At 40.1% G+C, this 52,973-nt stretch overlaps 1 long non-coding RNA gene across 9 annotated transcripts; it reads left to right on the forward strand.

Annotated features, from left to right (window-relative positions):
- Nucleotides 1-6,577: 6,577 nt before the first annotated feature.
- On the forward strand, nucleotides 6,578-28,037 carry LOC137853368 (uncharacterized). 9 transcript variants are annotated; one of them, XR_011094449.1, is made up of 7 exons: nucleotides 6,578-6,772; nucleotides 8,724-8,839; nucleotides 9,103-12,499; nucleotides 15,457-16,660; nucleotides 20,226-20,403; nucleotides 25,551-25,699; nucleotides 26,740-28,037. It is a non-coding gene; the product is annotated as an uncharacterized lncRNA (long non-coding RNA). The 9 variants fall into 9 exon arrangements; XR_011094458.1 differs by lacking the exon at nucleotides 9,103-12,499 and having other exon boundaries at nucleotides 6,580-6,772; nucleotides 15,457-16,218; nucleotides 16,569-16,660; XR_011094457.1 differs by lacking the exon at nucleotides 9,103-12,499 and having other exon boundaries at nucleotides 6,580-6,772; nucleotides 15,457-15,610; nucleotides 16,043-16,660.
- The last annotated feature ends 24,936 nt before the right edge of the window (nucleotides 28,038-52,973 follow it).

Raw genomic sequence — 52,973 nt, forward strand, 5'->3', positions numbered from 1 at the left:
ACAGTAAAACTGTACTTTCTCTGTACTTTGTATGCCTGATTTACCTCAGAGGTAAGCTCTCTGTAACACGAGAACATAAAATTATCAGGACTTTCCATCCTTTTGGGATTATGTGCACCAAGGAAATAGCATCCCTCTGGGAATAAATCCAGAGTCTGACAGGATGTCTGACTACCTCAGTACTCCAAAAGGAAAACCAACCTGGAAGGGAACAGACTTTCCACAGAGAATGAAAATGTGGACCCATAGAGAAAGAAAGAAAAAAAAGAAAACAAGCAAACAGAAAGTTTTTAGGAATTCGTAATGAAATCTTTTGAACTGGCTGTTATCAGAATATTCCTACATTTTGACCAGCTCTACAAAGTCACAGTAGAGCTGGCAGGAGGAAGAGAGGGTTCGTCAGGACATGCCAACAAAGGTATGCATCCCCCCAAAGCACTCACAGTTTCTGCATCCAGTAAATGGTTTGTTCAGAAGGAACAGCAGCTGATGTTTTCTAGTTCTTCCTTGGATTCTTGACCTGTTTGCATAGTAAGAATAAGCCAGATTTAAACCTTTTTGAGACATATAGACATGTTTGCAAATTCCTCCCTTCCTTCCTTCTTTGCTTCCTTCCTTTGCTAAATCAAAACCAAAATAATTCCCTTTGCATGGATATGTTATAGTTTTCTCTGCCAACTTAAACAGTAATAAAAGACTAGGTCACTTATCACTACATGCACACAATAAGTGAGTAGGCCATATCCATATTTTACAGGGCTGTTTAAAAATGTTAGCTTCTGGAATGCAGATACTGGTTTATAAACTGGAAAGGACAGAGTAAGGAAAAGCATGTGTGGAAGATTTATGCCACAAATATAAGGAAAAAAAACATTGTTAAGTAGTTTTTCATTTTGTTTTGTTTTGATTTTTAGTTTAGTTTGTTTATAGGTTGTAGAAAATCCATTGGATTAAAATACATCAGAAAATCCCTAGGAACCAGGCTGTAAGTGAACAAGAATTTAATCCTTCTCCATCACTGTCAGCTGAAATTCTTTCCTCCTGATAAATATAAGTAGATGCTGTTGCTGCTTCTTTATTGATGCTGGTGATCTCAATCCAATAGTGCAGAAGAAAGTGGAAGATTAAGATGTATAGTAAAGCAGGACTGAAAGATTATTGCAATAAAATGGAAAAATTGTCAGCCCCATAGTGCCTTAAGATGGAATGTTACAATGCCTTTGTGGTTAGGAAAGGTTAAAACACTTCCAAGAATATCTTTCTTACTGATAGACTTTCCCCAGAGAAGACCTTGTAGTCATTTAAATCCTTAGTGACCTGACTATAAATCTGATACTTCCAAAAGCCTGAAAGTAAACTGACTTGCTTCTTCAACTGTTGAAATTGTACTTGCTGTGAGTTGCATAAAAGAGGAAATTAGAATCTAGCTAAAAATCAGAGTCCATGGTGTTTTCAGTGTAAAAAACATCATTTCAATACTATTAACAAGACGGTAATACAATTAAAAAGATGGTAAGAGTTAGTGAAGAACTGGATCCATGTGTTCACCAAGGAATCCATCTGGAAGTGAGATGAACAGCAACATAAGCCAACATTCCAAAGATAAACCACTTATGAGTGAATTAGGTTATTTGGACTAATCATAAAAGCTCCTAAGATTTTGGTAAGACCCCAAAAGCATCTGGGACCTACTCCTTGGAAATTTCAGTTCTAAAATGATAAAGATTGGAGTTGTTCATCCTGGAGAAGAGAATGATGGAAGGGAGACCTTACAGTGGCCTTCCAGTGCCTAAAGGGGGCCTACAGGAAAGCCGGGGAGGGTCACTTTGTCAGGAATTGGAGTGGTAGGACAAGGAGTAATGGCTTTAAACTAAAAAAAGGTAGGTAGGTTGAGATTAGATATGAGGAAGAAATTCTTCACTCAGAGGGTGGTGAGGCCATGGCACAGGTTGCCCAGAGAAGCTGTGGATGTCCCATCCCTGGAAGTGTTCAAGGCCAGGCTGGATGGGGCTTTGGGCAACCTGGTCTGGTGGAAGGTGTCCCTGCCCATGGCAGGGGGTGGAATTAGGTGATCTTGAAGGTCTCTTCAAGCCCAAACCATTCTATGATAAATTTAAAAACAGTGTAGAAAGAGGCTAGGGTCATGCCAACATTCAGTGTATCACTGGGAGAGTGGGAGGTAGCTGAGGATATTGTACACTGTAGGTAAGCGTTTTGTGCAGGGGAAACCTGCATTGTCTGGTCAAGGAGTGAAGTTGCTGTTACAGAGGCATGGGCTCTGGAAATATGGTGCATGTACAGGCAAATCTCCTTATCATCATGGGAGAATTTAAGTGGAACCCCTTCCCAGTACAGGATGTGAGCGCTGAAGCCTTACAATAACGTTAGACATATCCATGTTTCACTGCTTATTTTTTTTTTAATTGTTATTACTATTTTTCTTTTCCACAAACTCTCTGTGTAGATGATTTGTATTGTGAAGAGGGCTGGGCAGAGTACCACTCCTTTTATAGCATCCTTTGACAATGAGTTCAAAATATTTAAGCCTGTAGGGAAATTACTAAATTACCCTTTTGAACATGTTTTAATCAAAATTTTTGGGCACATGGGCAAGAAGGGGAAGAAGTTCTGACAATATTGCATGGCGTATTTCTTAACTTTTCATAGATACAGGGAAAAAAACTGACCAAGGACAATATTAGTCCAACAGCCCTGTATGTCAAAGCATTTCCAAAATGCCTGTGCTCCCTATTTACACCCCTCTATTTGCATGTGAAAAGCCTGTATTTGCAGATGTCAAGATTTCACTGAGGGTCAGACTGAGCTGAAACCCTGAGATTCAAACATTTCAGAAGGCCTGGGAAGGCTTGTTTTCACGGCTCTGGTTTATGTCATTGTTGGAGATAAGAAACTGAGATGATTCAGTGCAGAAATAAATCCCTCCGGGGTTGGTGTGTACTTTGTGTTTTGGCCACTTCTATCAGATGGTATTGCCTTCTTGTTTTACGTGGCTGGTAAAGCTTCAAACTTACATATTTTGCTCTCATTTGAAATTGAGTTTACTGTACTCTTAATCAAGATACTTTAGTTTGCTATAGAACTGCTCTACAGATCTGCTCTGGGGCACTTCTCATCATGATCAACCATGGCTGGGCAAGGGATAGCAGTAGAAAAAACATGCCAGGAAAGCAAAGAAAAGTAAGAGAGGGATGTTCTTAGCATCACAGTGGTTACTGAAGTTCTGACCTTGGCTTACTCTGGCTTGCCCGAGGCAGGAAAAATGGTTCCCCTAGGTATAGTCCTTTCTCAGCAATAGGGGAAGCCATGGCTGGTGGACCTCCGTGTTCCTACCAGTAGATTGCCATGATCCTACTGTCTGCATGGCTATCCCTACCATAAACTTTTTGCTGCACCAAGTACTTTGCTGATGGAAGGCATCCTCAGAAATGGGGTGGCAGAGTTGTAGCACCAGAAAGCTACTGAGAAACTGTGTTTCTGTACATCTAGCAGTGAGAGTGCAAGACTTTGTCCTTATTCCTGGGACAGAAAAAATTGATTTTGTCTATGCTGCTGTGAATCCTTGATCTTTCCCTAAGGACTGTTCTCACAGAGCTCAGAATGAGACTATTATTACATTACCATTCAGAGCAGGCCTGACGATGTAATTATTTCCTATTAGAAGTGCCTGCATCATTGCATTTTCAGAGTATTGAATTTGGATTACGCAAAACTACAGGTCAGGATCTTAGCTGATGTATCCCTCATAACTTTACTGAAAACAAAGACACTTCAAACATTTGCAATGGTTAGAAGTCTATCTGTATTTCTACATCTGTATATACAGATCTATAAAAAATGTTAAAGAATACATGACATTTGTAGGAAAAAACTCATACTGAGTTAGATGCTTCTATAGCAGAGATTATGTATGGAGAACGAGGTTGATTTTTCAGTGTGGAAGAGTGGAAATTGGTCAGTTTTGCCATGTAGTAGAATTAAACCTTGAATTATGTACCATAAGCCTTCAAACAAAATTCTGCAATTACCTATCTATTCACTTCTTTGTTAAGAGACTTTGTGTCGAGGAGTACACATGCAGAACAGGAAGGAAAATGATCAGATTTAAACTTAACTAAAACGTATTTTCTCAGCTGGAGTTTAGAAAAAAATGAGTCTATAAATGCAGAATTTTGTGTTGAGTCCTTGATGATGTCTGGAATAATGTAGCATACAGCATAACATAATAATGAAAAGGGAAATTAAATAATAACAGTAAAAACAAAAACAAAAAAACCTGCTTTAAACTTCGTTGATTCAGTGCAGGTACATTTTTCATTTTGGTATTATTTCTGTTTTACACAAAGTATATTTTAAAGACATCTTAGATGTTTAACTGCATTGAGATCATGCATTATACTCTTTGTCCTTTACAAAAAAAGAAGGCATACCTGCCAGAAGCACATAATTTAATAAAGAAAATATCATTATAACTAGATTTTGGTGACTCTACAATCACGAAACTCAGGCAAGGGGTCAGCCAGCCAGATTGTTTCTACTGGGTATTTTGAAAACTGTGGGCTGCTGTTATTTTCAGCTACACCATAATTTTATTTTAGTGTGGAAAATAAATTGGAGTTTTAAAGGGAGGCTATTCTTTTGTATCTAAAAGCTGCAGACGCTTGTGTGGAATTGCTTGTTGCCAAAACTAGCTATGAGTATATTTAGTCTGAGAGAAAATGATTGGGTTGATAGTTCAGAGGTCGAAAAACCCTCTATGACAAATAAGTTCAATTTAGCATCAGCATAGGGTCTTCTGTGTCATCCTGTTCTTGTGCCTTTGTTCTCCTTTATATTATTTTCCTGTTATTGTGTCCTTTAGGGAATGGGCTTTGCGAGCTGTTCAGTCTCTGAATGGGTTCAATCCTTGGCTTCCGTGGAGACCGCTGAGAAGGGTGTCACTTGTGAAGGCAGTTTTGTGAGGAGACAACTCACTAATAAGACCCATACTCAGACAACCAGCCTGCTTCGTGTAGGCCTCTGAGCAGCTATCAGAAGCTAATTGTAATGCTTATTAAAGACAGCTTAGCAGGGATGTGAAAATGGCAGGCAGAGCTTTGCTATTATCTGCACCAGCTCTCTGCCCCCTTACTCAGCAGCTCTGCTCCCTGGGTCTATTCAGGGACAGAGATGATGATTTTCTAAAAGGAAAAGAAAAAAAAAAAGAAAAAAAAGAAAAAGAAAAAAAAAAAAAGGTCCCAAACCGCTGTTACTTGGCAGTTCTGTAAAACCAGGCCAGCCTGGGAAGGCTGACAGAGGCTTTTTATGTTGCATTTGCATCACATGCCAGAGTTTTTTGGTGCAAATCTGGTTGCAGGACCACTAAGCAGGTTGTACCTTCTTCGCAGTCTGCAGGTGAGCATCACAAAGGTGTTTCGCAGGAAAACTGGGAGGCATAGCTATGAGATCCTTATTAGTGATGGTAACAAAGAAAAGACGGCCCCAGAAAAGTATAGCTTAACACAAATATTCCAGTTTAAGCATTTCATTGACATCTCTTATCATTCGCAGTGTCTTCTCCCCACCTCCTCCCACCTCCTTCCATTTTTCCTGTGAAAACTGAGCAAACACAGTATGGAAATCAGGGACACAATGAATGTCAAACTCAACATGCCATATCCTTAAACTCTCTGTCAGAGTAAAAATACAGTTTGAGGCTTTGCATTCTGTTATTCCTCATGCAAACTACCACTGCAGACAAGCACTTTGCCTGTGGTAAATGCTCTTGTTCAGAGCAGATGTTTCCCTCAATTAGCATTTTTTCAACTATTTAGCAAGTACATTCTATTAAAATATTTTAATTTATGCAGAAATTATGTTATTAAATTTACAAATTCTTTTTATAGGACACATCCTATAGTTTCAAGCTAATAATTTTCTGTCAGTAACCGTTACCATGGGCCAGAGAGTATTCCACTAATAAGAAATCTCTGCATTCTTTTTTCTAACAGTGAGACATTTGCTTCTTTCATGTATTTCTCATAAGCACGATGATTGCATTTTTGATATCCTCCACACAAAGGAGGACGCTTAACATTTAAGACACTTGACAGTTTTTGGAAAACATGGAGATGTAGATTTTAGTCTTGAAAGTTTTGCATACATGTAATAACTCCTTTGTTCTTTATTCTATTCTGTTCAATTAACTTTCCTCCTTCCAAAACCAGAGCCTTATGGATAGATAAGACAGCCTTTCTCTCCTTACCCTTCCATCTGTTCAGACCATTTTCACAGACCCTGCAGATGCAGTTCTGCCCTGGTGTTACTCTTCCCCTGTATGTTGCCTGAAATGGACTGTGTAGCTTAAAAAGCTCCATATATAGGAGTTATAGTGTATTATAGTGCATTATAGTGTTATTTCTGACAACACTTTCATCTGTCAACTAAAATTAGCAGTTGCAAAGGCTAATGAAGTTTTCTCATGGCAGGCTCATGCAGTTGATAATGAAATGCCGAGTTTTTTATAACTAGGTTGTCGGCAGGAATCCAGCTCAGGTTACGAGTGACCGACAGTTGCTACCATCTACTGGCTGTTTGCAATCCTGTGTGAAACAACAGGGCATTGAGACTCCTTCCTGGTCCTGTCGGCCCATGTTGTGGACAAATGGCTTCTGTCTGTCTGGCAATCTGACCAAAAGCTTGTTGGGATTGGCACCCGACAAGGGGGGTAACATTTTCACAAGTCCTTTGAGCGGGTCTTTGGCTCCTGTATTGTGTAAGTGTTTTTCTCCTGCTATCTAACATAATGCCACTTGTTTACTTTAGATGAACACTGCTGTGTTTAAGAGTGTGCCAGCTAATCACTGCTGAACTGTGATTTTATGCAAAACAGTGCTTGTCTACCTTGAGTATTAAAATTCAGTATCTCATTAGTTAACCTGTGTTTAACCATCTCTTTTTTAACGGCCTTTCTCAGTGCTGGCAAAACCACAAGGCTTAAAGACATACTGGATAAAAAAAAATTGCAACTTTTATCAAGGTTAGACCTGAAAGACATTAAGTTAGCTGGGAAGATTGTAAATGCCTAGGCAATAGGGTAGAAAATTTCTTTTCATAAACAATAAATATATTCACTTTATAATGAACATAGAGTAAAAATGTCTACTGTCATGACAGTATTGATGTTTCAGGATTTTCAGAAGATTTGAAACAATTTAATTGATTTATTTTTTTAAAATGTTGTTGTAATAGGCAGAGTTTAACTCTTCCTCCCTCCTTCCCTTCCTCGCTCCTTTTCTCCCTCTCTCCCTTCTTTCTTCCCTCCCTTCCTCCCTCCCTTCCTCCTTTCCTCCCTTCCTCCTTTCCATTGCTCTAATCTGGATATATGTATATTTATCTTCATGCTTATGATTTTGAGAACTGGTGATCAAAAGTTATATCACAAATGGTTTATTAACCCCAACTTTTCTATATTCCTTCCTTTCATTACTATCTTAATGCCAAAGAAAGCAAGGAGGACAATGCAATTTGTCTTTTCCTTTCACATCTCCTACATGTAGCTTTCCTAGACCCAAAATGGAGTGTCTTTGTCTAGTTGCCCAGTCTTTGTCAGCTACTGTCGAAAGAGAGGTTTCAAAAGTAGACTAGCAAGTGACAGTAAGCTGGCAGCGTATTTGCAAAATGTAATAAATTATAGATCTACCCATCACCTAAAGGGAGGACACAGAGGCAGCAATGATAGAATGACAGTGGAGTTTACAGAAACCCAAATTCCACATAGCATTGAAACATTTAACATTCCCCAAAACAGTGAAATCCAGCAAGATGGAAAGTAACCTCTGACATTTTATAAATTTAGATCAGAAACAATAACAAGACAAAACTTTTAGATAGCCATGGTACTACTGTTGATTTGATGTTATGAGTGATGGTGTTTATCTGGCCATGGGTAGTTATCTTAATAATGTAGGAACTCTAGACCAGCCATAGTGCTTTCCTATCCAAAACAATAATAACGTTTACCACCATAATGGAAAAAGTAATGTCTTCTTGACAAAAAGTACTAGGTGGAATTCTCTGGCTTCGTTGCAAGAAGTCAGGCTAAATATCTGACATATTCTTTGACCTGAATCTCAATGAAGCCTGTGGAAACTAAGCAGACCTAATATCCTCTCTGTTTAGTCTGGTCTATCTCTCCAAGCTTAACACATGAACACAGAGGTCATGGTGGAAAGTGTTGTAGAGTTGTTGTATTTGTTGCCCATGTAGTGACTTTCAACATATATAGTTTAATAGTAAAACAAGAACAGGAAGGTAAACTATGTCCTTCTGATACTTGGGTCATAAACAGTTTTTATTTTTTATTTTTTATTTTTTTATTTTTTGTAACCAGTTCAAGATGAAAAATTATAGTAAACCAGTCACTTTTACTGAGCAACAGGATGATTTGTTTCATTAGGTGCTCTTAACAACTCTTAACACGCTGTGGTTAACCATGAGACCATGTAAGTAGTCAGCACTATGCAGTCCCTAAGATGATCTGAATTAGTAGTTTTGTATAGAGCTATTTAAGCAACTGGGCCTTCAGTGGCTCTATCTATACCTCTCTGACAGAGCTGATCCTAGAAGTATAATGTCCTATTTTTACCTTTATAAGGACATCTTAAAGCCTAGCTGACCAAGTGCACTGTCTCCTGCAGTAATCCAGAGTTTCTTGTGCCATTCAGAACTAGGGTGTGCAGACCTGCTGTTGAATGGTGGATGGATTTGATCCTGTGCCTGTTCTGACTACATCTATCTGATCAGTAAGATGGGATTCAGCTCCAGCTAAAGATGACTAACTGTAGGTGTCTAAAAGAAGGTATCAGCTATAATCTTATTATAGTCCTATTGCAGGTGTTTACTTCAACACTATCTGAAGCACTTTCTAGGCACCACTGAATGCAATGGCTGGGAAGTGAATTCAGGTGCCCACACATTGACTCACTGATGTTTTCGATTCCCAGAAATATCTTCCTTGTTTCTCATGTACAACTATGGAAAATTATTGCTCTATTGTGTGTATTTTGTCATATCTGTCATCTCCATGTGTCTTCCACACTATAGGGCACCTTAAACTTAACTCCTTGTATGTGTGTAACTGAAATAAGCCAAGATCTCCACTGACCATATGTGAAACTGATTTATACAGGACACAGTCAGACACCTGAGTAAACATTCAAATCTACTGCTATTTGAGATGCCTTAGGATCCAGGACCTGACTGTCCTGGATACTGTAGGTTGCCTCAAATGTCACTTTGTGCTTTTGTTTAGTCAATGGCATCCTGGTCCTAAATTTAGATGTCTTAGTCTCAGGTTGAGTCATACCACAAGGGAGTGATACAGTTACCTTAAACACAAGTTTCCGTCCATGTTAGATACCCTAGGGTAACCCTGACATCTGCAGGTGTATAACACGTATTCCACAGGATTTATAGATGTGAGTGCTTTTGGAGTGGCAGCTGGAGAGATAGATACCCTCAAGGTCTAATGTGACACTATAAACTTATGTTCAGGAGGCTGAATTGAGCCTTTAGTAACCAGAAACAGGGTTCTCAGGAGAAGAAGTTAATAGTGGCTTCATTATCTTCAGCACTTACTCTCTTTCACTGCCATTTCTTCCCATTTCTCCCATGCTTTAGTCAGTTAATTCTTTTCTCACCCTTGTTCCATCAGGGGCTGGAAAAAGGAAGAGATTTCACCATGCAATAAGAAAATAAGAATAGTGCTACATTATTGGGTACTGCTGGGATGGCTTCCAAGCAAGCAGGTTTAGATGTGCATACTCCCCATGTTCCAGGCAGAGCCACCATGGTTGGAGTCCCATGAAAGTCTGTCAGTGTGGACTTTGTAGATGTATGTGTGTATATGGGTGCTTTATTTGGGTCACCTGCTTCACTCGGAAGGAAGTATTCTGCTGCTTAGACTTTGGGAGGTCAGATGTGTTTCGTTCCACTCAAAGTCTGAAGTGGTCTGCCAGGTTAGGTAATGAACCATAAGGGATGTCAGCAGTGAAAATAGAAGTGCTACTTGTACTTTTATTCCTTTGATGATTTTTTTTTTTTTTCCTGAGCCTGATTGACTGGGGCGAACAAAGTAGGTAAGATGAAATGGTTATGGAAGTATCGGAAGAGCTGGATAATAACAGTGCCTGAATTATCTGTGGAGGCATTCTCTTCTTATTTACTATATGATCATCAGTTAAAAGCCATACTTGATCTGTCACTCTGTGTCCATTTACAGACAAAACTGGTAGCTCATTGTGTCTTTTGAAATCTATTTGGACAGAGGACTGAAACATTTTTTCTTTGATGAGGGACTTGTCACACTTACTCATGTCTTTGTCATTCTAAGCAAGATTTCTGTAACATGGTCTGCTTTAAAGAGATTTATAAATTTCTGCTAGAAAAGACCGTCAGCAGCTCATCTTTTTTGGGGTGGTCACTAAATATCATTCCATCATTGCTCTTCCAGCATTTCACTCTGATTTCCAGTTTAACACCATGTGAACCAGAAAGTTATTTATCATTTTGTAAGCCCCGTATATACAATAGCTCAAAAGAAAAGTCTTTTTCCTATGAGAAATCCTGATAGAAAAGAAAGTTGTAACCAAGAACAGATTTATTCTGAGGAGAGAAATTAAAGTTTTTTTTTTTATTTTATTTTTTTAGTGATGGGACATGTAAGACAGGGATAATTTTACATAGAAACAGCTTTTGTGACAGTGAGGTCATCCTGCCTACACACAAATGCAGTCAGCTTGACACCAGGAATTCATTACGTGCACAAGTATTCAGCTACAAAATATGTTTTGGGGGTAAGGTGTTGTTCCTTTCTCTGATTTGCCTTCCTCTCACTATTAGAATTAAGTTCAGAGGTCGTGACAGGGAAATTCCTGGTGCAGAAATAGCAAGATAGCTATATCAAACTTCAATGACTGTCAGTAAAGGCAGAACAACACTGGACAAAAACAAAAAAACAAACAAACAACTTTTGAAGGGATAAGGGAAGTGAGAAGCTTAGCTTCATACCTAAGGTGCCAAGAAAGAAGAAATTTGACTGTGGCACTGGAGGTGTGAGTCTGAGAAACTCTACCTATGAGAGAGAAATGTGCAATTCTGAGCAGATGTGAAGCTGTACAGTCAAAGATCTGGCCTACAGAAGCAGAAAAATGTATACACAGATAGATTTTCTTTTGTCTATCTGACACAACCTTTTCCTTCAGAAATACATTTTGATGGGATATTTTCAACAAGCTCTGCCTGGTTAATTTAAGAGAGAGGAATATCAACACCTTCTGTGCCTGTTATTATGCCCAGCCCTCTACTTCTGTAGGCAATGATGCCAGAGACGTCTGCTCAGAAATATGTGAACTGCTTTCCTCCATACATCTTGATTATGAATCATGTGGAATTAATTTCACTGGAACATCTCTGGAAGACGTTACCCTTCATGTGACACAAATATCATCTGCTCAGTGCAGAGTACTATGCAAAGGACACTTATATATGGTATTCATTCGTTGAAGTACTGCTCTGGCAGTTGCCACTTTCTGGAAACTGTTTTGTATGCTCCTCCATTACAGAAATATAATGTTCAGATAATATGGTGCTGAGTGTCTGTTTGAATGTACGTTAAGACACACAAATCAGCAAATTAATTATCTTCGGTTGTTACCAAATTCTGCCTTTAGTTCCCCACCATGGGGGAAAAAAAGTTCACAGAGTTCTTTACAGAGTAAAAAATGCCCATATATTTTATGAGAAAACATTTTCCACTTTGAAAACATAAAAAAACCTACAAAATTGCATTAAACCTGGCTGAAGGTTTATAACATATGACAGTCTTTAAAAAGGCAATATATCTGGAGGTTTTCGTGACTTCATAAAGATACCCATTACACATGCTGAAAGTGCTGCACATTAGATACTCTTGTCTTGGAATGTAATTGCCTTAAAGGTGTAAAGGACCCTGAGCCTAACAATTCCCCCAGCATGTCTATTCTCCATTTCTGTTCTACAGAAGAAGCTAGAAGGATGTGGTATCATCAAAGAGGCATGTGTTGGGAGAGGGAAGAGCTAATCCTTAAATAGTTGTGCCCTGCATCTCAACTAAGGAATGAAAATCTTGTGAAGGGATTTCCTGAAATCTTACATACGCTGTATCCCTCAACCTATTAAATGCTATAATTGTTGCACTAAGATAAGAGATGCCTCCAAAGTAATCCATGCTGGGTGGCCCTAGGTAAGAAAGTATTTATTAATATCCCAGAGTTGTGCCACTCAGTGATAGTGATGGAAATTTGGCAAACCAACTCTACTTCTGTCAGATGAGTGAAACAGCCACTTCACTCAAGGCTGAATGACAGATAGATGTAGAGATCATTGTATTAGGGAAATAAGAAGAGATGGCTTGTGATAAGACTGGTGACTGAAAGAGATGACAAAAAAAAAGAAGAGGATGGTGAGTACTTTCTCATCTAGACAGTTTTACTGACATAAATGTCTGATAAGTCTTTCTCCTGTAATCCATATTCCACTTACATAGCTACAAAATATTATTAATTTAGATTATTAATATTTAGTACTGGCTTTGAATTTGTCAGAATGATTTGGGTTGGAGGACTGATTTTAAAGAATCTCTACAGTCTGTTTTACATGGACTGGTATGAGTTTGCATAAAAAGTGGAAAAGTATGGAGTAGAATGGAAATAATTTACTCAAATGGAAAAAGTAGAAATCATAGGTGGTAACTGGTAATTATTTTTTGTTACCAGTTAAGTTCCTTGGAAAATATGGTGATAGTTGTCCTAAAGTTAGCATAAATTTGGGTCAAGAGTGACAATCTGGCAGAATAGAGAAACAGCTTTTCCTCAGCAGTATGGTCACAGAGCATTTGCTCAGTTTCTGGGAGATATAGTACTGAGTACCTGAGCTGTACTGAAACAATTTTAATTTTTCCTTATGCAGCCAGGGAAGGTCCCTCCTGGTAAGCTACTTGGGGCTGGGCTGGTTGTTCTTGTAGATAATATAGATAATATGTAGATAAGATGACATTTTTTATATAATCCTCCCAGCATTCAAGAGCTGTAACTGCTAGGACAGAAGATGATTCTTCTTGTGACTTGGAGGAAAACCTCACAGGAGACTGACACTTGGTGATAAGGGGATGACACAAATGACACACATTTGATGACACAGATGGTCCTGGATTGTTTGGCCATGACAAATCAGTCAGAAGATGGCTTTGATCTTGACTGTCTTGCTGGTTAGACAGCCCACACCAGCGGTATTTTGGGGAAGATGTGCAGTTTAATGTCCTTCCTAGAACTGTTCCACTTTATGAAGCAGACATTAAGATGGTGTCCTGCTAACAATACATGGAGCAATGTTGCAATGGAGCTCTGAATCCTAACTCGATCCAGGCTGTGGGTCTAGGAGATGTGGCTTCAACTACTGCTAGCAATAGAAGACTTGTATCCAAATCCTGGCTTCAGGCCTTTGTGCCTGTGAGTAAGAGGAAAATCCATGTCACATGACAATTTTGAGAATTTGTCTCTCTCCCTTCAGTGGCAGAGGGTTTCATACTAATTTTCTGTGTCCAAAGCACTCTTATTCTCTGTTGAGTGGAATACTATACACTGAAAAAGCATTTTTCATTTCCTTTTTAGTTCCTCTTTGGGTGAAGAAGTGAAAGACATTCCAAACAGTCAGAAATGAGGCCTTTTTTTGGTTTGTTTTCTTTGCTGAGTGACCTGAGAAATCAATTACTCACACTGCCTGCTCTGGGTGCAGCCCTAGCTCTTGGCAGTACAGCAGACCTTGCTGAGAAGTCCCACTGAAGAAAAGTCACTGGCATCCTAGAGCATATTGACTGCTGTGAAAATCCCACTGTGCCCGAGGGCAGAAACATCTCTGCATTCCCTTCATGAAGCATTTCTTCACACAGTACTGAGGGATGCTCTGTGCACTCTTGCTGCTTGGACCCATGCGGAGGTTTACTAAATGAAAACAGATCAGAGGATCTGAATGTTACAGACAATAACATGCTAGGGAAAAAGGGCTTCATGAATGTCGTAGTGTCAGGGTGCAACCAGAGATGCTTGGCAGGGAAGAGAAGCCAGGACAAAGGTTGGCAGAGTGTCCTCTTTGACAAAAGCACAGTTCCATGGTGTCCCATGACAGGCCAGCAGAGCATGGACAGGGATCAAGGGCTGTCTGTGAGCCCAGGGACCACCAGACATACCTGCAGTGATAAGGCAGCACCAAGGCCAAGACAGGAAGTTAAGTCAGCGGGTCAGGTTCAGCAAGGTGCAAGGTTTGGCACAGGCATATCTACAGTGTAAGGCTGTACAGGAAAAATACACATTTTTGAGTACTTCTGTAGAAGTTCCGCTCCTCTCACCCAGTACCCTCCAATATCAAGAAGGAAGCACTGCTAGATGGAAAAAGAAGACATAAGTATAGTTTAGATGTTATAAAAATGAAAGGAAAATAGAGAAGTTCATAGCCATATATATATATAAATTAGCAAAAAGGAGACAGACTATTGACAAAGTAAGTTAAACGTGTCTGTGAAATATCTAAATGTACATCAGCAAAGGAATAAAAATAGCAACATTACTAATCATGACCCCAAAGGTAGACAGATATGATCGTAATCCTTTTCCATTCTCAGAGAGTCTGGATGATCTGTTAGCATCAGATGGTGAAAGACTACAGCTTAAACAGGAGAAGCCAGATGTTATTAGATATAAAGTGTTTGTCCCTTATTCTGTCCTTTACAGAACCCAGGTGGATACATAAGCTCCCTTCTCTGTGTGTGAGCAAAGCAAAGTGCCTCGGGCTGGAGTCCAAACCTGTCCGTGGACTGAGTCCGGAAACTCTAAGCAAATGAATGAACTTGTGTCCTTCCCCATGCTCCCACAGCAGAGCTGCAGATTTCAGGGAATTACCCTGTGCTCACTTTGCCATGAAGTGAGCTGGAATCCCTATAGCTATAAAAACTTCGTTCTTGTGTTGAGGGGAAAAAAAAGTCAGAAGATGCACTATCTCTGCCAATTTTCTACATAGCTACATGTACATAATTTAGCTGTTAGATTACTCACTTGGAGAAAGAGACACTTTCAGAGCTCACTATGTGAAGAAGTCCAACACACATCTTCCACTGATCTGGAAAGTGTAACCTGAGTTGCTGATTATAAGGAATAATCACACAGAATCACACAGAATTTTCTAGGTTGGAAGAGACCTCAAGATCATCGAGTCCAACCTCTGACCTAATGCTAACAGTCCCCACTAAACCATATCCCTAAGCTCTACATCTAAAGATGTAGATATAATCATTTCCTATTGACTGCTGCTGCTGTCCGTGAAGCTAGTGAGGGGATTCATTTTTTTTCCCCCTATCTCTCTCCACAGGCTTTCTTGTTTCTCACTGCTCATGTGTGCAGACCCATCTGCCTCATGGTGATGGCAGCAGGGCTGGAGGAGGTGATGAGGACCTCTAGGCAGGGCTGTGCAGAAGACATCTGTGGCTGCTAGTGATGAAAGGAGGATGTGGAAAGAAGGAGAGGTACCCATCAGCTGGATGTAGCTGTTGTCTAACTCCAGGCACTTTGTAAATGAAAATATCCATTTTTGGTTATTTTTTTAGTTATTTTTCTGATTGCAGTTTTCATGTAGATACTTCAGATGTCCTTATACCCATAATGAAATAGACTCTATTTTTCCAGTAACTAAGAATAAGTCATGGTGACAATAAGCACGACTTAGAACAACCTCATGGTTCTCATTCTCAACACGGCCATGTCTGGGGGAAACAAAGGTAAATTAGACTGTTTAGAAGGCTGCTTTTTTTTTTTTTTTTTTTTTGTCTGGCTCCAGCTGGCTCTCCTATGCTTCAAGGCATTCAATTCAGAGACCCCAAGACAATGGAGGCTGTTCAGAGTAAATAGTCTTACCCATAGGCCACATTCACCTGTTCCAACCTTGGTATTTTCTGCAGTTACCATGAAGACTCTGGTGCAGTTTGATGTAGCACTGGAGATGTAACACAGGTCCCTTTATTGAGGTCATGGGGCAAGTAAGAAGCACAACACTTTCTACTCTTGGTGGAGCAGCACATGATGGATCCCACAGTATGCATCCAAAAAGTCAGATACAACTCACTTTTGTATACAAGTAATTACTTCATTATACATCATGACATGTTTTCCTAATGATCATTTCCCATGCCTCTATCATGATTTTTGTAATTGGTTCGTTACTTTAGGCCTGTGCTCAGCATGCACTTGGGTGCCAATCATTACCATCACCATGTGTTCAGTTCAAGCTATGTATCTTTGAGTGCTATATTTGGTTGTTTTCTGGTCCCTACACACTATTTATACAATACCACATATGTTTTCTGGAGCCCTCTGATGAAATGCAGACATACTGCTTGTTAGGCTATTGTCTAGCTGCTAATCAGTAGCAATTCCCAGATGCCCTTCAGTGGCAGAGTTACAATAATTGGGCTTTCTGGTTTTCAGGTCTGTGTAGTCTGTAACTTCATCCTTCACTGATGCTGGCCCTTGTGTTCTTGGCCTGTTAAAGGAAACGGGACCCACAGATGAAAATTACGGTGAGCTTGCAAGAGATTATTTAATGATTGTAATCCTCACTAAGGGTTTTATGCATTGACTAGTGCTTCATGAGCACAGAGTAAGTATTCTAATGAATCAAAACCAAATATTTATGTGAGACAAGTAATTAGATGTGGGTGAATAAAAGAGCCTATTAAACCATCTAGATAGTTCAAAAGATTGGTATAAACTTTGAAGGGTTAAGGACATGAGTTAAAATCTGACCTTAGGCAATGGTGATTATATGTTATTGTCACCTGATTGCTACCTGGGAAGCTAAGGTGAAATGAGTCAATGATTGCTTTTGTGTTTATAGCTAATTTTGGAGATTTTTTTTTTCAGATGTTTGTAATCTTTCAAATACATTCCCAGCAGAAAGATGGAATTTTAGATCATTTTTGTCTCCATCAACGTTCATTTAAATTCAAATTGGAGTGTATTGTATGTGAGAAAGCTTGTGTTTCTATGACAAATTATATGTCTTCCAATGATTAAAAAATAAGTTGAGATTCTGAAGTAGATGATTTAAAAGGAAAGGGGAAAAATCCTATGAAAATTCCTCTGAAATCCACAAGAATGTTTTATACAGAGTGCAGACAGATATAGGAGATTTTTTTTTTTAAAAAAAAAACAAACGACTAACAGAAACCTGCTTATGAGAAATCTTTGGCATCAGAAAAAAAAAAAGTATTACTTCTAATATTTGAACCCCCAGCAATTAAGAAACCAAGTCCTCAAACAAGCAAGAGACTTTGAAGAAGGCAGGCATTATATAATCAAGTTTTATCTGAGTTAGAAAGAAATTAAATTAAAGTGGGTGGAGGTTGACTCTTGTTTTGCAAAAACTGATGTTTACTGCTGTCATAGCTGAGAATAAATTTCAAAGTCAAAGACAGCTGCATTCAACCACAGACAGTCTAACAAGTTGCGAATATACCTCCCAGCTTAAAAAAAACCCTGCAGTTTGTGACCCTGTACTAAACTTAGCAGGAAGTTACCCTAGCCGGGAGATTAAGTGCTTTTGAGTGACGTTATTCATTCCTCCTCTCAAAATTCTGCCATTGATTCAGCAGAGGTATGATTAAGCAAAGGAGGTGGATAGCATTGGGATGCTAGAGCCTACTTTGGTTCCTTGCTTTCTGAAGACTGGGCTTCAAACCCCAGCTTCTCTACGTTTAGAAAGAGACGGGTGCAGAGCTGCTTGGAGCAGAGCTTTTCTGCCACAGGTGCCAGTGGAACACTATGTAAGAAGACTACTAGGAAACACGAGGCAAAAGAATTAGCCTGTTTTAGGTTCCTTGTGGACTAGGACATGCTTATATCCTTTGTTGGGCAATGTGGTTTTGACTTACAGCCTTATAATCTGAGCGCCAACACAGAGCATGGAAAAAAATGGATATCCAAGAAAGGAAGCTGAAGTCAGAAAGTTTGGTGAGAAGCTCCCTAAGAGAACCATTAGGAGGTGTTTCCAAATGGAGGGAAGCCAGTTTTTCTCTCCATCACACAGTGATAAACCACCTCCTATAGCTAAGTCCCTTATCCCCAGTAGCTTTTCACTGGAAAAGAAAGCAGCAGTCTGATACATGATAGTTAATCATCTGGAGGTCAGGGGCCAGATTTTGCCTGATCTGTGAAGTCCTCAACCTAAGCTACCCACCTCTTTGATGAATGTTGTAATCAGGAATCTGTAGGTACTGGCTGGTTAGCATCTTCTCTCTCAAAGCTGCTCTGTTTGATACAGGCTATTTAAGTATTCATTGGAGCAGAGGCTGCATCAGAGCAAGCCTCCCAGGTGAGTCTTCCAACCACCAAGCTACAACATTTCCCTCTCTCTGGCCTAATGAATATTTAAGATATGATAGTGATGACAGCCATAGAAAAGCCCATGAGAAAATTAATTCTGTCTTCATAGCAGGGTTTGAATAGTGTACCGTAAATAAAGCATTGGGGCCACACACTGAATGTGGAGGATAAAAGAAAATGCTGAATAGCTTACTCATTAAGCGAGCACCATCCAGCATGAACACAGAATGAGGCAAGAACTGGGTGGAAAAATAGTATGTCATCAAGTAATTAAAGACTGTGGCACAATGCATATGCATAAGGGACTGAATTAATGTTTTCAGGAAATCTTAATTTTGGCATTTACTAGTGCTGGAATGCTTGACTTTGCAATCTGAGCAATATTCTTTTAGTGTATCTTTTTGTGTGGATAAGTCTAACATAAAAAGGAACTGAGTGAGCCTCACAAAGACCTTAAAAAGCCTATTCCTTTTTCCGCTGCCACAATTGCCTCTGAATAAGAAATTATGGGAGCTGGCTGAGAATCATAATCAAACAGTGAAAACTAAGTGTAGTTGATAATTATTACCACTGCATTTCCTCTGTAGGAATTATTTTCCTCATTTTCATTCCAAGCATTCTTTACTTCATAACTTTGCAGACTAACGTGTAATGAATGTTACCAACAGGAGGTTTTTACAAAAATGTCTACTACAACAGCTGAAATTAAAGAGGGGAGGGTGGGGACATTTAAAGGGTGAGGTCTAGAGAAACAGCTAGAGTAGATGGCTAAATAATAAAAAGTAATAAAGACAGCAAATTTTGCCTGCTGCTCTGCTGATGAGTTTTCCCAGAAGCAGATTGAAATATTTAAAAAACATATTCGTTATTCAAAATCGTTTGTTAAGGGTCAAATTCTTTCCTGGTTACTCATAGTGAAGCAAGAAAAACCTGTCTATGGAACAAGCTGCTGCTGTGTGTGAATAGACGTGAAGAAATCTGGTGAGGAAATCTGTTCCCAATTAATTTATGGAAATAATTCTCCATTTCATAAGCAAGTCTTTGTGTGTTTGTTATTCATAATGTGAATAGTTTTGACTGATCTATGAATATCAGAAAACAATCAGAGAAATCAAATTAAAACAGAATATAGACGAATATTTGTACCAGTGTGTCACAACATATTCATCTATATTCTGTTCTAATTTGATTTCTGTGATTGTTTTCTGATACTCACAGATAGTTGCCTGTCTTAACATTTCTCTCTTCTCTCCCTTCCCTGGAAACATTTTCCTTATAATAATCAGAGAAAGTAAATGCAACAAGAACTAAAGTGAATTCATTTAACCATCTACAAGAATATGTTTTTTTTTTTTTTTTTTTTTCTTTTTTTTCTTAAATATCAGCCTAGTTCTAGTGATTAATGACTGAGAAAGAATTACATTTAGGAAAATATGAGACAAGGGATGAGACTAGTCAGACAAGAAAACATACACTTGGTATTGGTAAATTCTCTAATGGTTTAGAGTGAAAAGATAAAGGACATAAAAATTGTGTCTTGTAGCTAAAGCAAATATTATGCTTTATAAAAGACTTTTTATATTGATTCATTGGAAGACTTTTATCTTTTGGTAGCTTGCCAAGGAGTCAGTGTGGCACAATATTTCTTCCATTCTACTATATATATTTGTTTCCACTTTTGCTAAAGTACTTTCAAATGTGACATTTGTGTGACTTGAGACACCTGACCCAATATTGTTATAATTTTTTGCTGTCCTGCAGGTGTTCTGAGAGTCTTTTGAAGTCCTTTTGAAACAGAAGTACAACAGAGACTAAATTTGGCTACTTGCTTTTTCTCACTCACACTGAAAATACTAACTCTGGAAGAGTAAAGACAAGTCCACTGTCTGTCCAAAACACAGATTCTACAAGAAATCCATAGACATATTTTGTTTATTAGGTGAGTACAAGGTTTCTCCTCAATTCTTTCTTGACTGACTTTGTAAAGGGGATTACCACTCAGCCATACCTGGAGGGTAGTTGTGAGACACAGCTTGTAGTTATGGATCAGTTTGGGTTTATCACTCACGTAGATTACATAATAAAGCTTTTCTTCTTGAAGAAGAGAATGGATTTCTGGTAGCTTGGGAATTTCTGGGAAAATTATGCTACATGCTTTGATTTGCCATTAGTGGGGAAAAAAGCAGCAAAGTCTTTTGCTGCCAGACCTGTCAGGACAAGCTCAGTGGTGTGTAATTTGGACCCTTTTGACATGTAAATCAGAACAGCAACAGCATCAATCCTGCCGACCATATCTTTATGTGGTTATCGATGGTTCTTCAGGCCAGAATGCCCTGGACTGAGGAACCACTTAGGTCTTTCTAAACCACAATGTATTCCATGAATTGCCACATCCTAAACATCTTTTAGGGATTTATTGGTCATAATTGTGTCTTTGGAATGGAAAGATATTGCTGTATGTATTAGCTGGTGTGATAAGCTTGGCACAGTGGAAGACTGGGCCTCTGAAACTGTCTTTATTCAGAGTGTAGGTGGAGTAAAAGCAACAGAAATTCAATTTTCTCCTACAGTAATGATAGCCCTAACAAAGCAAAAATACTTTTGATGTGAAAAGATGTAACAGAATGGTTGAGGTTGTCAGGAACCTCTGGAAGTTATCTAGTTGAAGCCCACTGCTCGAGCAGGGACATCTAGACACTGTTGCCCAGGACCATGTCCAGGCATCTTTTGAAGATCTCCAAGGAGGGAGAATCCATAACCTCTCTAAGCAACCTGTTCCAGTGCTCTGTCACCTGCACAGTAAAAAAGTGTTCCCTGGTGTTTAGATGGAGCCTCTTGTGTTTCAGTTTGTGCCCTTTGCCTCTTGTCCTGTCTCTGAGCAACACTGAAAAGAGTCTGGCTTTGTCACCTTTGCATCCTTCCTTCAGAACTTTATGTACAATGATGAGCTTTCCCCTGGTGCTTCTCTTCTCCAGGCTGAACTGTCCCAGCTCTCTCAGCCTTTCCTCATCGGAAAGATGCTTCAGCATCTTACTCATCTTTGTGGACCTCTGACAGACTCTCTCCAGTGGTACAATGTCCCTCTTGTACTGGGGAACCCAGAACTGGACACAGTACTTTCAGTTGTGGCCTCAGCAGAGCTGAGCAGAGGAAAAGGATCACCTCTCTTGATCTACTGGCAATGCTTTTCCCAGTGCATACCAGGATACCATTAGCCTTCACTGTGGCAAGGGCACATTGCTGGCTCATGTTCAATTTGGTTGAAACAGGACCTTGTGCTTTCCAGCTGGGTGGCCCCCAGCATGTACTGGTACCTGGGGTTGTTCCTCTCCAGGTGCAGGACTTTCCCTTTGTTGAACTTCATGAGCTTCCTGTCAGCCAATTTCTCTGGCCTGTTCAGGTCCACAACCCTCTGATATAACAGCCAGCTTCGTGTCATTTGCAAACTGGCTGAGGGTATACTCTGCCCCAACATCCACGGATCGTTAATGAGTATGTTGAACAGGACTGGATCCAGTACTGACTCTGAAGCACACCACTAGTTACTGACTAGATTTTGTGCCACTGATCACCACCTTCTGGGCCTGGCCATTTAGCCAGTTTCCAATCCACCTCACTGTATGCTCATCCATCCCATACATCCTCAGCTTCTCTATGAGGATCTTATGACACATGTTGTCAAAAACCTTACTGAAGTCTGTGTGGACAATATCCATTGCTCTTCCCCTGTCTAAATGGGCCAGTCACTTCTTCATAGAAGATTATCAGGCTGGTCAAACATGTCTTCCCTTTGATGAACCCATGATGGCTACTCCTGATCCTCTTCCTCTCATTCATGTGCCTGGAAATGGTTTCCAGGGTTAGTTGCTTCATCAGCTTCCCAGGGATCAAGGTGAAGCTGACTGCTTGCAGTTCACTGGACCATCTTGCTTGTTCTTTTTAGAGATAGAAGTGACATATGCTTTCTTCTAGTCCTCAGGCAACTCTTCCAGTTGCCATAATCGTTTAAAGATAATTGAGTGTGGCCTCGCAATGACATCAGCCAGCTCCTCCAGTACTCGTGGGTGAATCCCATTAATGTCCATGGAATGTATGTCCAGTTTGCTTTAACATTCCCTGCCCTGGTGCTCTTCCATGAAGGGTATATCTTCCTTGCTCTAGCCTTTCCCCCTCATCTCTGGGACCTATCATTCTTTAAGGCCAGTCTTGCTAGTAAAGACAGAATAAAATAAGGCATTCAGTACCTCAGCCTTTTCCATGTCCTGTGTCACCAGGGTCCCTGACTCATTCAGCAGCACACCCACATTTTGCCTACTCTCCCTTTTGTCACTTATGTTCTTCTTGTTGTCTTTGGCATACCTCACCAGATTCAATTCCATTTGGGCTTTGGCTTTCCTAACTGCAGGCTTGGGCAGTGTCTCTGTATTTCTCCCATCCCTGCTTCTAACTTCTGTATACTTTCTTTTTTTATGCTTGAATTTTGCTAGGATCTCCCTTTTCATCCTCACTGGACTTCCTGGGATAGACTGCTCTTGAGATTGGAGGATGTGATTCTTGAATAGCAATCAGCTTTCTTGGATGTCACTTTGCCATGTAAACCCACTACACCCAGGAAGTAAGTATTTCTCTAACACAGAGTGATTGGTTACATCTGCACCTGTAAATGGAACAGAACAGTGACCATCCTTTGGCCCTGTGAATGTCACACTTTGCACTCATACATCTACAACTACCCTTGAAACCAGGCAGGCTGTGCCAGCTATCTGTTGGGAATGGCCTCAGAGTGGTGTTAATCTCATAACAGCGATGTGAAACAAAAGCTACTCTGAGACAAAAGTGTGCCAGAGAAACTGCTTAGACAGTTTAATATTCTTGGTCTCATTACCCTAGTCCACTTTCTTTTACTAGTATTGGTGTATCTATGCTGTCTGAACAGTTGATTTGAGTTTCGTACAAGTTACTGCTACATGATTTCGTCTTTTTGTATCTGGCTTTATAAAAGCACCTAGAACTTGCAACATGGCATAGACGTTAGCCACAACAGACAGGCATAGTTTAAAACCTTGGTCTCCCACTGTTCCCAAGTCTGTTAAAGCTGGAAGCCGGTCTGGGAATGGGGACTGACGATATTTTCTCATAGAACAAGAACAACAGTACTTAATTTTTAATTTATAAAAGAATCAACTGTTTACTCAGGAAGGGATGTGAAGGTTTTTGTATTTTTTTCTTTCTTTTTTTCTTTTTCTTTCCATTTTATTTTAGATAAAGGCAAACCAAGCTGTTGTTCTTAAGCAAAGTAAGCTTTACAAGCAAGCTCTCACAGGAATGAAGAGTTACTCCCGAATGCTTAGGCACTATTCTGTATAATTATGGATATTTTTTCCTTCCAAAAATATTTTTTTTTGAGAAGCTGACATTTCAAAGGCTTTCAATTCTGTGTGTCACTATCAAATAATCTTTTTTGTACTTGGCTGTTTATTATTGGATTGCAACAACGATAAAGCTCTAGGGGTTTTGTCTCCTTTGGTATGTTAATTAGCTATTTTGCCTTTGATCTTTTTCTTACTGAAAAGAGTGAAAAGCTATCTCGGTAGGGAATCTTACTGATGTACATTCATCCCCTCATCTCCATAATCTGAGGATCAGAGGGAGACAACAAATTTCACTGCTGAGTGAGGTTGCTATAGGCCTTAGTTATAATGTACTCCACTTCTAAATAATCCCACCACCATTTATATTTGGAATATTGAAGAGGAACCTCTGAGAAAAAGAAATGCAAAAATAATTAATTTTAAACTGCGAACTACCTTCATTAATTTAACTTTTTTTTTTTTTTTTCTTGAAGTTTTAAGCTCATGCATATGCCATAAGCTCTTTCTTTCTTGTATGCCTCTACACATTTTTGCCTTTTTTTTTTTTTTCTTCTTCTTCTTCTTTACATCTTCATTTCTCATGGAAATAAAATATAGGCTAGGTACATAATAACTATTGATTGAACTTTTTAAGTAATAAATGTTAAGATAATTTTCCTATGGAAATGAAGAAAGTCCGGTAACTTGGGACCATTGCAGAGTGATGGGGCACGACTGATGTAGTGGGGAAGACACATGGACAAGTTCACACATATACATATTACACATCTTTTTGTCTCTCAGATTACTTCATCAAAAGTTGTCATCCTCATACTGTGTTACTTGAAAAACCTGAGTAAAAACATTTCAGTGAGAGACAGGCCGATAGACCTGCTTAGTAGGACAATCCAGCAGAGGCAGAAGTATAGGCAAGATTATCTGCTAAAGACTTTCCAAACTGAGTTTCTCTGAGCAACTTTATCAATTTCCACAAGAGATGGACAATGTACTTGGCAGCCTTCCTGCTGAGATTCTTACCACCTGGTGTTCTTTAATGGTGGGACTGGATCTTGATTGATGTTCGCATGATGTCATTTTAAAGAATATATTTAAAATGTGTCAGCTAAACTGTGCCCAAATAATCTTCATTTCTCTCCAGTGAACAATTCATATTTGTATCAGATTTGTACTGGTGTTTTCTGAAATGAGATGGGACAAATGCTTCCCTCTCCCCTGTGATACTGCATATGGAAGTGCGAAGAGAACCTAGTGCAGAGTACAGAAAGTAATGTTGCCAGAGTACAACCATTGCAGCTGTTGCAGCTCCCTGTTAAAATGGTTCACCTTTGTGCACATGTGAGAAGAGGTGCCAGGCTGTTCACATAGCATATGTCACTTGTTGAGCGATGCATACCAGAACTGGCACTTTGCTGATGTGTAATCTGGGGCTGGAAGTTATTCTGTTGGCCTGCAACAAACAACTCAATTTACAAGAGGTGCCTAATGCCATCTGAAGTGCCCATATGGGGCTGATGTGATGCATAGCTTATGAAAGGCACATGTTCTTCTGGAGTAACTGGAGGTGCTGTGGCATTTAGGCACTTCTGTTTAGGTGGTCAAACCTTGCTCTAAGACTGGGATTTAATGCCACATTTGGATCTCCTGGGCACATGCCTCTCACAGACCCCTGGGAATCACACTGTTCCCAAGGAGGCAGTGTATTGTTTCCTTACAGATCCTGCATGCTATAGTCTGCGCTCTGGTGCTTCCAACACAGATTCAAAACCAAGTGAAAACCATGTTGGAGCAGCTCTAAAGTCATTTCAGTGTTTATGACTTCCTGCATGCTCCACAGCCACAGGATGCAACTTGTGACTGAAGCAGGTTAGTGCAATGGTATAAAGAAACAGATACATTTTTTTTTTCACCTTAGTGAGATCTGTGTTGCTAATTTTCTAAATTCACTGCTTGCACAGCAACATCTCCCCTCAAGCTCTTTCCCACTGTCTCTATGGCTTAATCTTTTAAAACAGTGTCTGTCAACCAAAGGCAATGAGAAAAAGCAGGCAGGAAGATTTAGATCCTATTACAGTCTTATGCAATAAAATTCTTGTTCCCACAAGGATCAACAGTTCTGAGCAAGATTCAGGTGGTGTCCCCAGTGGTCTGTGTAATTACAGGAGGAAGGATTACTGCTTTCTGCCATGAGTTAGGCATCTAAGTCTAAGCTAGACACATGACCTTCCCTTTATAGTCAATGAAGAGAAATTGAAGTCTCCAAGGAGATTCATCATTTAAGACTGCTCTAATAAATCACTCTCTGGATGTACTGATTCCTGTCTATTGACTGTAAAAGGAGTCACAAATGATGAGCTTACCCCAACTTAGACTTCTATAAAGTCAATGAAATAAAGGCTCATATGGACCTGGGACCAGTGGAGAATTTTCTCCTACTCTTCTGTCAGCCTTTACGTGCATACATGCAGTGGAATATACAAAATAATTATTTTTATGTTTAGAAGTCTTTTACTGTTACACTACTTTCTTTATGTTCAGATGGTGACCTTCAAATGAAAATCAACAGTTTTCAGGAATATTTAAGAAATTCTGCTTTGCAATTGTATCTACCTTTAAGCCATGGTGATGGACAAACGTGAACTCAGTTAAAGCAAACTGAATCAGGCACAGTGCAAAAAGCCCTGGGCAAGCTGAGTGGTTTTCTTTGTCCTGGCTGACTATCTCTTCAAGTACTCTGCTGCTTTATTTATGACCTCTTATCACTTTTAAGTTTAAACTCTTCTCTCTTGACTGCTGTTCCTTCTTTGCATTCCCCCCCTCCCTCCCTTTTTTCCCTTTCCTTTCCTTATTTTTTTTTCTTTTACTTTTTCCCTGTTTTAATTCCTTTGCTGTCATTTGGTTGTCAGTCAGTTCCTGATCTCTCCAAGCAGGGGATCGTCTAAAACAGATACTCAGAGTTCCTTGACCTGAGTGGCTCTTCTCTGCACCACCAGATCTGCAGTGAGATCAATCCTCTTCCTGAGACCTGACCTCTGTAACATCTTTATTAGTGACCTAGAGGAGGTGATGAACTCATCAAATCTGCAGATGACACCAGACTGGGGGGCACCAGTAGATACAGTCAAGGGCAGAGCTGCCAACCAGATAAACCCAGACAGTCTGGAGGAATTGGCTGAAAAAATTCATGAAATTTTATTGGGACAAATACAAAGCCCTGCAATTGCAAAAAAACAACAACAACAAACAAACAACAAACCACCAAATATACAACAACAACAATGACAAAAACCAGTCAACAAACAAACAAAATACTTGCAGAGATGTAAGCTGGGTATATGTAGTGGGTTTACATGGCAAGGTTTTGGTAGCAGGGAGCCATAGAGGTGGTTTCTGTGAGAAAGATCTAGAAGCCGCCGCATGTTTGGGAAGGGCCCCATTGTTTTCCAGATCTGAGCCAATAAGCGATGTTGTTTTGCGCCTCTGTGAGAGCATATTTAAGACAGGGAAAAAAAATGCTGCGCCACACAGCAGCCGGGAGAGTCAAGGGAGTGAGAAACAGCCTTGCAGGTGCCAAGGTCAGTGTAGAAGGAGGGGGAGAGGTGCTCCAGGCGCCGGAGCAGAAGTCCCCTGCAGCCTGTGGTGAGGACCATGGTGAAGCAGGATGTCCCCCTGCAGCCCATGGAGTACCACGGTGGAGCAGGGTTCCACGCTGCAGCCCGTGGAGGAGGCCACGGTGGAGCAGGTGGCCCTGCACCGACGGAGGCTGCCACCTGTGGAAGACCCCTGCCGGAGCAGATTTCGGGCCGGACCTGTAGCCCGTGGAGAGGAGACCACGCAGGAGCAGGTGACCTGGCAGGAGCTGCTGCCCATGGGGGAGCCAGGTTGGAGCAGTTTTCTCCTGAGGGATGGACCCCATGGTACGGACCCATATCTGGAGCAGCTCTGGAAGAGCTGCTGCCTGTGGGAAGCCCAAGCCGGATCAGTTCGTCAAGGACTGCAGTGATGAGAGTGACCAAGAAGGAGCGGCAGAGAAGAAGCGCTGTAGACTGACCATAACCCCCATTCCTCCATTCCCCTGCGCCGCTCGGGGGGAGGAGGTGGAAGAGGGTGGATGGGAGGGAAGGTGCTTTTATTTTTTTTCTTTGTTTCTCACTTCTCTAGCTTGTTAGTAATGAGCAATAAATCTTACTATCTGTCTTCTTATGCTGAGTCTGTTTTGCCCGTTACAATAATTATTGCATGATTTTCTTGTCCTTATCTCAATCCTTGAGCCCTTTCCACATATTTTCTCCCCATTCCTCTTTGAGGAGGGGGAGTGAGAGAGCGGCTGTGGTGGAGCTCGGCTGCCTACTCGAGCGGAACCACGACAGTATATCAGGTTTGGGGAAGCTCTGTGGAGAGGACCAGGAAAGGAAGACTTGGTAGATAGCAAGCTGCAAAAGAGCCCTGCAGCAAAAAATTGAAAAAAGCCACCAAGGCTGTATGACCAAGAACACAGACAGTATACGGAGGGAAGTAGTCATCCCCACCTACTCAGTATTCATCAGACACCATCTAGATGCAGCAACCAGTTTGGGGTCCCTAGTACAAGAAGACTATTGACAAGCTGGAGCAAGTTCATCAGTGCCACCACAATGGTTGTTGGTGAAGCACTTACCTGTGGGGAGAGGCTGAGGGAGAGGGGCTTGTTCAGCCTGGAGAAGAGGTGGCAGAGGGAGGATGTCAGAGCCTATGGGGAGGTCATTGTGAAGACAGAGCCAGTCTCCTCTCAGTGGTGTGTGGGAACATGATGATATACGAGAGACATATGGTGAAACAAGATAGGTTCAGACTGGATATAAATAGAAATTCTTTTCTGCGTGACAGCCCAGCAGTGGCAGAGGCTGGATGAGAGACTAAAATTTTGATCCCTAGGAGCTTCAAAGATATGACTGGAAACAGTCTTGAGCAACCTTCTCTGACCTCACAGCTGACACTGCTTGGAGCAATAAGTTGGACTAACAACCTCCTGAAGTTTCTCCTAAACTGAATTATCCTGTGACCCTATGATTTAACCCCAGTCCTTGCTTTGTATTTTTTTGCCCGAGCTAAATGGTAGTCCCTATATTTTGTTGATTTCTGATCTTGCAGCTTCTGGCCTCATGTTGCTGATTGACTTCCTGTCTTGACCTTGGACTCAACTTTATAGGCTTGATGTGCAATCACTAAACCCAGAACAGGCTACTGTCACCAGTTCAACTTTTTTCTTCTTCCTTGGGTACCATGGGACTCTGCTGCTGGATGGTGAATCACAGATTGATTGAATCACAGAGTGATAGAATAGAGTCAGAAGTTGGAGGGCATGTAAGATTTACAAGAAAGTTCGTAGAATCATAGAATGGCTTGTGTTGGAAGGGACCTTAAAGATCAGCTAGTTCCAACCCCCCTTCCATAGGCAGGGATGTCACCCACTAGATCAGGTTGCCCAGGGCCTTGTACACTTCCAGGGATGGGGCATTCACAACTTCTCTGGGCAGCCTGTTCCAGTGCCTCAGCACTCTTTGAGTGAAGAGTTTCCTCCTAACATCTAATCTAAATGTACCCTCTTTCAGTTTAAAGCCATTCCCCCTTGTCCTATCATTATCTGCCCAGGTAAAAAGTTGCTCTCCATCTTTTTATAGGCCCTCTTTAAGTACTGAGAGGCCACCATGAGGTCTCCTCAGAGCCTTCTCTTCTCCAGGCTGAGCATCCCCAGCTCCCTCAGCCTGTCTTCATAGGAGAGGTGCTCCAACCCTCTGACCATCTTGGTGGCCGTTCTCTGGACCTGCCCTAACATGTCCACATCCTTCTTGCACTGAGGTCCAAGCCCTGGATACAACACTCCAAGTGGGGCCTCACAAGGGCAGAGCAGAAGGGGATGATCCCCTCCCTGCCCTGCTGCCCACCCCTCTGGTGATGCAGCCAAGGATGCAGCTGGCCTTCTGGGCTGCAAACATACACTACTGGCTCCTGTCAGTCTTTTTGTCCACCAGAACCCCCAAGTCCTTCTCTGCAGGGCTGCTCTCAGAGAGTTCTCCCAGTCTGTGCTCATGTCTGGGATTGTCCTAACTCAGGTGCATCACTTTGCACTTGACCTTGTTGAACCTTATGAGGTTCACATTGGCCAACTTATCTAGCTTGTCCAGGTCCCTCTGGATGGCATCCCTTCCTTCTGTTGTTATCAACTGCATCACTCAGCTTGGTGTCATTTGCAAACTTACTAAGGGTGCACTTGTTCTCACTGTCTATGCCACTGATAAAGATATTAAACATTGCTCCCAAGACAGATCTGAGGGACACCATTTGTCACCGGACTCCACCTGGACATGGAGCCATTGACCACCACTCTCAGTGCAGCCTTCAAGCCAATTCCTTATCCACTGTATAGTCCACCCTTCAAATACTTATCTCTCTCCAATTTGGAGATCAGGATGTCACGTCGGACTGTATCAAAGGCCTTACAGAAATCCCAGTAGATGACATCAATCAGTCTTCCTTTGTCAACTGATGCAGTCACTCCATCATAAAAGGCCACCAGGTGGGTCAGGCATAATTTGCCCTTAGTGAAACCATTCTGGCTGTCATGGATCCCCTCCTTGTCCTGCATGTGCCTTGATACTGCTTCCAGGAGTGTCTTTTCCATGATCTTCCCAGGCACAGAGGTGAGGCTCACTGGTCTGTATTTCACCAAGATCCCTTTCTTCCCTTTTTAAAAATGGGAGTGATGTTTCCCTTTTTCCAGTCACCAGGGACTTCACCTGACTGCCAGGACTTTTCAAATAGGATGGAGAGAGGCCAACTCAATCAGTCTATTCCCTCAGGACCCTGGGATGCACGGCATTGCTTGCAGTGACTGGGACTTTGCTCCCCCAGCCAAACCTCGCCCAGAGGTTCAGGGATTCTAGAGATGTGGGAAACCTGACTGGCAGCAAAGACTGAGTCCAAGAAGTTGCTGAGTACCTTAGCCTTCTCCATGTCTGTCGTTGCCAGTTCTCATTTATCAGATGGGGCACACTTTCCTTGGCCTTTCTTTTCTGGACAATGTACCTAGAGAATCCCTCCTTATTATTTTTTTTTGCATCTTTCGCCAAGCTCAGTTCCATATGTGCCATGGCTTTCTTACCCCCATCCCTGCACACCCAGACAGCATCCCTGTGCTCTTCCTAGGCCATGTGTCCTTGCTTCCCCTGACTGTGTATTTCTTTCTTGCGCCTCAGTCTGACCAGCAGATCCTGGCTTAGCCATCCTGGCTGTCTGCCCTCCCTGCCTACTTTCTTACGCAGAGGGGTGGAGAGTTCCTGTGCTCTACAGGAAACATCCTTAAAGAGCTGCCAGCTCTGGTCAGTTCCTCTGTCCCTAAGGACAGCGTTCCAGGGGATCTCATCCACTAGGTCTTTAAATAGCCAGAAGTTCACTCTTTGGAAGTTCAGGGGCCTGACTTTGCTCTTTGCCAGGCCCGTTTTCCTTGAGATCACAAACTCAAGCAGGGCATGCCTCTAAGAATGCCTCCAGCCTTAACTTCTTTAATGAGTTCTTCTGCATTACATATATGTATAGGTGGTAGGATAGTTGTTGGCAAAAAGTTTGGCTTTCGAGATAAGAAGGGAAAGAGGTCTGTTTTATTTACTCCTGTGGTTTATATAAGCAATAATACACAACCGTTAGATTTAAAATCCTTTGTTCACCTTGAAGATATGTTGTAGGATTATCCAGCTTCTCCTGTTACTGCTGATGACAGAAGGCATACAATCTGAATGTTATTCTCATCTTAGCTAGTAATTTTCTATGTAAATAGTAAAATATTCCAACATGACATTTACTTTGTTGTTTAAAGTAAAAATCCTAGCAAAGGTGTTCATCCTTGAGTAAGTTGTGTTAAAAAAAGTAAAATATATCTACAGACTGTTGACTGCAGCTTCTGCATCCAGGAATTGCAGGTTGTGGCATGAAAAAAAATATGAGATGGAGGCTTTCTATGTGACAAAATATTTTGGTATGGTTTTTCTGGATTTGTTCCATATGGTATTCGGGAAGCTACTGTAAAATTATCTGCTGAAAATTAACAGTGGCTTTTGTAATCAGAAAAGCTGTCCCAAATTCCCATGCATGCAATACTTAGTGATTAGCTGACCAGCTGCATTGAATCTTCTGATTAACCCTCCAGTTCTCAGAGCATCATGGAGAAGCTGTCCCCATATGTTGTTCTTCAAGCTCTTGACAGCATAGACTTCTCACAAATTGCATTGCCGCTAGCGTATCTTGTTCTTTACTTCTACCTTCTACTGTCTGCCTGTCCTTGTTAGACAGATCTATCCATTCTACTTCCCTGCAGAGCCATAGCCTCTATGTTTTATGTGGGCTTGCAAGGAAAGTGGGCTAATGTTGTTGCTTCTTACATCCCTGGAGGGTTTGGAGGCATTCATTAGGAATTTCTTCTCCTCACATTGACGTTGTGTAGGAGATGATAGTTGCTTTATTTTAGTGGTGACTTTGAACTGTGCTGGGTTCTATTCTAAAATGTACTATGGAACAAGGGGTGGGTGGTGTCAGAGTAGAAATTTCATGACAAATTCACTGGGATCAGCTAAATAGACAGAGCTCACAGATAGAAAAATGATAAAAAGGTAGATATATCTGGCTGGAAAGGTTCTCAGGAGATTGCTAATTACCACTCACTGTAGCAAGGCAGAATGAGGTGTACCTAAACCTTTGGTGAAGGAGCAATGTCTACTCAGCTGTTATAAACCCTTAATTGCTCAGCTGTTTTAAACCCTAGATTTAGGTTTAAAACCCTAGATTTTACAACTATCTCATGCAGCAAGCTCTGATGTGGAACTAGTCTTTCCATTTCAATGCATTATTAAACAGCTAAATTAAACCAACTTTGCTGCAAATGGAAATTCTTTCTTTTTATTCTTTCCTTGATGGACAAAGAGAACAGTTGTTTGCTAAGAAAAATAACAAAGACTAGCCCATTGAAACAGGAGAGTCCATCTCAACAGGCTTTGTTTATATGGGGTTTATTGGTACCTTTCTCATTTTCCTTGTCTGGAGGACAACACTAAGATGCCAGATCTCAGCTACTCATCTAAGAAGGCTAATGAAAAACATCAGCAGAAGGGAGGGAATTTCCCCAGTATTACAATGATTTCTAACCAATCTTTTTGAAGATAAAAATAAAAAATAACAAACTTGTAAAAGCAAATGTCTCATGTTGCAGACAATGTCCAGAGCATGGTAGTGCATGAGACCTGATACTGCAGAGAGAAGAGGAGGTGGTTAAGGCTGTCATATTCACACAAACATCCTATATCTGGTCCAGTGTCATCACGTAAACTGAGCTGGTGGGATGGGGAAAGGCAGCTTTGAGCCTATGTGTTAAGGTGTTAATGCAGCCACCTATCCCAGCTGCTTCCCGTCTGCTTCGGTCACACCAAATGCCCTTCCATTTGCTCAGAGGCATACAGGCAGGAGGAAGCCAAATGCTGTGCAAACTTCATGAGGATGCTAATTATGATGGCTGCCTGGCTTCAATGTGGTAAATAGAAATGCCACAGCTGAGTCCAAATGGACATGCTGGTGTTTGTTTTTACCTTGCAGAAGCAAACTGAACATGAGGGTTTGATAACATCTGATCCAAGTGCTCAAAGCATGTCCTGGCATACGGTATCCTGAGTGATGAGAGCATGTCAGATGGACCATTTGGATAATGAAAGTGACCCAAACTCTCCCACAGACCACATTTAGGTGATTTTGGACCTATCCTTAGATAAATAACACAGCTGAATGTTTTTCTTTGTATCACATAGCTGCTAGTGACCTTGTATTTCCAATCTATCCCCAAAAATACATAGAAGAGTGTCAAGCACATCTGTGTAATACAGAAGGTGGTCCTGTTTATATTTAACACACACATTTAAAGATCAGAAAGACTGAAAGGTCAGCATTTAGAAATAGCCAGCATTATTATTAAGCTTATTCTTGTAATATCATTTCTGTCCCTTTGCATGTATCTGGTAGTTATATCTCTATTTAACCTGAGTTATAATCTTTATTCACATCTGAGAAAAATCCAGCATTTTCTGTTGTAATGGAAGACTGTATCCTAAGAGTGTTAGAAGGTCACAGGAGGAATTTTAGACCTGACATTTTCTAAATTTACATAGTCATTTCTTTTATACAAGCTTATTTTCAACACATTTGTTTGTGTGTGCCTGTAAGATAAATATGCAGTTTATTCTGTATAAATTCATGTCCATATCCTTTATTTATTTATTTATTTATTTATTTTTTTCATTATAAAAATGTAATAAGAACTATATTTCATTTGTGGTATATCCATACTACTGTGCAGAAAAATCAATTAGCTTTAGCCCTCTCAGTTCCTTTTCTGTAAAACTGGGATTTACGATTCAGGTCTTCACTGTCCTCCTATGGAAAAAACATCTTTAGCAGTATCTGGAGGTTTTTGTTGCTGCTATGTGCTCTCTGCTACCATTTGAAGGGTTTACTAGTTTGTTTGCCCATATGTTTCTGAGCTGGCTCCATGAAAGCCAACTCATGTACAGAGGTTTATTGCCTCCTGAGCAGCACTTTGTATGTGTGACTATATTACATGTAGGACCATATAGACTCATGTATGCTGGAGAAAGGGTGCTGAGATACTTAAGCAAGGCACTGCTAAATGATATACTACATGGCAATACGAGGTATTGTGTCATTTTTGGGATGGAAGTTAGCTGAGACTGGGACTTTAGCAATGAGCACAGAGCTCCAACCCCCTTCATGGTGCTGCAGCCTACAGCTGTCCAGGAGTGTCTGTACCATGGCAGGTATATACCACTGCTCTAAAATGGCAAATAGCAAAGCTGTAGCATGATTTTGCCCTACACTTGCAATAACACTGAGCTGTTTGCATGCTGGGCTGTGTCATTTGAGCTGGCTTGTTTTGTGGTCAGTGCACGGAAACCATTTAATATAGGTCACAATATGCTACAACACAAATAAAGCAAAATCTGGAGTGACTGCACTCTAACATATGCGTTCTTACATGCTGTCTTAAATCATGGCTCAGAGACTGTTTATTTTCAAGAATAATTTCCTTTCTGAGTGCTTGCAAGGGAGACGGCTTCTGTGTCAGTTCAGTGCAGAAGGATGCACCAACATGACAGCCTCCTCTTCCCTTTCTGACTTTGCTGCCTCCATTTTTATTGTGAGCCCATATTGTGAAGTATATCCTATCTTTTCAAAAAATACCCCCCTCTAGCATCCCCTCTCTGTCTATCAAAGAAAACCCTTTTGTGAGTGCAAATCTAGGTACAGTTTTTTTCCTTCCTCTTTTTCTTCTCTCCCTCTTCTTCCCCTCCCCTTCCCCCCCCCCCCAGTGTGCTGTGTGTGTGTGTGTGAGTGTGTGCCAGATGATGAGCATTTTGAAAAGAAATGTGGCATCTGAATGCATGAGCAAATCTATTTGGGCACCTGCCTCTTGAAAGAGAGGAAGGCAGAGAAGAGTATAAATGGCAGAGGCACTACACAATTGCTGGAAACAGCTCTTCTCACATCCGTCTTTCCTCAGTGCAATCTTTTCTAATGGTAGCAGTGTTGCACTTTTTTTTTTTTTTTTTTTCTTTATCAATGCTTCCTTCCCCAAATTTGCTTTTACAAATGGAAAAATGGAAATTCATTGAATCTTGTTGCACTCTTGTGAGATAAGTAATATGGTATGTTCCAGTTTGGTACTGTAGGTCAGTTTGTGTATAGAGATATAAAGATGCCCACTAGTAAAATAGTTGGGATTAGGTTCTGTATCAGAAAAGGGGATGTACAGAAGTGTGTGGAGACTGGTGGCATAAATTGCCTCAGCTTATACCAGTGTCTGAGCAGAAAGCCTTTCCACCCTGTGGAACTTGTGCCTGATTAGGTGTTTTATGGCATTTCTACCTTTTTTGGTTTCTGTGCATTTTTTTTTTCCCTTATTCCCCCTCCATCTGTGTTTGAGTAGCAATGACCTGGAGAAAGACGAGGGAGCTCAGGAAGCAGCAGAGGACCCTAAATCCGCAGGTCAGATGGCTCCAGCCTCTGGCAGTTCTCCTGGGAGGTGGTCGGCTGTTGGGTCTGTGTTTCCCTGAGGGAAGAATTTAAAGGAAACATCTCTCCCACTTGTTCCATGTTACTGGAATTCCTGTGTGGATGGTTAAGCTTATTCATGACTATATGCTATTATGGCTGCTGCTTCATAATGTCCATCACAAATGGTCTAGGCTGAGTCTTGGAGTCCAGGTATAACTTACTTAATCCTAACAGTACTGCTGTGTTGATATTAATTTCTCATTCAGTGCTGTCATGGCAGCAGTGCTCCACTCAACAAAGGAGAGATGCTACCTACTTTCCTATGCAAAATATTTAGATTTCTATGATGAACAGCAGAACCTAAATTCCAAGTGTTATTATAAAATGTTAGCACCAGTAATAAAGAAAGCACTGCACCCAGATGAAACTGTAAAGAGAATTTAGATAGTGTTGCAATTATCTCATTTGTAAATTGAACAGGACACTGCTGGTAGCAATTTTTATGTAAAGTGTTGTAGGGTTTTTAAATGACCCTAAGTAGTCAGGGCATTTGCTCTGAGTGTATTGTGCAAGATGGAATAAATGGCGGAATGATTTGGGCTTTTAAAACTAGGCTGAATAAAAATGCTACAATATATCCAGCATGGGTGGGCTCACTCTGACAGGCAGATGCATTCAAGAACATAACGCGTCTTATATGCCTCTGATTTAAACGACTCTGTGAAGGTGCCTAAGGGCTGGTTTACACACAAGCTTGCACTGTTTTAATTAAACCTGTTTTCAGTCTAGGATTTTCAGTTCAGAATAAAAATTACTGTCATCAAGACAGCTAAAAAATGTCAGTCTAGGGGGTTCAAACTCTGCTTTAGGCATCCCACCATAGGTGTCTAAGGGCTCTGTTGTTGGCTCTGATAATCAGGTATATATGAATAGAAAATAGGTAGGCTTTTTGGAGCAAATGTCCTGAATTCCCTTAGGCAGGGATTTACTGCTTTCCACTGACTCCAGGGCTTGAGGAGATGAAGTCCATAACTTAGACAACTGGAGTGAGATCCCCAGCACACACGATGTAGATGATATCCTCTCATTTGTGCAATCTTTTTTCTCTCTCTGATTGTTCTTTCAATGTTTACACCCAAACTGCCACTGCTGTGTGGAAATCAGGACCATGAATACAAGTGTTCTGGGGAAGACATGAAGAATAATCTGGATAAGAAATGAGGAGTATTAATAGCTTACTAAAATATCTGTAGAAAAAAAATCAAGAAAAAGTTAGCAAATAAAAGAGAAAATCAAAGAACAAAAAGTTAAAAGGTGACAGTAATAACTTCAGGGAGATGTGACTGAAGGAGCTGGGAATGTAATATAGAGGGATTTTTGAACATATTTGTTGGCCAAGCCTTGAGTTTTCAAAGTCAAAAGAAGGGATACAGGCAACTTAGTTGGATTCTGGCACTTAATTTTCTTTCATGAAATCCTGCCTTAGATACCCAAGTGAGAACAAGCAAATATATTCTATTCATGTACATGTATGTTCACATATGTATGCACATACACCACATGAATATATATATATATGCTTACACATATATATTTATGTATGTATATACATCACATGCACACAAATATAGAATATTCATTCAATATTTCAATGTTCAACATGCATAGTAACTTAGTATACACATACATGCTTCCCTTCCCTTTATGTAAGTACAATCCATAAATTAAGAATGACTTCTAGGGTTTCTAAGACATAAATAGCAGTAAGACACCTAAAAGTCCACTTAGACTATTAACACCGAACTCTTGATAGAGATCTTCAACCACCCCTCAGTCTCCTTCTTGGTTTGCTCATCTCTCTAAGGATCTGCAAGGTTTCCTGTGTTCCTCGGTGCTTTAAATTCTGCTAACACAGATACCAAAAGGCTCCACATGCCTATCTCCTTCCTCAGTCTATCTAGGATTTTTAAGTGAAGTTGCATCCTGTGTCTGATCTGGCAGACATGATCTAAGCCAGCTGTCCAACAGGATGGGTTTCAGACAAAATATAGCCCCCAAAGTGGTAGAAATAACCTTGACATTGGAGCACTAATTTCAGAATTGTTAGGCTTGGATTCAGACTTTTATTTCAGGAGATTAACATCTAAGCTGCCTCACAAACAAAAAGCAATAATTAGAACTCCTGGAGGGCTCTTTCTACCAAGCCAAGGCCACAGCAATGTCTACATGCAGGACTGCTTGCAGTCAAATCCAGCATCAGTGTCCTGAACTCATATTGCTCAGGGCTGATCCCCTCTGTGCTGGCCTTCAGTCTCTTCTAGTGTCACTGTAGCCTTGTACTCAAAGTATCTAAAATAAGGAGCTGGAGATACCTTCATCTACATAAGGCAGTCCAGAAGCATTGAACTTGATGTAGCCTGACCCATACCACTGCTGAGATCTTCACCAGGCTGTTTAAGAGGAAACAAGATGTTTCACTCCAAAGGAGGATCCCCCTAAATTCTACAAGTAGACAGTTAAGCCTTGGGAGAGAAATAAAGAGGGAAATTCTCTGGCATTTATAACATTTGTATCCCAGAGCCATGGGAAAGGAAAAGAAAGGAAAAGAAAAGAAAAGAAAGGAAAAGAAAAGGAAAGGAAAGGAAAGGAAAGAAAAGAAAAGAAAAGAAAAGAAAAGAAAAGAAAAGAAAAGAAAAGAAAAGAAAAGAAAAGAAAAGAAAAGAAAAGAAAAGAAAAGAAAAGAAAAGAAAAGAAAAGAAAAGAAAAGAAAAGAAAAGAAAAAAGAAAAGAAAAGAAAAGAAAAGAAAAGAAAAGAAAAAAGAAAAGAAAAGAAAAGAAAAGAAAAGAAAAGAAAAGAAAAGAAAAGAAAAGAAAAGAAAAGAAAAGAAAAGAAAAGAAAAGAAAAGAAAAGAAAAGAAAAGAAAAGAAAAGAAAAGAAAAGAAAAGAAAAGAAAAGAAAAGTCTGAGTTTGCATTTAGATGTGTAGGACTCTTGATTGTGAGGCTTTACTTATAGATAGTTTATGGTGCTCTTTCCTCATGCATAATGACTATCATCAGCCCTTGGCAAAAAAGGCTGAGAGTAGGAAACATTCACAGGAGTGACTGAGGTAACCAAAGGTCTGTCTGTTTTGTAGAATGAGATACTTATGTCTGGGGAGAGACTGACTGTCAAAAGGGATGTAGTAAAAATAAACAACATAGAAAGTGAATAAACAATAATTACTTAGTATAACACAGGTGGAGGAGTATCCAGTGAAGTTGTCTGGAGAACTTACAGCAAGCACATTAAGTACTTTTCACATCAATAAATTATGGAACTCATTGTCACTGGATACTCCGAGAGCCCAGATTTAAGTAAGAATTGGTTGGGGGGCAGACTCATGGGGAAATTATCTATGACAGCCTACTCAAGCTCTAATAGAAAAATCTATTAAAACAGGAGGATCTGGTATAACCTGTGGCTGAGGAAGACCCTAAACTGCTGACAGGAGGGATCAGGGAAGGTTTGCTATTGATGTACTTCTTTCTTTCTAAAGCCTTTTGCAAAGCCTCTGCCATTGGCTGTTGTCAAAAACAAAAACTAGGTTAGTGCACCTTTGGTCTAACTCAGTGACACTATTCTTATGTCCTCTTAACCAAAATCATAGCTAATCCTGAGGATAGTTATTTTTAATATTGGAAAGGAAGATTTCATATATTTTTCTTGTTACCACATAGTACAGCATAGTGCTATGTGTGCTAATAATCCCATCTAGCTCTCCTTATTCCACAGAGGGATCAAATTCAAGACAACAGCTCCAGGCACTTAAAATATCATGTAGGAAGCCTAAATACAGGATAGCAGTCAGAGAAAACCCCTTCTAAGCTGCTTGGGGTTGATTGAAAAGTTCCTGCATATGTCCCCAGAGTGTCACTGATATTTTGTAGCAAACTCCCTAGGGGCTTACCTCTTATGTTGGAGGTCTGGCAGTTACAATTGGTGTCTTACAGTAAATGATGGGCCACGGGCAATTTAAACTAATCTGAGTGACACGAGAGGAAGTCTGTTCCTACTCCTACCCACTCCAATTCTGAGCACATGGTCCCATGACATCCCTAGGCAAGCACAAGCATCTATGTGGCTTACGGTAGCTGGATCAGCAAGATGATAACCATATGGCTGAGTGCTAATGGGCAGAAATGTGGAGCACGAGATAAACCTGCTTTTTCTGAGAGCAACAGGGGTTTCTATTGGTTTAGACCACTTGTGAAAGCATATACACAATCTCTCCTAAGATCTAATTACAAAGCATGTTTGGTCTAAGTTTTTTTTTTTTTTTTTTGGGTGACATTGATTTCAGTTAAGAACTTGTGGGGTTAATGGTCATTTATCGAGTACATACTGTGTGGAACACTTGGTCATGAAATGGAAGACCAAGGATTTAAATTGTTCACATTGTTCAGATTAAGGCAGAGGATTTTACCTCCAAGAAGGATATCCTTGCTACAAGTCAAGGACATATCCTTAAGAAGATCCCCTACATCCTTCCTGTTTAAGGCAGAGGTGAAGCATTTACAGAGTCAGAAGAGGTAAGATATGGTATATTTCCAGCTTAGACATCAGGAGCCTCATCAGGGAACAGAAAAAGCTTCTTTGTTTGTCCTTGGATGATTTTTTTCCCTCCAGTGCTGATGTACAGGATGCATACGCTGTGTCCTGTAACTAAGGCCATATATACGGTTGTCCCTGTTCTCAGGTACAGGTTCAGGCTCTTTTGCTGATCTTTTGGGTGCCATAAGTTCTGCATGCCTGGCTGCACAATAATTCAGTCTGAACAGATGTGGAGGCATCTTTCTACCCTTGAGCCTCCAGATGGCAGTTCATGCACCCTCCAGTACTTCTGGGAGGTAGATATTCAAACCCTGTTAGTTTGAGGAAGATGCTGAACTCTGCTTTACCACTTGCTGAATGAGATGTTGTGCAAAAGAGAGCTGCCTTGTCAGCCTTCTCCTCAAGGGAAATCCAAATGCTTAAGCCAGGATCAGGTTTCAGGCTCTGAATCGCATGCTCACAGCGCTGTCTGAGAAAAGTGCTCTAGTCTAAGCAAGGGGCAATATTTCAAACGTATCCATCCCTTTAGCTTTGTCTGTCACAGCTGGCTGCAGTGCAGGAACCAAATTACCTCTTGCTTTACTTGGAAGGAATTTAAGCACCTGATGGATCTGACTGGAGAGGGGCTCATCAGCCTTACCCTACCAATGCTTCCTGTGAGGGACCTCTTCTTGGAAAAAATAGAAACTGCCTCAGACTGATGCACACGCATATGGTCTTCCAACATGGGTCTGTTTCTCATGCAGAAAGAATGGAAGAATTTGAATTAACCTCTAAATTCTCCAGCTGATGAGTCAGGATTCCAGCTACTGTAACACCTAAATTCAGGTTTTAATTGGGTCTTGAGTTTAACCCCTGGAGAGCTGGAGACTACAGTCTGCTTAGGAAAACCCCTATGGATGCCATCTTATATAGCAAAACCTGAGGTGTATTAGAAACATGAAACTAGTCTTCCCAGTAATTAAATGTGCCTGCAACTAAGCTTCCAAACAAATTTAATTGATGTAAAGCTACCTATTTACCCATAAAATGGACATAAAGGCAAATAAATTTAAAAAGAGCTATGTAGTTTTATGTAAGGAATAAAGCCAAGTTCAGTAATGTAGTGAAGATATTCTTGTTACTTGCTTAGAGGCTTTTTTTTTTTTTTTTCTTTAAAAAGGGATGTCTATTTGGTGAATATTTATATATTTTAAATAATGGTAATTAAAACAGTATGAAAAGAGGTAGTGGGAGGACATCATATACCTCCTATTCCTTGGATGAAAATCACAAGCTTCAAATACTATCATCAAAGATAAAAGGCTTGTTGTGTTGGCATCTTTATAGTCACTTTTCAAGCCTGTCAGATAGTCATGCTGTGGCATCAGCCATTGTTCTTTTGGAGGCCTCATCCTTTTCTGATTTGATGGGAAGGAATCTGTCATCTCTTAAATGATATCCCCTTCCCAAATTAAAAGGAGGGCAAGAATTGACAGATCACTCTTTAAGTGAGAGAAACCATCCATTATTTATATGCCTCTTTTAGCCCTGCTGCTGCTACATCTGACTGCAGAAAAACCCAACAAGCTGCCACCCACCATAAATAAATAAATAACATTGAAAATGCTGCTTTGTATTGAATTAAAATATCGGAAATGCAAAGCTCTACCTTGATGTTGGGATCAAGGGAGATGCATTTGTGTTGCTGCGGTCATGAGACAGAACCTATTCTTTTCAAAGTAATTGGCTCCCTGCTGTCAGAAGTCCTGAGGAAAGTTTGGCATGTTTGTATAGAGCTGCATTGTATTGCTGTATTTATTTGGAACAGGATGCTGTCTATAGCTGGACCTCTTCACTCAGAAGTTAATGTCTGTCTGCAATCTAGCTACTGAGTTTTGGGTATGTGCATAGAACTTGTGCACATGTGCTTGTTTACACTGTGCAGTGTACTTTTTATGTGCTTGTGAATGTAAGTTATTTTGATTGGGATGATGATTAAAAAAATGCTCTGTGAGCATGGAGCAAACTGAATTCTGAAAAACTTCCACTTCAAAATTTACAACAGAGACTTCTGAAATCCTTGTTTAAGAGTGTTGGAGAAGAGATGCAGCCTCAAAGCAGCTCAAATGCCTCATCTCTGTCTAGAAGCTCAGAAATAAATCTCACACACCATCTGGCAGGAAAAAGTAGCAGACTTAGACTGTGGAGAGGAAACAAGCCATTGACCAAATGTTTCCCACTTCAGTATTGCTCAGATGCTATTTGCCCCCTTCTCACCCTGTGATCTCAGATTACCCAGTGAACCTTTTTGCCACAGTATGAAATGTGTATGTATCCAAGATGCAAACCTCCAAGGAATGCTGTTGATATTTGATAGTTAAAAAACAAAAATCCCAACAACAACAAACAAACAATACAATTGGTTAGATCCAATGAAAGTTCATATGATGAACAATACAGAATTAAAGCTGAAATTTTGCATGAAATCACAAAGCAATTATAATCAAAAGGAGCTTGAAGAGATATGATATGAAATCCTGGCACTCCCCTGGGATAAAATAGTCCTGCAGGGCTCTTCCTGACTCATGAGTTTGTATTGAGTTGAAGGAGGAAAATAGGACATATCTGCTGATAAAACAGAGATAAAGAAGTAATAAACTTCTAGTATTATGGACTAACCTGCCTCCTGCTGTAAATGTGTTTCTAATATTGAAGGGGCATGTTCTGCCCTCATCTCTACCCCAAATCATTATTTTTTTAAAATGTAGCCTAAAAGTAAAATGAAAACCAAAGGTTATGTCTGATAATGTTATCATTCTACTAGTATCCAAAGCATTTGAATCAGATTTATTTATTTATTTGTTTATTTATTTATTTATTTTTCTGTGGAGACAAGGAGAACATCAGTATTACTGGTTTTGTACATACAGTTATTTTCTCCATATTGTGAAGAGTTTCTGAATTGTGATCTTTAGAAATCCAGGAAAAGTATGTTTAGCCAATTTCTTCATTTACCTGTAACAAAATTTCCCTCATCAAGCAATTGCTCTGTACCTTTTCCTAATTTCAATTATCTGAAAATAAATTGTTTAACTCTGGGCTAGTAATGCAGATACTTTCCCTATTTAATGGAGTGAAATAGGCATAAATGTGACACATTTATACTACAGTGCTAGCTAACATGGCTGGGTGACTCATTTCGTGTCATGTCCATCTCTGTACAGATACTTTCTAGGAACTGGATGGAGACACGAGGCACAGGCTGCACAGCAGACATAATAATTTTGGTTCCAAATTCAGGTCACTACTATGAACCTGGTCTAGATCCAATTAGTGACCTGCTATAGAGGTGAAAACCTGAATAGCCCATTTGTAATTCCCTGCGTTATTTGGTCTCCCAAAGCAATTTTGTTTAGCTTGAAGCCTGTTCTTCCAAACTACTGATTTATATTTTAGCTGAGTGCAAGAAGGATTTTAATCATTAAATGTAATAACAGCATTTGTTCTTATAGGGTAAAATCAGCTCAATCCATATCCAGTAAAGAAACCTTGTAATTGAAATAGAAGCACACTACTCCATCACTTCAGGCATGTAACAATAATAGCTAATAGTAAAAGATGATATATCTCATCCCCTTAGGGATACTTGAGTAATTTGTAGGCTGACAAAAAGATCATCTATAGCACCTATTCAAAGTGGGAAAGGTAGTGTCTGTCTATTTGTATCTCTTGATTTATGGTTTGGATTGTATTTGTAATCTCTGGTACTGTGGGTAGCTTTGCACAGGGTGTTTGTGACTAGACAAATTACACAGATGTGCTCACACACTCTCACTTGTGCCCACACTCACACACACACTTTTCCTCTCATAATGACAACACTTATATATCTGAAAATTCAAATGCTATAGAGAAGAACATGTCAAAGCTGCATATCACATAACTTTTTGACTTTTGTGATGGTAAATGTATCAATGGTGAAAATAATGAAACCAATGTATTCAGAGAAATCAGTCCATTGCTCCCTAGATAGTAACAGCCCACTCTAAATACAAATAAGCTCTGTGAGACACAGATGAAAGGTGGGACAGAATTTACATGATTTATGCACTAATTCAACACTATTTCTTTTTAGGTGATTATTTCAGTTGTGGTACAGTATGTTTCCAAAGAGTTGTGTGTATTCCAGGTACGGAGGTAAATATCTCTGAAGGTTTCAAAGGGGCAGATCCAGTCCAGCCAAATGAATTGCCTACATGTATATGGAAGAAAGTAGGTTATCTATCTAGAGGTCTTAACTGGCACGTTCTCTGGGGAATATAGAAACATCCTATGGGAAAAACTACTTCACATGAAGATTAAAATATAAATACCACTGAAACATCCAAGTCAGATGGGATTAAATTATTTCCTATTACAAAATCATAATACTCATGTGGGTCCTTGACTTGCTATGCAACCTTGGTTATTCCACAGTTCCATACAACAAAATTATTTTATTTTGTACACTGTAGAATATTATATTGGAAAAGCTTTCAGAAGATTCCTTTTCTAATTCAGAGATGTGCACTATGCATCATCTGGTTCACTATTATCCATACTCCTATTTAATAGCTTCATTAGTTTTCTAAGAGACTACATAAAGAGTCTCTGCCCAGAGTACCTTGTCATGCCAGCATGGGAAAGGAAATGTGGTCAGGGGGAATGTGGATAGAGGGAAAAATGAGAGTACAGGTGTATAGGCAAGAAAAAGACAAAATGGAACAGAGTGATTAGTTCAAGGCAAAATAAAAAGACATGTAGTTGATGCACTTAGATGGCTAAGTTAGGTGTAACAAATAATCTTGAGAATACTTGGCTGATACTGATAATGGAGAGCAAAGATGGAATATTTATTTATTTATTTATTTTGCATGTGAATAATGGCTATGGCATGGAGAAAACAGTCTCTGGATGAGTTTCATGTCATTTAATTTGGTTAGGTTTATCTCTAGATTAAAACACCAAATTTTAGGTTTATAAGTATGGCTTCTTCATGCACATGAGGCTGCCTGAGGTTTGTAACAGACAATGAAGATCTCCAAAGGGCGATGAGTTCTTCTCCGTTTCTGTGTCACTTCTGTCATCCCTATCTGAGTATCCCAGGTATTTTGAGGTGACTCAAATTGCGATGGATGATGGTTTCATACAGATGACGATCCTACTCAAAATGTGTTTAAGGTTGATAGAATCAAGAATGTAGAAACAACAAACAGTACGGTCTGCATCTACCACCCTATTATTATGAGAGAAAGATAGAGTTGCATAAGGAGAAATTAAATAATTAAGAAAATGAAAATTCTGATAAAACTTTCTGAAGAGGGGATGATTTTAGGATTACGGAACAGTATTTTGAGTGAAATCACATCAGCACCTGGCACTTTAAAATTTTGAGAGCAGAAAGCAATAGCAATGGTGATTTTCAACTCATTTGCATTGTAGATACTCAATTTACATAAAGGTCTTCTGCTCCCCCCCTTCTGATAACTGTATTTGTCCAAATTATTTATTGCAAACAAAATAGGAGATGAGTTCAACCATTTTCTCCTGTTTATGAATCATTTTGAAGCTCATCTTAATTTGTATGGAAGTATTCATTGCACATAAGTATTTGCCAACTAGTTTATGAGGACAAATTACAGATGACAACTTGTTCATGAACATTTATTTCAACTCTTTATTACTCCTGAGTTGTGATTAGTCATCCGTATCACATGGTATTGAACTGACTGCTACTTTTTAATCAAGAAAACAATGATTAATGATGGCAATTAACTGATAATGAGAAACAAGAATAATGTGAAGTTCAGAACTCAAAAACATTTTCTAAATAAACCAGCAAGTATTCAAAGACACACAGGTAACCAACACTAGTTTCCTATGAGTATGAGCATGACTAGATTAATATGTTCATTTATTAAACATGTGTGTTCTCTAGGTGTTATTCTTAAACATTCATACTGCCATTTTTACATCCAAAAGGAACTCTGGAATAGCACTTAAGTAGTTTGTTGTTCCATGTTGGATATGCTTGCTTTCCAGGTGAAGGATTTTATTAACACTTTGTTTCTTTCTAAGGCCTGCATACTTTTTGGTGTATTCTTTCAGGGCCATTCTGAAGTGTGGTCCTGCAGAATGTATGTTAATCCCCAGTTTTAATCATGACTGGAGCTATACACCTTAAAGAAGCCCAAACCAACCTCTTTGCCCCAAACAAACAAACAAATCCATAAACAAAATCAACCAAAAAACCATCCAACCTGTCAAAACAAATCAAAACAGAAAAAAAGCCACCAGAAAATATACAAAAATCAATCAAACAAAACAAAAAAAATCACCAGAAAAAGACAAGAAGCAGCTGCGCGTGTTGCAGACAAATACTTATTTTGATTTTACTTGGTTAAAATAGCCATTGGGAACCCTGAAAGGTCCTTGTTTTGGGCTACAAGGAGCAGAAGGTGTCATTGTTGAAAGACTGACTGATGTTTCCTGGTTGTGACAGAAGCAGCTCCAAGCACTGTCATTTGAGTACCACTGCACTAGCAAATACATGGTGGAAATAAACTTGCCTTGGCAGCAAAATGGATGAGAGCACCTTAGGTATCTTTTAACAGCTCTTCTTCTTCTGATTTCAGAAATAAACAATACATAAAACACTTAAATCTGTTAGATTTCTGTTAATTATTTCTCTCTTGAGGAAGACAGCTTTGACCTTTTTTCAAATTAGTGTGAGTGGGGAGGAAGTGGAGCAGAATCTCCATTTACAAACAATCTCTACAATCTCCATCTCTATTTACTAACATAGAATCTCCTTTGATCAGGCAAGCTATGAAACAAACAAACAAAAAAAAAAAACAACAACACAAAAAAATAACAACATAAAACCAACCAAACAACAAAAAAACACCAAAACCACACCCTGATTACACTTCCTAGATGACAAAAATTCATGAGAATGTAGAGCCACCAGAGAAGCAATGGGGCAATCAGCACTAAAGAAGACAAAGTCCTTCTTCTCTCCCATTCCCTTATGGCCCTGTATACTGGGACCAAAATCCTGTGAGCATTGATGGATGAGCCAGCTAGGTTATGACTCTGCTACAGCCATTGGTGTTCAGCTGATTACACTAACTGATGTTTGGTTTAGCAAGCTGCAAAGGCAAACTTTTGATTATTGTCTGGTGGCGTAAAACAGTGATGGACAATTCATGAGCAACAGAGCAAATGAAGCTTGTTTTCCTAAGGAGTTGTTCCATGAAGTTGTATTTTCTGGGGTTTAATGGTTGAGCACCAACTGAAGCTTCTCCAGCTGCTGGAGCAATGGTGCTCTCCCAGACCTATTCTCTAGTGTGCAATAGTGCATATGCCTGTACTGCAGCCTTTACCCTGCTTTCAAGTTGTCCTTCTAGATGTTGTTTATTGTAAGAATATAATGTCTGCTGACTCTCAGATATAGTTGTAACTGATGAATGGATTTGGAAGGGACTGGAAAAGGGCAGAAGAACACACACACTAAAATATATATATAAAATAAATACAATAAGACAGGCTACACCCATAATCAGCTTACATGTATTTACATGGGCAGATAGTATTATTGCAATGTAATTATAGAAAGATTTGGTTTACTTAGGTAAAAAAAAAAAAGGTACATATACTTTCTTTTTATAGATATATTGGCCTTGTAATTTGTGCAATTGTCATCACCAGAGGCATACAGACAGTCTTCAACACTGAAAAAAAAAGCCAAACCCTGAAAACAAAACCTAACCAACCAAACAAAAAATAAATAAAAGAATGGAAACACCTTCAATACTATTTCAGTGGAGATGTTGTCATATAGATATTCATATGGGCTGAAATGACCCATATGAAGTATTCAAGTACCTGAGTACTATACTTACTGATAAACTTATGGTTACATCTTCATTACTATTGTTATTCATGTAGAGTAGATGAAATCCTGCAAACACAAAGATTGAAGCCCAAGTGCAGACCGCTGCTGATGCATTTCTCTTTAAAAGAAGACAAATATAATGGTCCATGAGTCATGACACAACCACCTCTAAGGTGTGCAAAGAACATACACCTGGCCATACAATGTCATGGCTCTGCACAGTCAAACAGGATCAGCAGCGTGTTGCTGAGCTTAGCTGGTGGCAGGGGTATAGGGAAAATTATAATACTAAGATGAGTAGGCAACTCATCTTCCCAAATGAATTGACTCAGGCTGCACTAGTTCAAAGTGCCAGGACTTTGTGCACTGAAGGTGGGAGTGCTGTGTTTAACAGTGCAAGACCAGAACTTCTTCCCTGCTCCTGGCTTGCTACCTTGGATTTCCAGCTTTATCTTGGACCTCGTAATCCAAACCTGTCTGGTGGTCACTGGGCACTTGATTCTGCCTGGGTCCCTATATCTGCTCTGTTGGCCTTGCTTGAGTGTCAAGGGACTGTGCCCTTAACAGTGAGGACACTGTCCCTGCCTGCTTCACCATCACCCACCAATTCTAGCTCCCCTTTACCTGTGCAGCAGCCCTTGCTGCACCCTGGCAGCATCCCCCTCAATCTGTTTTGGACCTCTGATATGACAGTTCCCCTGAATGCCAATCAATTACTGTCCTGGAAAGGAAAGCAATCAATTCCTATTCACTTTCCCAGGATTTTGCAGACTTCATTTCTCTTTGTACCTCAGTTTCTCCATATGTAAATAAAGTCCATGCTTTCCTTTGTAAAATAATTTACAACTGAAAGATGAAAAGTATTATGTAGGAGCTTATAGGAACTTTCTAGCTTCCCACTGAAACCAGTGGGAGGTAAACTTGTACCTACATCTGTGGAACTGGCTACTACTCTAACTATGCTATAATGATGGGGAGTTAATTTTCCTTAGCTTCAGTTCTCTAAATAATAGGCATTTAATATAAATTAGTCAACTGAGATACTTGAGTAGTTTCAGCCCACCTTATAATCCCCATGGTGTCCACAAAGAGAACTTTAATTACTTAGATGGCCAGACCTAACTGGTTGTTTTATGCTAGGTGTCAGAAAGTTAATGGCTAATTTACTTGTGTCCAGACTGATGGATCCAGTATTAGTCTTTGCTAATAAGAAAAGTATTTGGTTATAAATCATTTGAATAACAAATATTGTCTTGTTGTAGTCTTATAATGCTGTTGGTTTAACATGTGTCTGAGAAGGTGCTTTGGGTAAAAATGGCTTAAAAGATTAGAGATAAGAGGAAGGTGATGTAATTCAATAAATAGTCTTCTGCATCTAGTCCAGAAATCAATTAATTCTGATTCTTCTTTAATTTCCACCAGGTTAAGGAAAAGATGGCTTTGAATTGATAAAGATGATTTGTTTCTACTCTGCTGCGCTTCAGTAATCTCAACTATATTTTAACCTGCCACTAGGGTACTGACTGTATGGCATATTTAGCTCTGTGTGATCCTGAATTATCTTCTTGGAATATATTTTATTAAGAGATGAGTATTTTTACTGATATCTTTCTTTTCAGCAGTCTGCACCCTCTGGTCCTAATCACAAAAGAATGTAATATCCAAGAGTTTAATAAAAATATGAGGTAATATGACATTAAGACATATCTCATTTGTATGCTTTTGGATTAGATTATTAACTTGGGTTCTGTTTCAAGGAGCAATTATAAATTTAAAACAAAACCCCACAAAATCTTCTCTTCAGATTTATTTCTCAAATATATCAGTGCCTTCTCAATGGTTCCATTTCCTCGTGTTTAAATCTTGAAGCTATTGCACATGATAGCACACTGCCATAAAATCTACAAAATATGCAGACAGTTGAGAAATGCAGATTGTTTTCAGGCTTTACAGGAGTCTGCAACAGGGATGAAATCAAACAGAAATTGTTTACCTCATAGGGAAAACAAAAGAGTGAAATAGCAGAAGTTTTCAAGGTCTTGTAAAAGTTTATGCTCCTATTAAAACAAACGTCCTCACCGCTCACTGCATCACATTTGGGGAGTCTGAAGCAGCCTCCCTGTGGTTTCATTTGTTCGCAAAGCATGCTAATGATGGCTTCACGATTAGACGTAGCAATTATGGAACGTGTAGAATGAGATCTGGAGAAGACTTGGGGAGACGACTAAATCTGCAGCAGATCAACAATAAATCACAACTCCCTCCTGCCTCTCACAGGGTCTGCCTAGGGAGCCTCACAGGGTGTGCCTAGGGAGCCATGTCGCCGCTTCCTCCTCCTTATTAATAATATTGTTACTATTATTATTATGTATTAATTTTCAACGGAGAGGAGAGGAAGGCAGCTTGAGCTCCCGAGGGTTAGGTGCCACCTGTGCCGGGCTTTTAGCCGCTGGTGCCTGCAGGTGCCCCGGCGTTGGTACCGGTGAAGCCTCTCCCGCATCCCTGGGGGCTGAGCAGAGCTCACGGTCGCTCCGGGCGCCCTCCTCGGTACCCAGCTCACGTCGCCTCTGCTCCCTCCAAAAGCAGAGCCCCGGGCTCCCTCTGTAGTTCAAGCCGGGAAATAGAAACAGCTTCAGGAGCTGCTTCGTCTAAAAAGGAGGGAGGGCGAGCGGCCGGGGGGGCTGGAGAGCAGTCGGTCCGAGGGGGCATCCATCGCCCTGTCCCCTGTTCCCATTGCATCTCGTGTTTTTTCCTTATTTTTTAAATTTATTATTATTATTAATAATAATAATTTTTTTTTTTTTTTTTTTTTTTTTTTTTTTTTTTTTTATGTGTGTGCATGCCTTGTTTCTGCCCAGCTGGACCATCACAAGACGGGCAACAACCTTGGGGGGGAAGGTTTGGGGAGCTCCCTGATGACCCCATGGGGAGAGGCAGCAGATCTGTCTTCTCCAGGACTGTGATGGGGAGTTCCACCCTGGAGCATAAAGCAGGCCTGGCAAGCTGTAGGGTGTGTGAACCACATCAAGCCAATGTCAGATGCCCCAGGGGACACATTTACAGTGTATGTGCAAGCCTGCCTGTCATTTCATGGGTGCAGCATTGATCTTGCCTCAGCAAATGTCTTTCTTTAACTCTGAATGTCCTTCATTAGCACACACTGCTCTGTTCTGAGATGGTGGGTCACAGCACATGCAAGAAAATGACAGGATGACCATGCACCTACAGCCCTTTCGGGGTTCTTGCATGATGCTCAGAGCAAGCGTGATCCTGGACAGAATCAAAGAAATTACCAGAATTGTTAACAGCAAACATTGTTACCTCAGGCTTGATGCCTTAAGTTTATGAAAAAGTAAGACCAAGAGATAAGTCATGCACTGTTGGCCTCTAATTGCTAAAACATCATTGTCAAAAGCATATCTTGAAATGCTACAGTAGTTGTCAGCCCTGGTGGGCTAGAAAGAACCTTCCTGTCTCTGTCGAGTAAAAAAGACGTATTGGAAAATCAAATCATTCACAGATGGGAGATTTTCTGTACAGAGCTTATAGGATAAAGAAATATTCATGATTCCTATAAAAAGGATTTGTTCAAAGATAATTTTGCCACTGTTGCTAGGACCAGAGACCGGCAAGTGGAGCAGAGCAACTGCTTCCCAGTAAGTGCACCAGTGCATAAAATCAGGCTGACTCACAACTAGGCAGACAAATATGGAGGGGCTGCAAAACTCCTTTTAGGCTCACTTCATAAAGCAAAGTTTCTGCCACTTTCTGGATTTGACTGGTCTCTTCAGTCCCATTGGTTATAGATTGTTTGTGTTCCAGTTCAAACAAAAGGAGAGCTCTCTTTGAAATTAGGGTAGGGTGAAAGCTTCTCTGCAGTTTTTGTGCTGCTTCTGTGGGCCTTATGTTTTGCCACTTTGCCAAAATGGAGTGGTGACCTCAGAAGCAGGACTGGAACATATCACTTGGGTGAGTGGTGGCTGTGCAGCCTCTGAGAGAACCACTAACTTTTAATATCATTTTTTTATTTATCTTTTTTTTTTTAATTATTATTTTCTTTTTTTTTGTATATATATGTATTTTTTTTTTTTGACTTCATATTGCTTTCTAAGGGGATGGAAAAGAAAGAACTTCATAACACAGCCTCTAACACCCCCTCTTTGATATCTCTGCAAGTCTTCCACATGCATCCTCAACTGGCAGTACTAATTGATGTTTTTTAATCTTCCAAGTTTTACCCAAGAGGTTCTTGCTGATCAGTAAAGCAGAGGGTGAAGAGAAGGGTTGTTCATTTGTTACCTCTTTGCTTTGAACACCTGACTGGTACAGTCTGCCCTGGGTATGCCAGGAGTAGAAGACAGTGGCTCATAAAGGACTGATCCTGCCTGATCAGTGATGGGCCATGATTCCCACTCCCCTGTCCCCATCTCAGCATCTGAATGACTGATTGTTCTGTGTTTCAGTTTCTCTACTTGTAAACTGAGAAACAGATTTGTTCATCCTGTAAATATGCAGGTTATACTGCAGCTGAGTATTTTGCAT

Source organism: Anas acuta, chromosome 1 (genome assembly GCF_963932015.1).
Source record: "Anas acuta chromosome 1, bAnaAcu1.1, whole genome shotgun sequence".
NCBI lineage: Eukaryota > Metazoa > Chordata > Aves > Anseriformes > Anatidae > Anas > Anas acuta.